Genomic DNA, 70266 nt, shown 5'->3' on the forward strand with positions numbered 1-70266 from the left:
CGACTGAAGGCGTACTATAGGCACAAGCCAGTCGATATGGAGGAGTTGAATGAGCTCTTCATTGAAGAGAATTTTTGAACGAGGTAATCATGTCATGCCCAGAACGTTCAATAGGGCACTGAGAGGTAACCTGGTTTCGTACTTTCTTTTATTTTGTTCTTTGATTTCGTTGTTTGGTTTTGCCCATAGCTATGGTTGAGTTTGTTTTTTCCATGCGTGATGTTTATAAATTTGGATTTAACTTACATTTATTTGCAGATATTCTTAGGAAAGTGAAAACCAAAAATATTTACATAGATTGTTTAATCTTTTGACAAATGTACATTTTGATTTCAAAAATACATATTACATACAATTATTTTCTCATTATTATATTAAAGTAAGATTTTATTAAAAAAGGAAAAGGAAAAGAACGAACCTAGAACCCTTGAGAGCACAGAAGAGCAAACTAAGGGCCGAGCCTCATTAAAACCCTTTTAAGGCAAACCCGCGAGGGAAAATTCTTAAAAGGGAAAAAGAGTACTCGTCTAAAAATATCTGCGAGGGAGCGGAAGTGAGACAGCTTCAAAAGTTCCGGCCTAACCATCACCTTTAAGCTGCTCGGCTCCCAAACGCAGAGAAAAAACAAACCAAGAGCGAACAAGAAAACACGAAACAAAAGAGAAGTCAAGAGAAACCAAGCAAGGATAAAACAAGCGCCAAAGAAGAGTCCCTCGACAACCAACTCGGAAATAACGTCAATCATCTGCATGGGATCATTTTTGTCAAACCACCGAAACCCGACCATCCAAACCTCAAACCCCAGACCCACCGCATTACCTCCATCTCGCCAAGACCCATGCAGATAAAGATTCAAACTGCCATGAATCCACCGCTGCCCACAACGTCGGGCATAGACAAACAGCGAGCCCCTTGCAAAACAATAGGGAGTAAACACTCCAAGAGCTAGCATATCATCGACCAAAGCCACTAGCTCCCAACAAAGCTCAATGCAAATGGCGACAAAAGCGCCATTCGCGGAGACACCAGAGAGACGATCAGCCACGCTCCAGCTCCAAGCGCACCTGGAAACTAAAAAAAGAGCGCAGCTGTCGGCCCGACCCAATCTCCAAAACCAGCCGCCACCGTCAAACATCAATGAATCATACGAATCTGGCTATGGGAAGCCATATCTCTACGGACAACCATCTTAATCTCATCAATTTCGTAAGGCCACCATCCCTCCAACCTCTGCGGATTAGCCATGATGTCGGCTGCGTTGTTGCCTTCTCTAAAGATGTGAGTCACCTGAAGCCGGAAATTCTGAAGACATTTAAGAATGGCTTTCCAGGCTGCCGCAAACCGCCAAGGCACAGCCGTAGAGCGAGTTTGAAGCAGGTTAACCACGTAAGTAGAATCCGCCTCGATCCAAAGATCCTTCCACCCCCGTGTCTGCGCGATTTGAACGGCAGAGATAATTGCAAATAGTTCGGCTTCGAACGCAAAGCCAATTCCGCCTTTGAAATGAAAGCAGCCGCGAACGCAATTGAAACTATCCCGAAAAACACCACCAGCAGCGATAAGACCCGGCGCCCCCGCCGCAGAACCATCAGTATTCACTTTAAGCCAGGGAGCGGTGGGGGGCCACCAGTGCACCTCAATAAAAGCAGGGGGTGGACAAACACGAGCACTGACCCCAATCGCACGGAGGATAAGATAATCTTGCCAATTATTGTCCATATGACCAAGCTTCTTGAAATTGTAGTCCATATCACAGAAGGCCACTTTGACCGTATGGATGATGCGGCGAGCTTCGAAGCCTTGGTTATCATGAATACACCTGTTTCTTTGCATCCAGATAGCCTAGATGATAGTAATAATTCCAGCTTTCCAGAAACTAATAGAGAGAGAGCTTAGCTTATAATTCCAGGTCTCAGTAAGAAGGCTATGAATGCCCAGAGCGTGCCTCCCACGACTGTAATTAAACCACCCAAGAAACACGTTCCAGACCTCCTTCACACAACGACACTCCCAAAAAAGATGGTCAGGAGTTTCAGCAACTTCAAAACATAAGGCGCAAAAGTTAGGCATAATCATACCTTGCCTGATTAAACGATCATAAGTAGGCATGCGGTTATGTAAAAGCCTCCAACAAACCAGCGATCTTCTGACCGGTATGTAATTATCCCAAAGCCAGGTACCCCAAAACACCTTTGGAAAACGGCTACAATGACTTTTAAAAACTAAAGCAGCAGTGACATTCCCATGCAAGGAAGGTTTCCAAAATCTGACATCTTTATCCTCACCCAAAGGAAGAAGCAAGATGTCGCAAATAATCTCAGGAAACTCGTTGACAAAAGCCTGAGTGAAATGCCACACACCATCGTGAAAGTAATCCGCCACCGATTGCTTAAAGAAATGAAGCATATAATTCGGGATACCACATCTATTAGCAAGATTATAACCGAGCCAATCATCATGCCAGAAAGAAGTCGAAGACCCATCACCAATGTGAGTATAAGTATTCTCAATAAGGTCTCTGACTTCTTCTTTTAAGCCAAGCCAAATCGAAGAGCTCGCCACCAACGTCTTCCCACGACCAAAGCGATCAAGGTATCGTCCCCTCAAACTGTCAAAACCAAAATCATGTCCCTGTATCAGCTTCCAAGCCATCTTCATCAGGAAGCACTTGTTGAGTAGAGAGAAGGATCTGATTCCAAGCCCGCCTTCTTCTTTGATAGCGCAGACACGCGCCCATTTAACAGGGCAAGAGGGCAAAGTTCTCACGTTTCCAGTCCATAAGAAGTTCCTGCAGGACAAATCCAACTCCTTAAGGAGAGAGCGGGGCCATTTATAAATCATCATGGAGTGCGTAAGAGAGCTTTGTATCACAGACTGGATCAAGCAGAGTCTTCCTGCCATCGACAGCTGAAGACCCTTCCATCTAGAGAACTTATTCAGAATGCGATCATGAATATGTCGAAGATGGGAAGCACGAGCACGTCCCCGAAAGATCGGGACTCCCAGATAGACGAAGGGAAGCTTGCTAGGAACGAACTTAAGATTTCCCTCAATAGAACGTTTAGTAGAAGTAGAGACATGATTCGCGAAGAAAATTTGAGACTTTTCTTGACTAACCATCTGCCCAGAAATATGGCCATAATAATCAAGAATTTTCCACAGAGTATGCGCATTACTAATAGTGGCCTTGCAAAAAACAAGAATGTCGTCTGCGTAAAAAATATGAGTGATAAACTCTTTTCCCCTACTAAAGTTCATCGGCGAGAAATGCCCAGAGTTAACACAGTTAGTAATCAGCGCGCCCAACACATCCTCCGCAATACCAAAAAGAATAGGCGACAAGGGATCACCTAGTCGAACGCCACGCGAACATCCAAAAAACCATGAAGTTTCCCATTGTATAATATGGAGATCCTGGCCGAGTGTAAAATAACTTCAATCCACCGGACAAACTTAGCATGATAACCAGCAACTCGGAGAACATTCAACAGAAAGCTCCAATTAAGAGTGTCAAAAGCTTTTCTAATGTCTATTTTACAGGCCATGTTTTGACTCTTGCCCGTGCGACCCATACAGTTTATACCTTCAGAGCCTAGTAAAATGCAGTCATGGATGGAATGCCCGCTAATGAAGCCGAATTGATAAGGAGAGACGTGTTCCGCCGCCACCTGACTGAGACGAGTGGCCAACACCTTAGAAATAATCTTGAAATGAAAGTTTGAGAGAACGATGGGCCGAAGATCCGCAAACGATCGAACCACTTCCTTTTTAGGAATAAGCACCAGATTATTGGAGTTGCATCCCATTGGCAAGTAGCTCTCCTGAAAGAAGGTCTGAACCGCCCGCCAAATGTCGAACTTGATGACCTGCCAACAACTCTGGTAAAACTTTCCCGAGAAACCATCAGGTCCTGAAGAACTACTAGCATCCATGCTGAAAACCGCCGACGTGATCTCTTCCTCATTCGGAAGGTGAATGAGGATAGTATTCTGACGATCTGAAATAGCAGGATCAATCACCGCTTCAACAGCAGTAATGTCGTGAAAGTCGTGATCCTCAGCAGTGAATAAGGAAGAAAAGAAATCCACGATATGATTCCCAATCTGCTCCTGATCATACATATTCTCACCATTAATATCCAGATGTGAGATAATATGCGGCTTCTTCCAAAATCTGAGCATATTATGAAAGAAATTAGTGTTCCGGTCACCATCTTTCAGCCAAGAGACGTGACTCTTCTGTTGCAAAAGCGAAGTTTTTCTAGAAAGAGCAGTGTTGATGTGAGCCTGAGCAGTAACCTCTTTCTCGAACAACTCTTCCGTGTAACCTTCAGCGGCAATCTGCAATTGGACGTCCAAGAGATCTTGCTGGTTGCTCATAATCATCGAGTCGACGTTGCCAAAAGTACATTTATTCCAATCCCGAAGCAACTGCCTCAGCCTCTTAAGGTTGGCCATAACTCTGTAAATAGGACAAGTAATATCGAGTTCCTCAAGCCAAGATCTTTCAATAGTTTGCATGAAGTCCGGATGAAGGGTCCACATGTCCAGAAATCTAAAGAAACGACGCCCCGAAGGAATATCATGACTACAGTGAAGAATCAACGGAGAATGATTAGAAGTATTGCGCGGAAGGACTTGCGAATAGATCGACTGCCATAACTCAGCGAAAGCCACAGAGAAGAGGGCTCTATCCAGAATAGATTCAACATGCGAAGGCATAAAACGTCGTCCAGACCACGTGAAACGAAGGCCAATCGAAGGAGCCTCAATGAAATCAATGGTATCAATGAATTCAGAAAATTCCGCACAAGCAATATTGCTGGGAAGACAATCACTACTTCTCTCGTGAGCGCCCTTAACAGCGTTGAAGTCTCCCAAAATAAACGCACTTCCCGTCATATGAACCATAAGATCAATCCAGAGCTGCCGCCTCTCAATATAAGAATTAGCCCCATGCACAATAGCCACCTTGAAGTTCCGACTACTCCAGCAGCACTCCATAATAACCACTTGATCTGAAGAGAAAATGACATCAGTAACCATCGACGGATAAGCAAAAATCCAGATGTTAGAACGCATGTTGACACGAGAATTCTGAAAACAAGGAACGAGATTGAGGCTACGCCAAAATCTAGAATTAGTTTTATGGAAGGTCGTCTTCGGCTCTAAAATACCCACAATCACCGGAGTAAAAGTGCGACAGTGCTCAAAGAGCATACATTTGGATTCGTCCGTCAACCCACGGACATTCCAAACTAAAACATTCATTAAAAAGAAGGGGAAAGCGTGGTTGGGGTTTCCCCCGCTTCCACTTCTGCAGCCCAGCTCTTAGCAACGACACTGTTCAAAGCACGGGCACTCGAAGAACTTCCTGGAGTGATAACAAAATCTCTCGGTTTGTCTCCAGCTTCCCAGGCTTGATAGAGTTTGTTTTTGATGAACTCCTCAGCCTGTTGATTCGGCTTCTGCTCCGTAGAGTTTCGGAGTCTAGTCTTGATGTTGTCGTCTCCACGACCAGGAGGTTTCTTAAGAGTAGTATCCTTAGGTGGTCTGCCACGTTTTTTCACATGCGCCTCGGAAACCCGCTGTTGCACCGTCTCAGCAATTTGCCTTGCTTTGATGGCACTTTCTAACCTTTTCTCTTGCTTGTTGCTATGCGCAGCTTGGTCCTTAGAAGCTCCTGATTCCCTGTGCAAAGAAGAATCGCTCTTCCCCTCATCCGAGTCAACTTCTTCAACATCTGTTACCTGATTGCTGTTCGTACCATCTATGCCCTCTTCCTGCGTGGAATCGCGAAGGGAATCCTCTGCCGTCTCCTGGTCATCATGTGTTTCTATAACCGGAACAGTTATAAGTTGAAGAATATCAGACCCCGAAAGGATTCTCTCTCCCTCATTTTTTTCAATCTCCTCTTGATCTGAGGCTTCTTGTTCACGTTCCTCTTCATCCATCACTGCCGGAGTGTCAAGCTTAGTGATCACTGCTTCCTCTCTTTCATGCTCAAGGGCAGCAAAAGAGTTATCCATGCTAATCGGAATCATGGGCCGTTCCACAACCTTATTTCTTCCACCACCCAACTTTTGTGTCCAATTATTGTTCATCTGAGCCTTAGAATTCCCATGGTGAATTTTCTCCTTGCCCTTAGCAACAAGATTTTGTTTTGCCTCTCTCTCCTTATTATCGCCTTTATGTTTAATTTTGTTGCACTTTTCAATAGAGTGGCCCGTAATCTTACACTTCGTGCAGTACGCTGGAATTTGCTCAAAGTCAAACTCCACATAAAATGAACGCTCTTCTCCATCCACTAACAGAGTTTCTGGAAGCGGCCTGGAGAGATCAATCTCGAGAAGAATACGCGCATAATTCCCCACTGCTCCATGAGCCGAGGCCCCATCAACCCTAATGGGAGTGCCTAAAGCTCGTCCAATGCCTGTGATAACGTCAAGAGTCCAAAATTCCAATGGAAGGTAATAGATTCGCATCCAAACTTCACAAAGAGAAGAAATTTCCTTATAAGGATCGAAAAAGCGAACCCATTCACGAAGACAAATCGTGCCAAACGATAGCTCCCAAGCAGTGTTTTTTTGAACCGCAGCCTTATCCCTTGCTGTGGCGAATTTGATCGTGTAGAAACTCTTTCCCATGGGTATAAGCTGCCAATCCTTCTCGACCTTCCACATATCATTCAACTCTTTTTTGAGATCCATCAGAAGACGTGGCTTCTCGCCCTTTCTAACAAGAACACGACCAATCAAAGCATGAGCAAACTGACTGATCTTGGTTTGAACATGTTCTTTCGGAACACGAAGCGTAGGAATTTCTCCAGAAAAATCAGGTTGAAGAGCTGTGAATCTGTGAACAAGCACGTCAGGCTTACGTTCTATCTGCTGAGTTCTTAAAGATGACGCATAAGTAGTATGCTTCGGCCGGTTAGTTGCCGTCGCCGAAGTCCCTACAGCAGTCTTCACAGTTTCTTGAACGGAAGAAACCCTAGCCATCGAGTTCTTGTTGAATTCTTCAGCAGATTTCTCCGTGGCCCTGACCGGTGATGCCTCTTGATCTATAAGATGTTTTTCCGTTGAATCCAGCAGTTCATTAAACGGTTGAGCGGATTTTGTTTGCAAAGCCAGCCCAACGACCGCATGATCTCTCTCAAGGTGTGGCGGCTTATTGGCATGTTGCCCATGCGAGAAGTTGTTGGAAATCTGAGATAGATGAAGTCCCTTCTTATCAAGCAACGTCGACGACGGCGAAAGGCAATTTTCCGGCGCCGCAGCAGCAGTTTCCATGAAGGCGGCGACTAGGGTTTAATCGCTAGGGTTACCATTGCTCTCCTCTTTCATACAATTATTTTCTCATAAAAATAAGGAAAATGCTTATGGTTCGGATGTAGAATAAATCAAAGAATTTGCAGAATGAATACTTGAAATAGGTGACGTTAGTAAAAATCTTGGTGGTGGAGAATTTGTTGTGGCATTATCAGAAGACATTCTTTATATGAGATGTAACAAATCTTTTTGCAGCTATAGTGGAAAACACATACCCTGACATAATGAATAATGCATCTGATCTAGAAAATTTTAAGGGTAGAGCTATATTGGTCCCCACCAATGATCTAGAAAGTGCAATTCCTTTTCAATGCGTAAAGAAAGTGAAATTAAATGATAATCTAATGTTTTCCTATTGTTCTTGCTACAAAAGAGAGAAAAGATGGAAGTTCTAAGTGAGGGGGCCCTTTTTGAATGTCTAAAAATTGTATTTCTTATGAAAAATCCCGTCAGAAAAGTGTCAAGGTCAGCCCGGTTGACTAGTGCGCCGCGGCTCACTCAATATTCTGCCCATTTTCCTTCAAGCAGTCAACCCAGTTGACTAGTGCGCTGCGGCTCACTGCCTTCTCTTCCCAATCTTCTTCTAATCACCCCCGGTTCATTGTGAGCCATGGTTAGCAAGGCTTAAACACTCTCTTTTGCATCGTTGTGAGCTTACTTCACAATCTTCAAATGCTTTAACATCGATATTCTTCATTTAACACCTAAAGCATCACAATTATCCATTAAGCTCAAATTAACACAAAATCACCACCACACTACACAACTTTTGCAATCAAATATGACTAAACTAATAATAAGCAACGACACAAACATGACTAAACATGAGGCAAACCAAATTTTTGAAATTCAATGGTGCAGACAACTACGATGACATAAAATAAAATTATTAATTTAATATAAATAATAAATACATGCTTTTACACTTTGAAAGTTTTATTGTTTCGAAGATCCTTAATCAAGTTGTCAAGCTTTACTTTGAAAATTCGACAAACAATGTCCAAATGATCTTCAGGTTTTAAACCTCTACTCTCCACATATCGCACAATTTCTGGCCATCTTTGATTACATGTAAATGTGATAAACAATTCAAGATATCCAGCCCATCTACATATTGTCATAACATCTTGATAGTTTTGGATCATATATCGAAGTCCTACGGTGAAAGTAAAAGACAATATCACTCGTTTTTCTTGAGTTGAGGGTCTCGTTTCACCTCTCAATAAAGCATCTACTAGACCTTTGTACATATCACTTCTTAACTTCTTTTGATTCATGCGAACATAAGTCAATCTAGATGATTCAATCATTGTGTACGCATCCACACCAAATTGTTGAAATAGCCGCTTTGATGATAAAATTGTTGTAGGCTCTGAATCCCGTTCATGTATTCGGTAGGCCAAGTGTTTCCTCGGGCTTATCTTTTCCCTAGAAATACTTGAGGACTCCTTTAGATCCGAGAAATGAATGTCTTCTCTGTAACCATATTCGCCATATGGGAATAACAGTGGATATTGCAAACCAAGATATGATGCATGTGTTTCATTGATACATTTCAATTAACCCGTTTGCGTTTTCACTATTATATCTCTTTCTCCCAAAGATTCATCAAAATCTCCAACAACAAAATCGCCCACCTCAGATACAGATGGAAGGTTATATCTTCTACCATCTCATCCTCTTTTTCCAATGAGCTTTAACTTAACATCAGATTCTCCATGATCCACAATTTTTTCTTTTGCCATCCTAAATGACTGAACCAACACATTGTTATCATCCAACATTTTCTTTAAATCAGATACAATATCAAAATGTAGATTGTTTATATCTTTCTTCCCCCCTGCATGAGTCTCGAAATAATGAATAATTTTTAAACACAACTTAAAATATATCAAATATAAAAATCATTACATAAAATAATTCATATATGATTTACCTGATAGAGATAATTCTGTTTAATATTTCATTTCCAGTATCATAGATGTACAACTGAGCAAACTTTGGTGTTGAACCTTCTGTAGGCAGTAAACTACCGATTAAACAATAGTTTTGACCATGCATTCGAAAAAATGGTGGCGTCCGACCAACATTTAAACTCGAATCTATCTTCCCTCCCATTGAGGTAAAAGAAAACATGTTATTGTAGGACCGGATATTTTGAAGAAAATATTTACTCTTTTCATTATTTCCATTGATCAAATCTTGCAGTAACTTTGGTGGACGTTTCATTGCCGGGAGTTGGATGTTGCCATTTGAACAACATAATGGATGTTTTGGATTTGATGTATTGCAACGTTTTCCTAACCTCTCTTCATACCAAAAGAATGCACTGCAAAAATGACATTTAGAAGTTGGATCGTCAATATCCCAATATTCTGTGAAAAAATAATAATGAATTAAATAAATACACCAGCATCAATTTCATTAAAACAACATGATACATAATATTATGTATAGAAATGAATTAATTACTATAAATATCTAATAAAATAATATATTTTAATAATTGGTATCTAAAAATCTAAATATCTAAATCTGAATCTAAATCTTAATCATTTTTTAAAAATCTACCTATGGCTTCAAGCAGTTTCAGATCTACCAAATCTACAACGTATCTACCAGATTTATAGTGACATCTACGAAAAAGTCTTGATTTAAAGATAAGTTTATTAATCTGTTCTATTTTCAGTGATCTATATCATCTCTTTGTATTGCTTGCCTTTTTCTTTTTTTTTTAGGTATTCACGATCTATCGAAAACAAATTTACCTACTTGACTTCAAAGAGCTTCAGATCTACCAAATTTACAAATATCTACTGGATCTATAGTGTTTAAACTTTTACAAAAATGTCTTGATCTACAGATATGTTTCTTAATCTATTCCATTTGCATTCACATATTTTTATAAATAACTAACCTTATTTTTCTTTTACTTTTTAGGCATTCAAAATCTATTAAAAACAAATCTACCTACGTGCTTCAAGGAGTTCTAGTTATACCAGATCTACGACATATCTACCGGAAGTTTATCAAATATATGAAGCTTCTACAAAAATGTCTAAAGCTACAGAGAAGTTTACTTGAAAGTGAATGCTTTTTCCCTTTCATGAAATCGAGATTCATGTTTCTGTGTTCTCCTCTTTTAAAGATTTTCCATCACCTGCATAGTAAACTGAAAAACTGAATACTTTAATCATATAAAGTGAATAGTTATCTTATATTTTTATATATTCTGTAAAATAAAAGAAAAAAACTTTCCTGCATCAAGCGTTCTTAGGATATGGTTTGTTCTAATAATTTTGTTTCTGATAGTTATGTTCTCTTCCTATTTTTTGTGTTTAATAATTCTACTGTTTTGTAAATTGTTTTGAAAATGGATTTTAAATAAGTGGCTGTCACATTGTTTGTCAGTAAATTATTTATTAATTTTTCTGAAATTGAAAGATCATTTTCAGCCCAAATTATTTTAGATAAAATATTATTAAAAGCCCAAAACCTATTTTTAGCCCAAATATTATTTTATTTCCCAAATATTATCTCACAAAATTTCTTTTCAACCACGACTTAATAATTTAATTAATAGAGTTAGTATTGTGTGACTTTAGTTATCTTTATGTAAATATTTGTTAACTTAAATTTGAGTGAGGTCGTTATTTTGAGAGTCACTACTCTGAATTCTGCTCATTGTTCTACATACTCTTTATTTTTTAGTTCTATTTCATGAGAAATTGATTGAATATTTGTAACAAAATTCCTGGTGATGCTAAAAAAATCTCTACATTCTTAAAATACTTATTTTTGCAAATCTCATGACATGCTTAGCATACTTGTTTTTGTAGGTATGTTACAGGTTTTAAAATGTTCCTCAATAATTTATTGAGTGAATATATTTTATATCTATGGATATTTGTTTCAATCTTATTTTAATTTCTCTTTGTGATTAGATTTATTTTAATGATTATTCAAACTTGATATATTTTTTTATGTTACAATTTATAGTTAAATAATTAGAACAATATGAAACATAATTAAGGAAGTTAAACTTGAATTGGAAATCCTAGTAACAATGCTGGAACGGAAAATCCTTGAAATTAGTAATGGAAATAATGGAATGGGAAATCTTAGAAACAAATGTTGGAATGGGAAATCCTAGAACTACTTTCATACTAATCCTAAAAATATAATCAGTTAATTTTTCTCTTTCTTGATGACAATTCTTCTACTCTTCTGTTTCATGACGATCGGTGTGATTTAATTTGATTTTCTTTTGTTGACTTGCTCATCATCACTCAAATCCACCAATTCAATTGCATTCGCATTTGATCTTGTGTTTGTGATACTTGATCCTTCATTTTTTGATTTGTTGGATTCGTTGCTATATTTGGCCATCATTTCAGGATCTGTATTCACTTTTGTCACCGTATAGGCACCATTGTCCATCTCTATTTCGTCGACCCTTGCATGAATCTTGAATAGAGCAATTTTATCATCTAAGGCACTTACATTGCAAAAGTTTTAATATAAAAAAAAGTTAGTAGTCACATTAAACTTTAAAACCTTTCAAACAAAAATTATATATTTGTAATGTGTAAAATTTCGAAAAGCTTACAACACTTAATTCTGTTATTGTCTTTCCAATTAATTGCAAACATTCTCTATCCCACAAAATAAAAGATGCTACTCCAGAGTCATCAGCTATTTCAACCCTTGGCCTATACCTGTATTTTTTCTATAAATATGAAATATGCAATATTTTATGTATCAAATAATAAAATACAATTAACATATAAATTACCTTAGTCTGCCACAGCTGGTTTCAAAAGTTTGGCAAGTCTCACAATAAAATTTCTCATCATCTTTCATAAGTTTTTTCAAGCAAATTCTACATGTTAAGTATGCCTATGCATTAAGAGTTTTAACTGAGAAAATGGTTCCATATATCCAAAATTTTCCATTCTGTATTTGAATGAAATAGATTTAGTATAGGGAAAATTGCACCTAAATACACAAATTTTGCCGAAAATCCATTTTTGACGCGATTCCAGGATTTTACATTTTAATACACCAATTTAAGAAGTTGTTCAATTTTGACACAATTTTGAATTCCGGCGATCGGGATATTGACGTGGCAGCCGGAATCGCCACGTCACACACACACACACACTCCACCCTCTCTCTACACGTCAGCTTCCCCCCATCCCCCACCCCGCCGATCGGACCCTCCCCCTTCTCCCACCGCGTCGGACCCTTTTTCTTCCCCCACCACCCGCCGCCACTTCTCCCACAACTGCTGAGCCCATCGTCGGAGTACTGAATCGGGGTCGTGGTCCTCAGAAACGCGTTGTCGGAGTACTGAATTGGGGAATTGCAGAGGTGAATTCGGGTTTTGGGTTTTGGATTTTGGATTTGAGGAGAAATCGAGCCCTAATCCCTTGTCGATTTTGTTGGTGGGGAAGGGCGGTGGAGGGAGAGAGTCGTGGGGAGTGCGGTGGTGGGCAAGGCGGTGGAGGAAGAGGTGTGGTGGTGGGGAAGAGTAGGGGCGACGGATCTGTGATGGTGGTGGGGAAAGGCGGTGGAGGAAGAGGTGTGGTGGTGGGGAGAGCAGGGGCGGCGGTGGAAGAGGCGGTGAGAGAGAGTGATGGTGGTGGGGAAGCCGGTGAGGGAAGTGGCGGCGGGTGCGACGCGGTTCTGGGAGGGGGAAGTGGCTGACGGCGGGAGGGAGGGTTTGCGGCTGGGGGCTCGACGGCGGCGGTACGACGATGTTCTGGGGGAGGGGGAGGGTCCGACCGGGGGGTGGGGGGAAGCTGACGTGTGGAGAGAGAGAGAAAGAGAGTGGGGTGTGAGAGAGAGAGGGTGGAGTGTGTGTGTGTGTGTGTGTGTGTGTGTGTGTGACGTGGCGATTGCGGCTGCCACGTCAATATCCTGGTCACCGGAATTCAAAATTGCGTCAAAATTGAACAACTTCTTAAATTGGTGTATTAAAATGTAAAATCCTAGAATCGCGTCAAAAATGAATTTTCGGCAAAATTTGTGTATTTAGGTGCAATTTTCCCTTTAGTATATATAAAAGATAAGTAATATATTGTAACACCCCAATTTTCATAAACTTTACTATTTAAAAAAATTAGAGAACAAAAGATAGTATAATAATAATTTCTTGATTTATAAAGAAAATTTAAACTAATGTCAAAGTCAACTTGCCAAAACTAAAGTAGTATCATAAAATAAAAATAAAAATAAAATAAAATAAAATAAAACTTAACAAGTTCAACTAAAATGTTCAATGTAAAATCCTTATCCCTAGTCATTCTCCACTTCCATGGCCACTTCGACTCTGAAACTGCAAAACTGAAAAAGATAAGGGGTGAGCATATTGAAAAATATACTCAGTGAGGAACATAATGAAAATATCCATATACGTCACATATGTAATCAAATCACGTTATCATACTTGCAAACATACGCCAAGAGACCGGAGCCCCTTGACAAACATAACCATAGTTTGAGTCGATGGCTTAAGTCCCATGACCAAACACATACATAGATCAATGGCTTAGGTCCCATGATCAACTTATCAACATAGATCAATGGCTTAGGTCCCATGTTCGCACATAACAACATAGTCATAAGATGCACGTAAACAAGTAATCAAACACGATAATAAAAACATATATAACCATATGAATAAGCGTAAAATCCCTCACCTTAAATCTCGAAGCTAATAAATCAAAATCGAATTTGAGAATCCTAATTGCACCGCACCTAATTAAATAATACAATGCTTCAAAAAAAAAAAAAAAATCCTACAATAACATAAACTAAAATCCTATAAACCAAATTATAAAATCTTGTGTATATATATATATATATATAGAGAGAGAGAGAGAGAAGGGTTCAACAGAGAAGCTAAATATTGTGGAGAATAGAGAATTCGTAAAATAAAAACGAACAGATCTATAATTTTAATGACACTACAAGAATTGTGATAATAGATGACGCATTATAGACAACACGCAATGAAAAATGTCGTCTATATGTCAATAGACGACGCGTTTCCTCTTGTATGTTGTCTATGACCGAGCTATTACACGACATACCACAAAACACGTCGTCTATTATATGAATAGACGACACGAAGATGGGCCGCATCGTCTATAATATGCGGTCATAGACGACGCGCCACCGCCGCGTTGTCTATTCATATAATAGACAACGCATTCGAGGTTTGTCGTCTATTAACGCAGGTCATAGACTACGCAAATGAGCAGCATGTCGTCTATGTGCATGGTGAGGCGCTAATACACGACGCGGGAAGGCGCGCGTCGTCTTTAATACAATAGACGACGTGCAATGGGCCTGTCGTGAGTCTGAAATTTCAAATTAGGTTTAGGTGTTTCCCTTCACTCTCTCGCGCCGCCGCTCTCCCAAATTTCGTAAGTTTGAAATTTCAAGCAAAGTCTCCGCCGTCCGTCACTATTCCAGCCACCGTCCGTCGCACCAGCCACTGTCGCACCCACCGGCGCTTCGCCCACCGCACCACCTGACGCCTCACCCCCCTCGTCGATCGATTTTGCCGCCCACCTCCGCCTCCGCGAATGGATTAGGCGAAGCCCTTGCCACCGCCGTGAAGAGCCACCACCGCGAGGCTCTTGCCGCGATATTGTGCTGCCGCCGTGAGGAATGTGAGAGTGCAGCACAAGGAGAAGGAGTGCTGTAATGAAGGTGTGAGCAATGGATATGAAATCTCATCATCGCAAGGCTCAATTGGATCCATCGGCTTAGGCTCATCTGGGATTTCTGATCTTGATTTTGAGGGTAATTAACCATCTTCATATTTTATTTTAGGCAATAATTGTCACAGCCCAAAACCGTTTACTTCCTTTGCAAATTTTATTTGAAAATTATTATATTCTCGAGTTATTAAAATATATATATATTTATAAGTCGAGTTGTGATAAATTGTCTAGTCGCGCCCCTAGTTAAATAGATAGTTTTAAGTTTACAAATTTTAATTTTAGTAAATAGAAAATTTTATCTAAAATATTTGGGCCATGATATACATAATCGTATAATTTCCTATATTTGGGCCTTAATTCTTATTTATTTACTTACCATTATTGGGCTAAAATAGTCCAATATGAGCCCATCACATTTAGTAAATCATCAATATTTATTCATTAACTTTACTGACACTTGCTTTTGAGCATATACGTATTTTCATCTTCAGCCACTTAATTTCTCTTTTCCTTTTTCAGCCCCATGATTTTACTCTTCAGCCACAAATTTTTTGATATTTTCATGTATCGATTAAACCTGATCTTGAAAAACATTCAATCTTGAACAGCAAGTTCAATTACTCAGCCACATATTTCACTTTCAAATTCTTGAAGAGCAAGTAATTTATCCTATTTAAACCCCACTTTATCATCTCTCAATTCAGAAGCAAATCACCGACTTTTCCATCTGATTCTCTTCCCCATAGTACTCATTCCGCATTCTGCTATTTCTCACTGCAGAGTTTCAAATGGTAATTTTAAGTTTTCATTATTTATAGCTATTTTCAGTACATCAACTATCCTATTTTTCTGCATAAACCAACCCCCCATGAATTCTTCTTCTCTTTTAGAAAAATTATTTCTTTTAGAAAACTATTAAACAGCAGATGCATATTCATCGAATTTTACAAGAAAGAAACTCAGATTTAGAAACTTAGATTGATAAGGGAGTTGGGATGAGTTGGGGTGAGGAGTTGCTCGCCGGAGCCATGACCGCCGCTGCATGTGAGAGGCGGAGGCGGCGGCGCGGTGGCCTTGACCGCTGCTGGGCTGTTCCGGTCGGGGAGAGGGCTGCTGAAGGACTGCTGCTGTTGACCAAACGAGGGAGAGAGGAGGGTGAAGGTGATGCCGGGCAGGAGAGGGTGGTGGCTGGCGGCGAGGGTCGCCGGAGAAGGGTGGACGCCGCTGTTGGGTGCGGTGGGAGAGAGTGAGAGGGAGACTAGAGGTGAGGAAAGGGAGAGAGGGTGGCGGCGGCAGTACTGGAAGGGGAGGCGGCTGGGCGCGCCTCTGTTGATACAGGGACGGCGGGGTGGCGTTGCGGTCGGACAGGAGAGAGGAAGGAGGCGGAGCCGCCGGCCTCCGGGGACGGCGCTGCCGTCCGGTGGCGGCGGCAGGAGGGCGCAGATCGGCTGAGAGAGAGGGAGTGAAGAGGGTGCGTGAGTTGTGTGTGTGAGCTGCGTAAGATGATATGTGTGTGGTGGGAGTGATTAAATTAGGGTGAAGGGAAAGAATGGGCTTGGGCCTAGGATAGTTTGTTTTTAAATGGGCTCAGATTTATTAAATGATTGGGCTATAATTTGATTAACTATTACACTAATTTATTTTATCAAAAGGCTTGCATTTGCATATTATTTTACAAAGAATGTCATATTTGGACTTGTATTATTAATTTAAACTTAGTTTTAATTAAATTTTGAGCTCAAATCTTTTATAAGAAAAGTTATTTTATAATTTATTAGATCAATTATTTTTATATGATCCTATAGTTTAAATTATTCTCTAAAAGTTCAATTAGGTCCTTATATTTTATTATTTGAATTTATCTGACTAGGTGCGGCGCGACTAGGATATGTATTTTAATTGAATTACTCAAGTTAGCATTCAAGTTGAAGTTGAAGTTCAAGTTCAAGTCTCAGGTGTGGGATTTATTTCAGTTCATGCTGTGGTTAATCTTTGTCCATTTTAATATTATGTGTTTACCATATGTGAGTTGCATTAAATTATATCGCTAGGGGCCCGTTGAATGGGTCCAGGATGGAAAGATCCTTGGTATGCCACAATGCAATATTATGTTAAAGTTATGGCTGCAACCAGTTGCCAGGGGCCGGCTAAATCGGTCCAGGACGGAAAGGTCCTTGGTATGCCACCGTGCGACTTTCAGTTACGAATGTATTGATCATATGTGATTCTCATTTTATTAACTTGGACAATGATTGCATGTTTCCCACACTGAGTATATTCTGTATGCTCATCTCATACTTAACATTTTCAGGTTTTAAAGGCCGGAGGCGCGTGGAAGGTCGAATGGTGAGTCAAATATTTTGAATTTAGTTTTACTTAAAAAAATGTTATGTTAAGTAAAGTATTTTAAACAAAATATTTATTTCTTTATTTCCACATTATATATTTATTTATAGTCATGATTTTCCGCGTGCGTTTTCATTTAAATTTAAATTGGATTTGGGTGTCACAATAATCTCTCTCTTGCTCATTTGTTCTTGCATTTTTTGTTGCTGAATTTGATGAATATTGGTTAATGGTGAATTACTTGACTTGATTTAGTTGGATTTAACGTTTAGGTGTTTTTTATTTTGTTTTTGTATATGCGGATGCTGATTTTTGAGATTTTTGGTGTGAGATTTTTGGTTTTCCGATTTCGATTTAATATTAATGTTTGTATCGGGCTAATAATGCTGCATATATGTATCTCTTAGATGTTGCTGTATCCAAGAGTTGTGTGAACTTTGCCATTCCAAGTTTGCTGGTTCTTTTGCTGATATTATAATTAGTGGTAATATTTCAATAAGATGACGATGTATCCAAGTTTGTTTGCATTTGATAAAACATGATGAGGATATACATTGCTGTATCCAAGTTTGTTTGCATGAAATTTGTCAACAAAAAGATGAACTAAATACTTGATGAATTCATTCAAGTATTCTCCATCATCTGGGGTTCTGCAGCTCACTTGCTTGAGTGGTTCTTGATTGTTCCATTATTCTGTCTCTAGATGCTTGATGATGTTAAATTTGACTTGAATGGATAATTGTAATTGATTTATTAAACTTTGGCATCTTGGTCAACAGAAGGCTGATCTTCATGGATTTGTTAATTTTTTCAGCTTGGTCAGAGGACTGCAAACATTTTAAAGCATCTTTTTCCAGATACAAAGCGCATCATCACTTTTCCTCGTGAGCCTCAATCGGATTGGATTTCATTCAGGTTGGCATCTTCTCGTCTGAATTTGTGATCTATTTTCTCATGGTGCTGGTTGAGATCTGATCCCCTTATCATTATCTCCATTCTATCATTTCTTTAGTAGTGTCTATGTGGTGTGTTTTAGAGATGAGGAGCTAATTCTAGTATTCTACTATCCATTTTCAACCAGCCACATCTTTTTTACGCAAACTACTTAACACTAAAAGAAAAACATTACTATGAATTCATGATATTTTAATTTCAACTTTACTAAATAATGAAATTAATCTAAAACAAACCTAGCTATATTTGACTACTGCTTCGTAGTTGGTACAATCTTTTGCTTTATCTTGTGGTCTACAAGTGTGTAGTAAAGCTTTTTGTTGGACAATTAAAGGTTAAATCTCCCAACGCACATAATCTTCACGATCAAGTTTTTTCTTAATTTAGTTGGGCAGGTACTGCATTTCATTCAAAATTACTCATAAAAAGATCCACGATTTTTACTTTATTTGTAGTTAATAAAATACCATTTAATTTCAGAAATGTCGTTTGTAATATTTCTTTCCAGATAAGAATTTTACTGATAATAATAATAATCACTTTATGTTTTTTCTTGCTTTTCTTGGAAACAGTTGATAACATATTAACATTAAACACAAATAAATTATAAGAGAAATAATTAAAATATATGTGTGTTTGTATTATATGTCTAAATGAACAGAATGAAATCGGGATTAATAAGTGAAATGATGAATCAATATTATATTAATAAAATTCCAAATCACACTAACAGGAATTTCTCCGCGTCTTAAAAAAATAACGTGGAGTCTAAACTCAAAGCAACAAAAAATCAAACACACATTCTTCACATTTATTGTTTCTGATTTGGGATAGTGATGGTTGTAGTGATATTGGATTTTGTTCTTATTCATAAATTATAGCTAGATATATTCAAAATATCATGGGAAAAAATGTATTGTTGGATACATTTATTTGATTACCTATCTTTAATTACATATCTTTAATTACCTATATATTTCTCCCTTTAAATGTATTGTTGGATACATTTATTTGATTAAAGATATTGATTTGTATTTAAATTGATAGGCAATTAATCTATACTTTCTTAAATAGGTGTTGGTGTTTTGTTAAATTGTGGGAGGAATTTCAGAAAGTGTTTATTCATCCATTTGGAAGAGAATCGACAAGAAAGGGATAAGCTTCAATGGTAAGTTTACTATATCTTGCTTTTATGTTTTCACCATGGTTCAAATGGCAACCATGATTAGATAAGCATGTATCTAGGTTATTTTTGCACCATGGTTATGTAAACACTGTAGATAAGCATGTATCTAGGTAGTTGATATGAAGAATAGGTTGGGGAATGGCTCGTTCCATTCCATTTGTTGATGTGGTGATGGCTTGGAGCCGATTATGTGCTATTTGTGTTTATGTGTTTGTGTAAGAAATAGGCACAAGTAATCATAAATATTTGTGAAATTTATAGGTTAAGTAAAATGACACATGTTTTTTTTAATGCCCACTCTTAAGGTAATCAAAATGGATAAAGGTTGGATGTCCAAAAATAGATTATCAAACGAGTACGAAGTAGGAGTGGAGTCTTTCTTGCAGTTTGCCGTTAAAAATGGGAAAAATCCCAATGCTATGCCTTGTCCTTGTGTCAAGTGTGGCAATCTACGCGAGAAGGATGTCAAAACCATAAGAGCGCATCTCACATATAATGGCATGGATTTAACATACGTTAGTTGGATTTTTCATGGGGAGAGAAGTAGACCTAACACAAGCAATAAAGAAGAAGAAGAGAGCAGTGTGGGTCATGATTTTTATTCGGATGAGCCAGTAGACATGGTGCATGATGCATATGTTGACAATCCAACTCATTTTCATAGACTGCTCGAGGAAGCTGAAATGCCATTATATTACTCCTCATCATTTTGTTCAATGATAGATTTACATAATTATTTGTAATTTGAGTATTAATTAATCAAAGTTAATAGTTTGTGTCAAAATTTAAAAAATAGTGCTAGTTTATGATACGTATCCCATGCCTAGTTAACATTTATCTTGAATTATGAGACTGATGCAATGATGTTTGCAAATAAATAGAAAGAGGGCCAAAAATATATCATAGCCCACTAAGAAATTGTAGAACTGAAATCAATTTTTATTTTTCCAATTGTAAATTGAAAACTATTATGACCAATTTTTTTTAATTGATTTTACATCCTGATCCAAATTGTAAATTATAGCACTGGACACACTAATAAAAGCATCAGTTAAATTTTAGTATTACATCAACCATTTAATTTTCAAGAACAGTTTTTCTGGGAGAGGGAGAGGAACTTTGATAGACAAGAATTGAAGTCCCAAATCATTTTGGATGGACGCCATTGAAGACATCTTCGATTCTTCGCTAAATCTTGAGGATTCCCACTTGAGAGAAGGCTACGACGAGGGCTACGCTGACGGCATAATCTCAGGCAAGGGAGAGGGCCAACAAGTCGGGCTGAAAACCGGGTTCGAAACGGGCGAGGAATTGGGCTTTTACCGCGGCTGCGTCGCCGTCTGGAGCTCCGCCATCCGGGCCGACCCGAATTTCATGTCTGCCCGAATTCAGAAGACAATCAAGCAGATGGATGAATTGCTTCGGAATTACCCAATGCTCGAGCCGGAAAACGAGTCCGTCTCCGACGCCATGGATGCTCTGCGCCTCAAATTTAGGGTTATTTGTGCTAGCTTGAATCTCAAATTGGAGTACAAGGGTTATCCCAAGGCATCCGATGCTGGAGATATTGGGTTTTGATGCTTACCGCCAACTGTTTGATGTATGTCCTACGAGAGGATTTTGATGATTGCTTCATTGTGAAGTTGCATTATACTATATGTCTACCTATCGTTTTACATTTTGTGTTCTGCTCTGATTTGATACATAAGCTTTTCATTTGAGGAGTGATGAGAGCTAACAATCTCTTGCCTTTCCACATATGATCATTTTGTTATAGAGTTTGTGTGTGTGTATATATATATATGTGTGTTTGATGCAATTCATTAGTACTAAATGTGCTCAATATATCTAATGAAGTTATTTAGTTTGGAAGGCCTCTAGTTTTATCATGTCACCATCTGCTTTACTTCTGTTGCTAGTGAATCATGGGAATTTTGTAACCTTAGAAACTAACCATTTGAGACTTACCTCTCCAAAATATTATTTAACGACAATTGTTGAATTGTTATGTCATGTGATGTAACCTTGCTGACATTCCTTTGCTCAAGAATCTTTGTCAACAAAAGGATGTAGCCCGAGTGGTTTCAGAAACATGGAATTCCTACTTGAGGATGAAACTGGTGACTGTCATGCATGTCTTTATGTATTATAATGCTCAGGATTCAGTTCGTAGAGCTTCATGGTGATCGAGCTGGATACGATGATCCTGCTGTGTCACCCGTAAATGGCAGAAGCTACATGTTCGTGGGCCATCAGAAGGGAAGGAACACGAAAGAGAATATTCAGCGCAACTACCCCTCATGGGTATATGTGAATAGATCATGTTTTTATTAGTAATGCAATGTGATAAAGTAACACTCAGTGTTCCCACTTCTCTTTGTCAGGAAGAGATCTTCTAGTTATAACTTATTGACTTCTTTTTTCTCTCTCTATCTTTTATTTTCAGGCTGCTGAGAAGCTAAAGATAACAGCAACAGAGTTGACAAAGCTGCATATTGGTGATGGCATCATACCTGTAATATATCTTTCACCTTTTCCATTCTCTACGTGCAAATTGTTGTAGCACTCATCTCTTTTTCTTGTTCCGCTGCCATAATTATTGGAACATCATAGTTTTTATCTATATGATTATAATTTCTTATTATTGTATGCTTTTGGCTAAAATTAAAACCAAAATGTTTTGTACAATCGGATGTACCATACACCCGGTTTGTATCCTACCCAAATACATATCCACATTGCTGACTCTGACCCATTTGTATTTAAAAAAATGAGAGACTAAAGTCATAAACCAGCTCAGGGAGCCAAGGTCTGGTTCGATGTCAAGGAATCGTCGGTGGAATCCTCTGGCGGCACGATCACGCTCTTGGCCACCAGACAAGCACACATTTCAGCCCGCCAGTTTGAATAGGGAGGATCATTGCATTCGGTACCAATTTAGAGAAGCAATAACAAAGTATCGAGGAGCATGAATGTTGAGTTGTGTTGTTCTAATATAGTACAAACTAACATCTAGTTTTAGCTTACCTTGAGCAGGAAATTCGTAAATTTAGAATTAGTTGATAGCTTTTGTTTGATAGTTAGTGAAGTCTGTATTAACTCTAATAATTCTAGCTTGTTGCTAACATCCACAATAGAATTAGAAGGGATTTCTATTTTATCTACTTAGTAAGAGGGATTTTTGTTAGGTAGATCATTGTGTTCACTTTAATTTTCCACTACTTTACAGCTTTTCATAAGTAATTGTTGGATTCTTTGTTCAAACAATTAATCCAACCTACTCTGTTTTGTGGAAGCTAACAACTTTCAATTCAATTTTACCTACATTATCATTTCTTTCTCCTTTTTATGGTACTAAATGCTAATAATATTTCTCCATGTTTTTTCATCAAAATTGTCTTATGCCTGGTGATGATGATCAGGTATCCTACTTTTCTCTGCTGGTTTCACCAACTTGGACCCAATTTTAATTCTCAAATGTTTTACAAATCATTGTAATTACAACATATTTCGTCAATATATTTGCAACAAAATAGATATGCTCGGAATTTCCCCCAGTTATTTTGGTGATGAGTTTACGATCATCGGGAGCAGAAGCTGGCTCCATGTATCGACCGGGCCAGACATGCACCAATGCAAGCAATCTCTATAATTACTCTGCCATATGTTATGCCAATACACATCTGGATGCCCGTCCAATCTCTATAAAACTAGAGGCCTTCCAAACTAAATAACTTCATTAGATATATTGAGCACATTTAGTACTAATGAATTGCATCAAACACACATATATATATATACACACACACAAACTCTATAACAAAATGATCATATGTGGAAAGGCAAGAGATTGTTAGCTCTCATCACTCCTCAAATGAAAAGCTTATGTATCAAATCAGAGCAGAACACAAAATGTAAAACGATAGGTAGACATATAGTATAATGCAACTTCACAATGAAGCAATCATCAAAATCCTCTCGTAGGACATAAATCAAACAGTTGGCGGTAAGCATCAAAACCCAATATCTCCAGCATCGGATGCCTTGGGATAACCCTTGTACTCCAATTTGAGATTCAAGCTAGCACAAATAACCCTAAATTTGAGGCGCAGAGCATCCATGGCGTCGGAGACGGACTCGTTTTCCGGCTCGAGCATTGGGTAATTCCGAAGCAATTCATCCATCTGCTTGATTGTCTTCTGAATTCGGGCAGACATGAAATTCGGGTCGGCCCGGATGGCGGAGCTCCAGACGGCGACGCAGCCGCGGTAAAAGCCCAATTCCTCGCCCGTTTCGAACCCGGTTTTCAGCCCGACTTGTTGGCCCTCTCCCTTGCCTGAGATTATGCCGTCAGCGTAGCCCTCGTCGTAGCCTTCTCTCAAGTGGGAATCCTCAAGATTTAGCGAAGAATCGAAGATGTCTTCAATGGCGTCTATCCAAAATGATTTGGGACTTCAATTCTTGTCTATCAAAGTTCCTCTCCCTCTCCCAGAAAAACTGTTCTTGAAAATTAAATGGTTGATGTAATACTAAAATTTAACTGATGCTTTTATTAGTGTGTCCAGTGCTATAATTTACAATTTGAATCAGGATGTAAAATCAATTAAAAAAAATTGGTCATAATAGTTTTCAATTTACGATTGGAAAAATAAAAATTGATTTCAGTTCTACAATTTCTTAGTGGGCTATGATATATTTTTGGCCCTCTTTCTATTTATTTGCAAACATCATTGCATCAGTCTCATAATTCAAGATAAATGTTAACTAGGCATGGGATAAGTATCATAAACTAGCACTATTTTTTAAATTTTGACACAAACTATTAACTTTGATTAATTAATACTCAAATTACAAATAATTATGTAAATCTATCATCGAACAAAATGATGAGGAGTAATATAATGGCATTTCAGCTTCCTCGAGCAGTCTATGAAAATGAGTTGGATTGTCAACATATGCATCATGCACCATGTCTACTGGCTCATCCGAATAAAAATCATGACCCACACTGCTCTCTTCTTCTTCTTTATTGCTTGTGTTAGGTCTACTTCTCTCCCCATGAAAAATCCAACTAACGTATGTTAAATCCATGCCATTATATGTGAGATGCGCTCTTATGGTTTTGACATCCTTCTCGCGTAGATTGCCACACTTGACACAAGGACAAGGCATAGCATTGGGATTTTTCCCATTTTTAACGGCAAACTGCAAGAAAGACTCCACTCCTACTTCGTACTCGTTTGATAATCTATTTTTGGACATCCAACCTTTATCCATTTTGATTACCTTAAGAGTGGGCATTAAAAAAAACATATGTCATTTTACTTAACCTATAAATTTCACAAATATTTATGATTACTTGTGCCTATTTCTTACACAAACACATAAACACAAATAGCACATAATCGGCTCCAAGCCATCACCACAGCAACAAATGGAATGGAACGAGCCATTCCCCAACCTATTCTCCATATCAACTACCATGATCAGCCTGAGTTGTTGTATCATCCTCCACCAGAATATATAATTCCACAAGATGATTGGAAGGATTTTGTCATTACTCGTATGTCAGAAGAATCTCGGGTAAGATACTTAGTATTTGTGTGGATTTATGTTAAATATTGTTTATCTAATTTTTATGTTAAATATTAGTTCATGTTTTTATGAACTTTTTAGAAAAAAAGCAAAGAGCTAACGGCGACGCGAAGACAAAATGTATATCCTCATCATGTTTCGCGCAAGGGATATGCCGGCTTACGGGAAGAAATGGTAATATTTCAATAAGTTGTATGATTTTAAATATAATACTAACACTAATATTAGTAATTTATCCTTTGTAGAAGGAGCAATTGACAGGTGATTATGAATCTGATAGAACACTTTTGTGGAAGCAAGCACGAGCAAACAAGAAAGGGGAATTTGAGGGTGAAATGTTGATAGAAACAGTTTCAAAGATTGTAAGTATTTATGATTGCAAAATATTTAATTTAATTGTTATTACTTACTTTGTTAACAATTTGCTTTGTAGGATGTTTACCTACGACAAAAGCATGATGGTGTGTTTACCAGTAGTGGACCAAGTGATGATGTCCTTACACAAGCAATTGGGAAGCCCGAACAGCGTGGTCGTGTGAGAGGTGTTGGTGCATATGTTACTCCAACGACTTATTACAAGAAAAGTGAAAGTGAAAAAGGGAATGAAGTGCAAGAAATGAAAAAACAAATGGCTGAGATGAACGCCAAAATATTGGAGCTTCAACAACAAATGATGATGAACAAAGAAAGTGAGGAGAAGGGCAGTTGTTCTGTGAAGAATGAGCATTGTGTTGAAGTTGATGATGATGTTGAGGAAGTTCCTCGTGACAATGTCTTGTCGTTGGTCAAAACACCGAGAACTAAGGTATAACTTTTAACTTATATAATATTACTTTATAGTTGTTAATTATTCAACATTCCAGTCAAAAAAGGATGTGAAGGCTACATTGAAGTTGAAGGCAACCGATGTACCAACGACATTAAAGATGTTGCACAAATACGCAAGTGTTGCACTCAATGGTGGTCGCACTATTCAATTCACCTTGGATCCTAATGTCTTTGGTAATAATCGAGAAGTTTTTGTTGAATTTGATGAAATCCACAAAATGTGTGAATTGGAGCCTATCGCAGCATCGAGCATTTGTGTCTACATATGGTAAGTCTTTTATAATTCATTAGTTAAAAATATTTGATATTGTTCATAAGTTTCTAATTTGCTTGCAATAATTTAAAGGCACTTATACAAGGAGTGTGAGGCTTCAAACATTCTTGATAGAATTCGATTTGTTGATCCATATTTGGTATCATGCGATCCAAGTGTTGACCAAAACGAACAAGCGAGTAGGTTAGGCCAGAGGTTGATTGGTACCAAAAACAATCAACTTGTTATGATGCCATGCAATGTAGGGTACGTGAAAATGATTAAGTTTGTTTTAATTAAAATGATTATGATACTTGATGGTATAACTATTAAATTTTTTATTAGTTGGCATTGGATTCTTTTGGTGATTGATCCACATAAAGAAACTGTATATGCGTTGGATCCATTGTTAGATGGTACCCATGTTGAGGATTGGAAGAGCATGATGACGTTGTAAGATTTATCGTTTTTTAAAAAAAAAAACTTAATTAGTATTATATTTTAATGTGTATTCTAATGTGTATTCTAATGTGTAGAGCCATGAAAATGTTCAACATGAGCATAGGAACAAGAGGGATGAAGAATCCTTCGTGGGAAACGATCAATGTATGTAATTCCTTACCTTAACATTATGTTTCACTTCGATCAAATAGTAGGTTTACTACTTTATTATTTGTGACACAGGCTCCACAACAACCTGATGGAGCACAATGTTTTTTTTTTTTTTTTGATGGAGCACAATGTGGATTCTATGTTATGCGATTCATGAGAGATGTCTTTGACAATCTTGTATCCGATCACTCTCTCCCATTAGCTACGTTGGTAATTATAATTTAGAATTTTAATCAAATTTTAGTTCAAGGTTTCATTTATGATGTATTACTAATGATCACAATTTTGTATTTATAGTTCACAGGAGGATGTTATTCCAAAAAAGAGATTGATGAAATGAGGATAGAGTAGTGGGCAGAGTTTCTAAGTTCGATTGATGATTGATGATGGTAAGTTTGATACAAAGTTAATTCTTTAATATTTTTTAGATCTAAAGTTTATAAACTAATACATTCATATTTTGATCATGCAGATGGTGTAACTTTGACACTCAAGTAACCTCATTTTTTACTCACATGTATTATGATCAACAATATTTTTTTGGATTTGATGTAGGATGTTTGTATGATGGATACTTTTTCAATGTAGGATGATAATTAACTTTGAAACTAATGAATGACCTTTTTATTATTTGTGTATATATTTTAAATTATTTATTATGAATTTTTAGATTTCTTAAAATATTTATTTGAAAAATAGGAAATTTAAGTATAATTGCAAAATAAAAATAAAAAATTAAAAAATTCAACGAATAGACAACAAGCGCATGCGCGTTGTCTATCAGCTAATAGTCAACATGCGCATGCACGTCGTCTATTACGCGTCGTCTATTAGCTGATAGACGACGCGCATGCGCATGTTGTCTATTAGCTGATAGACAACGAGCATGCGCATGTTGTCTATTAGCGCCCTCAAATAGACTACAGCTGATAGACAACGCGCATGCGCATGTTGTCTATAAGTTGATAGACAACGAGCATGCGCATGTTGTCTATTAGCGCCCTCAAATAGACTACACCTACATACATGACATGCGATTTTCAAATAGATGACACGCTTCGCATGTTGTCTATTAGCATTTTTCTTGTAGTGTGAACAGATCAATGTACCGCATGAACAACAATTTGTCCCGGGTTCGAATCCTGCTGGTGGCGAGTTTTTCTATATTTTTACTAAATACGTCTGTTCATTAGTTATGTTGATCTGTTCGTAAAATATATAGATTTGTTCATGATGAATAAAAAGATAATTCTCTGTTGAACTCAACCCTATATATATATATATATATATATATATATATATATATATATATATATATATATATATATATGGTGTGGTTCTAGAGAGAACTACATTATTTATGAGAACGTGAGAACCATCAAATCTAATGCATTCACTGTAAAAATTAATGCATTCGCTGTTAAAATTAATGCACTCAAAAAAATAAAAAAAGAATTGCTCCCTTCAGGGATTCGAACCCAGGATCTGCATTAATCCAACAAGATGATACATCCACCGTAGATCTTGATAATCGAATGGCTGAAAATGGTTCTCCGTTCTTTTTTTATTTATGGTTCTTTCTTGAACCTCTCCCTATATATATATATATATATATATATAAAAGCATATGGAAAAAAAAGTTTCTTAAATCAAACAGAAGGAAAAACAAATCAAAGATTTATGATTACGTAATTCATCAAAAGAAAAATCCTTTTACCTAACTAAAATAAAATGAAAAGCAACAAAAACTATTGCCTTGAATATGCGAATTTCTTCAAAAGTGGAAAATTAGGGTTTTGACTTTGAAAGTACAATTTTGTTATGGTGAAGAATTTATATATATATAAATTTGTTTAGGTGAAAAGCTACAACTATTTGAAATTTGTGAAAACAAGTTCTGACCATGACTAAAAGAATGAACATGAAAAATTAAGATTTAAAACTTACGAAAATAAAAGGGAGCAGAAAAGAAAGAATACCGATTCTTGATGCTTGCCTCGGGTTCTATGGGTGAAATCTTAGGGTAATAATTGTGCCTCTATTTATACTAATTTCTAGAGAATTTTGATAAATATAAAGATTGTATTATATGTATATCTCCTAATAAGATAAGGAATAAACATGATAAAAAGAGTTCTAGTTTTAATAGGAATCGAATTAATAACAACAACAACAACAACAACAACAACAACAACAACAACAACAATAATAATAATAATAATAATCTAAATAAATTAAATTAATGGTGCATATCTATATGTATCATGTAATTATCTAACAAGTAATAAGCTATACACGAAAATACTAATAATTAAACTTACATAATAAATCTAAATATTTGGGGTGTTACATATATAGTTATTAAATAATATTTGTATGCAATAAAAATGTATACCTCATTTGGAGATAATTCTGAAATTATTTTGAATGAAGATTCCCCATCTTTAAGTTCATCATTAATCTTTGGTATGGTTGGTGCTTGAATAAGTTTGAAAGCATTGATTTTGTACCTATAAAATAAAAAAAAATATTAGCATTCTATAATAAAAATATATATTATATGTTTAAGTAAAAAATAAATTACTTCTCCTGCATTTCTGTAATTTCTGCAATAGGGCTAGCAAATACAATTTTTGTTGCATGGTAGGAATTTGCAATTCTAACTGCACCTGTTACACAAATTATTTTATTGTGTTTGAACCAGTAATATTAAATAATAAATAAACACATCTTTTTTACCTCTTAAAATATTTGCTCTACAGAATTGAAGAATTGAATTGCTATTTCTACTGGTTCCTTTGGCTCATTGCAAAGAAAATCATTAACTTCTTCAACATATTTTTCCCATAATGTGCATGTTAATACTCTTTGCCTAAATAAAAAATTTGATGTTAAAAATGATATTAAATGTAATGCAAATAAAAAATAATGCATGATATCTATTAATTTTGTGGGCTTTCCATATATTACTTTTTCCACTGGCTTGTAGGATGATATGACGATTCCCATTACATCTAAAAACAAAAATAACATTGTGATTAATTTATTCATAGCGTTTAAATAATTTAAATGATAAATTGTACTTACCAAATAATGGAGCAGCCTGTAGATCATGTATCGATTTCATTGATTGTATCTCTTCGAAACTTTTCAAGTTGAGTACATGAGTAGGGAATCCATCATCTACAAGTTCTGAAATTCTTGTTTCCTTGTACATAAGAATATTAAATCTGCATGTTGTATTTGGTCCTTCATGTACAAGATTCTTGAAACCTACAATTTGCATCTTTTGAATGGTTGCGTGAACTCGATTTCTCTGTAGATGTTAATCAGTTAATATATGCTATTAATATAAATCTAAGCTGTAGAAATATGAGGAAAGTTTTCATACCTCTTTATCATGAAAAACACATTTAAGTGTGCCAACTTTGTTGATATTGTGAAATTGAGGAACTTCGTAGCTTCGAATCAATCACAATTGTAATGCAAATTTACTTTTTCCTAGTTCCAGGTCTTTGACCAAGCCAAAAACTGGAGCCATTTTTTATTGGATGAAGAAGAAAGATTTTTGGCAAGTAGAAAAACGATGGATGACAGATGCTCTCATAAAGATTTATATATGTTGTTTATTGTAATTGTTTTGATGTAATGGTGTGAGTGGATTAGTGGGTATCTTTATAATGAATAGTGCAAAATTTTATATTTATTTAAATTGAATTTGTATTGAGTTATTTAAGTGATATAAATATTGAGTGTAGATTAGTGAGTTCTTTTTAAATGCTAAAGTGTCGAATTTTAAATTTGTTTAAATTAAATTTCTATTCAGTTATTTAATTGAGAAAAATAATAAGTGTGGATTGAAGAGAGGTGGGAAGTTATTTAATGAGAGAGATAGTCTACGTGTCTTCTATATGTAAATTGAAGTGGTTTGACAGTTTGACTATGTCTTTGTTTTTTAATTATTATTTTAATTTTTTTTTTCAATTCTAAAATTACCCTTCAAATTGAATTTATTGACATGTACTTCTCTTTATATATATATATGGTGAGCTTCAATGGATTTTGAATACAATTAACATCTGCTCACATTTCGTATAAAGATTTATTAGATCTTTTGGATTATGTATCAAAACCCTACCTACGCCGCCGATGACTGACACTTCTCCCACCGCTGCGAGGGACCTTCCCGGCTCCTCCCTCTGCGGCTCTGGGGAATTCCTCCTCTTACTAGAAATTTTCAGCAGCCGCCACCTTCTAAAGTGTAGGGTTTCGTTTGCGTCTGCTACGTCTATTTTTGGAATACGGAGATTCCTTTGCGTTCTGCAGGGGACATGATTTCCAATACCCAAGTTTCGAACCCGTCACAAGCCATTTTTCCATTGATGTTGCAGCCACCAAGGTGAACCCTAACCCTAAGGCGGCTAGGGCTTCTTTTGCCCACGCGGTGAAGCCGTCGGATGTTTTTGCGCATGAGTTTGTTGCTCTTCAACCGGTTAATATCGGGAATAAATCTATTATACGCATGCCAGAATCTATGTATCAAAGCAAGTTGAAAGAATTTAAGTTCGCTATTCATGCACGTATTATGCTCAACAAAGGAGATGCTCCGTGGTTTACTTCGGATATCAAATAGGAAATTATTAACTTATGGCATGTCACTGATCTATCAGGGTTGTTCTGCTGGGTAAAGGGTTGATCTACTCTATAAATTCTTCTCTTCGGAAGAGGAACTATTGAGGGCTAAATCCAAGAGCACGTGGAAGCTCAGTCGTGGAATCATGAGAATCAGGGAGTGGGCTCCTAATTTCGATCCGTATAAGGACTCCTCTAATTTCTCTCAAGTTTGGCTCCGTATTTATTATCTCCCGCATGAGTACTGGGATCCTGAACTCATTACGGGGATTGCTCGATCGGTAGGGCTCCCCACCTTTGCAGGTCATGTTGGTCACTTTGCTCAGGTTCTTATTAAGCTGGATGTTTCCAAACCACTGCCTGAAACCTTGACGGTTGAGAAAGGTAGCAAATCCTTTGAAGTTGAGTTCTATTATGAGAATTTACCTCCGTTCTGTGGGTTTTGCAAACTTGTGGGGCATAGTATTACTCAATGCAGGCGTTACAGGGATAAGCTTGCTGCGGAGGAGACGGCTTGAACGGATGGAGAGGTGGCAGCACCTCATCATAAGGTGACTGCACGAACTGTGGAGGTGGTGACTAAGACTTTGGCTCGTGACACCAAAGTTTGGAAACAAATGGTGGATACGGCTAACTCTTTTCATGCTTTGGAAAAGGTGGAGGTAGATTCTGAGGTGGATGAGGATATCATAGCTGAAAATTCGTATGTGAAGCCACAACGACAACTTTCGGGACCTGATTTATTGGAAGTGGTCTTCAACAAGCCGGTTATGGATGATACTTTTGAGATGAATTTTGGACCATGACTACTGAATCTGTCTTGGATAGAATTTTGTATTCGGATTCCTTTGCTGGTTGTTGGCATGTGGTGGAGGCCATTGTTCTTCCTCGTTTGGGTTCGGATCATGCCCCCTATTATTCTTAAATGCAGTCTGCCCCCGCGAAACCTGGGCTCTAAGCCCTTTCGGTTTCTTAACATGTGGCATTCTCATGCTGATTATTTGCCGATGATTGAGAGATCCTGGTCGCAAATGGTGGAGGCCAGGTGCCCTATGGTAAAGGTTATGCATAAGCTCAAACGTTTGAGGAAGGATTTCAAAGTGTGGAACAGGGATACGTTCGGTAATTTCAATTTAAAGTTGGCGGATCTGAATGAGCAGTTGTCTTCGTTGCAATGCTTTATCGATGAGTCCGGCTATACGGATGCTCTCTTTAAAGCGGAGATCCAGTTGCAAGCTTCCATCTCTGTTATTCGCGCGCCAATCGGAGCTGCTGCGGCAGAAGAGTAGGGTTAAATGGCTCAATGACGGCGATCGGAATACCAATTTCTTTCACAATATGGTGAAGATGAGGAGGGCTAGACATTCTATCAAACATCTTGAGATCAATGGTGAGTTGGTTGATGATAACAGCCGCATGGCTCAGCATGTGGAAATTTTTTACAAGAACCTCTTCTCCGATGATAGAGTGGAGCGGGCTGACTTTTCCTGGATTAGGAATTATATCCCGAACAGTGTTGAAGCGGATCAGGCGGCTGAGCTGACTCGTGCTCCGACGCCGGTGGAGATCAAAGTCACGGTTTTCGCCATGGACAAGGATAGCGCTCCCGGGCCGGATGGCTTCAATGGTTGTTCCTTCCAATCGACCTGGTCTATTATTGCTTCAGATGTGATTATGGTTGTCCAAAGATTTTTCAGTCACAGTTACTTGCCTTCCGGTCTTAATTCTAATATTTTAAGCCTTCTTCCAAAGAAAGTGGATGCTAGATGCATTGCGGATTATAGGCCTATTATGTTAGGCAATTTTCTTTTTAAAATTATGGCCAAAATTTTGGCCGTTCGTCTCAATACTGTGGCGGAAAGTGTGGTTTCTGATAACCAATTCGGTTTTATTATGGGGCGGTACATCCATGAGAGCATCATCCTGGCTTCGGAAGGGGTTAATTGTATGAATCGGTCTCTTTATGGAAAAAATCTCGCGCTTAAAGTGAACATTCGAAAAGCTTTTGATACTTTGGAGTGGGATTTTCTTCTTGAGGTTCTCTCTGCTTTTGGTTTTCCTCAGATTTTCTGCAGGTGGATTAGCATCATTCTTTTTTTCTGCCAGAAATTCCATTCAGTTCAATGGGGCGTTGCATGGGTTTTTTGCGTGTAGCAGAGGGATGCGCCAGGGAGACCCTCTGTCTCCAATTCTTTTTGGTCTGGCTGAAGATGTCCTCACTCGGCTTTTGTTGGATGCGGCGAACAGGGGTTATATTTCGCGAATGAGATTCGCTCGGGACATCTTTTTCCCATCGCATCTGCTTTATGCGGATGATGTGTTGCTGTTTTGTCATGCCTCTAAGAAGAATTGCGTCATGATTAACTCCATCCTTCAACTTTACGCTACTGTTTCGGGTCAGGCTTGCAATAAAGAGAAATCTACCATTTATTTTGGTAGAGAAGTCTCTCCTGCCCGCAGGCGCCGACTTCAGCATTTTCTTGGCTTCACAGCGGGTTCGGCTCCCTTTACTTATCTTGGGGTGCCGATTTTATCGGGGCGTGCCTCTACAGCTCGTCTTTCTGGCATGCGAGATAAAATTATTTCTCACTTCCCGCGCTGGCAAGGTGCTCAACTTTCTATGGCGGGAAGATTATGTCTTGTTTCTTCTGTTATTCAGAGCGTCGTGGTTCATAGTATGTTGGTGTATAGATGGCCGGTCAAGCTCATTCGGGAGTTAGATAAGGTGTGTCGTTCTTTTATCTGGACTGGCAGTACGCTTCGGAAACTGAATTCTTCAGTTAATTGGGAGAAGACACGTGCGATTAAAGAATAGGGTTGCATTGGTATGAAGTCTTTCTCCGATATCAATGATAGCTTCATGCACAAGTTGGGCTGGAATATTATGTGCTCGAATTCTTTTGGTTATTCTCTTCTGCGGCAGAAATATCTAAAGCCAACGATGGATTTTGTCTCTAACTGGGCCACCTTTACTGTTTGGAATGGCGTGAGACACACGATTCAGGAGTTGGTGGCGAACTCCTTTTGCACCATTGGGTTGGGCACCGCGATTTACTTTTGGAGAGATAACTGGTTGCGGTATCGTATTGTGGACAAGCTCAAAATTCCTGATTACATGTTTCCTTATTTCAGCCAGAAAATCTCGGATTATTATTATGAGAACTGTTGGCATTTCACGAAGGATTTCATAAACTGTTTCCCTACGATTGCCTTTGATATTATTGCTACACCGATCTCTGGGGGTGTGGATGAGAGAGCTTGGATGCATTCGAGTTTTGGAGAGGTCACTGCGGCTACTGCTTTCCGTTACATTAGACCTTCTTATCCTAAGGTCAATTGAGGCTCGTAGATTTGGGGTCACTTCATCCCTATCAGGAGGTCTCTACTTGTGTAGAGGGCAATCAGGGGTCGGCTGCCCACTTTCGAGACCTTCAGAAATAATGGGACTCTTGGTCCTAGTCGCTGCGTTTATTGTTTCCAGGATGAGGAGACGGCAGATCACGTTTTATGGTCTTGTGCCTTTACGAGACATATCTGGAGTGAGTTCCTAAGTTTGTACAATATTACGGCGTCGCACATCACGGATGTTGAAAGCTTCATTGTCTTCACTCTGCAGTTTGAAGGCGGAGCTCAAATCCAAAACCTTTGGCGTGTGGGGGTTATTTCTTTGCTTTGGGCCATTTGGATGCATCATAATGAGATTATTTATAAAGATAAAGCCCCTTCTATGAGGAGAATCATCTCGCAGGTTAGGGTTTTCACTATGGAGGCTGACACTAATTTCAAACTCGGTACCATGAAAATCTCTGTCTCTGATTTATTTATTTTACGGAATCTGGTTGTCACCAGAACGTCGCGGAAGCCGCCTTCCCATGTTTCGGTCTCCTGGAGTCTGCCGCCTCCTAATTGGGTGAAGATTAACACGGATGGCTAGATTAGAGAGTCTAATATGATGCATTCAGGCGGGGTTATGCGCAACGCTTTTAATGAAGTGGTGGGTTGTTTTCATTTTACCGGTGGTCCTGGTGCGGCTCTGGAGGCAGAACTTCTTGCGATCATCATTGCTAAAGAGACTACGTACCGTATTGGTTGGCCTCAGGTTTGGTTCGAGTCGGATTTTTCCTTTGTGGTCCGTTTACTGCATTCTCGGGCCTTGACGGTTCCTTGGCGATTCAAGGCGCGTTGGAAGCAAGCTCTTCTCTATGCTTCGGCATTTACTTGGAAAATTTCTCATATCTTTTGTGAGGGTAATAGCGCGGCAGATTTTATGGCTTCCACGGGCATGGAGGTGGGTTTTTGGGGTCATGCTAGTCCTGGATTACAGGTCATTGTTGAGGATGATGTACGTAAAATTTATGTGCGCTTGGTGTAGTAGTTGCGGTGGGCTTTGGTTGGGTATGGTTAGTCGTGTGTTTGGTCTCTTGACGTTCGGCCCTTGGGGACTTATCGTGTGGTCTTTGCCTCCTGCCGTGCAGCAGGTCGCATTTTTTGTCCTTTTTCTTTTGAGCCGGGATTACTTAGGAGTGATGGTTAGGCCGGACCTTCTGAAGTTTTCCCACTTCCGCTCGCTTGGTTGGTTTTGTCCTGTTTTAGACGGGTACTCTTTTTCCTTACTAAGGTTTTTCCTTTTGGGGTTTTCTTTAGTAAGGTTTTAACGAGGCTCGGCCCCTTGTCTTCTTTAAGGGGTTAAGGTTTTTTGTTGTTTGCCTTCCTTTTTAATAAATTCTCATTACAGCAGCAGGGTCAGCTTCAATGGAGACCACTTCCCTATATAGAGAATAGAGACCAAATCAGAGCCATTGATCTCACCAAAATCATTGAATCAGATTAATCTGAATTCTTCAAGTTTAGGAAATCCCTTAAATTCCTCATTTTCCAATTCTGGGAACCAATGAACATTATTATGAACTTACGATCATACTAATGTTCGTCGATGTGTTCGTATAAAAAAACAACTGAGCATACTAATGTTCGACGATATGTTCGTATAAAAATAAATGAACATACAAATAAACATACTTATGTTCGTAAGTTCATAATAATGTTCATTGGTTCCCAGAATTGGAAAATGGGGAATTTACGGGATTTCCTAAACTTGAAGAATTCGGATGAATCTGATTCATTGATTTTGGTGAGATCAATGGCTCTGATTTGGTCTTCATTCTCTATATAGGGGAGTGGTCTACATTGAACACTTCCACATATATATATATAGGGTGTGGTTCTAGAGAGAACTACATTATTTGTGAGAACGGAGAACCATCAAATCTAATGCATCCACTGTAAAAAATTAATACATTCGCTGTTAAAATTAATGCACTAAAAAAATTTAAAAAAAATGCTCCCTTTAGGATTCGAACCCAGGATCTGCATTCATCCAACAAGATGATGCATCCACCGTAGATCTTGATGATCGAATGGCTGAAAATGGTTCTCCGGACTTCTTTTATTTATGGTTCTTTCTTGAACCTCTCCTTATATATATATATATATATATATATATATATATATATATAGGCTAAAGTTCAATGAAGAAGGCCTAAATGTAAGAAAGAAGAAAGAAGTAATCTAATCCGTTGATCTTATCTAATCTAACGGACATGATTTATTCATGCCATGTTCAACGGATTTTTTCGTTGAACATATGGGGGGTCGAAACCCAGAACCCCCAAAAATATTGTATATATTCACGAATGTTCAACGAAAAAATCCGTTGAACATGGCGTGAATAAATCATGTCCGTTAGATTAGATAAGATCAACGGATGAGATTACTTCTCTCTTCTTTCTTACATTTAGGCATTTTTCATTGAACCTAACCCTATATATATATATATATATATTCAAAAAATTTGTGTAGTTTGATTAATAATAATGGGGAATCGTGAAATCAACACCTAAACTAGAAAGCAATGAAGGAGATGAGATTTACGTGGTTCGATCATGAAGACCTACGTCCACGGGAGATTTTTCGTTGTTTTCGCTATTTCAAGAGTATTTAACATATTACAAGTGGAGTGGTAGAATGAATTGATCCCCCTCATGCTAATGCTAAACCTTTTATTTATAGATAACTAATTGGGCCTAACTTTAAAGCCCACGAAATAGAGAAATGGAGCCCAACTCGGTGGTAAAATTAGCTCTGGCAAGGTCGTCTCTAGCAGAGCTGGTAGCTCTGCTCTGGCAGCGCGGTTCCTCTGGCTCTGGCAGGGCTGGTAGCTCTGCCCTGGCAGCGCAGTTCCTCGGACTCTAGCAGAGCTGGTAGCTCTGCTCTGGCAGCGCGGTTCCTCGGACTCTAGCAGATGGTAGAGCTGGTAGCTCTGCTCTGGCAATGCGGTTTCTCTGACTCTGGCAGAGCTGTGGTCGGCTCTGCTCTGGCAGCGCGGTTCCTCTGACTCTGGCAGAGTTGGTAGCTCTGCACTTCGGCAGCGCGGTTTCTCTGACTACCAGCTCTGCCCTGGCAGCGCAGTTCCTCTGACTCTGGCAGGGCGGTTTCTGTGACTCTGCTCTGCTCCTCGGCAGAGGTCTGCTCTGCTCTGCTCTCGGAAGAGCAGTGGTCTGCTCTACTCTGCTCTCAGCAGAGCTGTGGTCTACTCTTCGTGTTCATTTATTATCCCAAGTCTTTAGTTAAACCTGCGCTGGTTAGTTTACTTAATAATAATAACAATAACAATAATAATAATAATAAGGTAAAATAGGCTTGGATTACTAAGCACAACGCTGATGAATATTCCAGTCCTCATCAGCTAATCTCCCACTGGTCTAGTTGAACAGTGTTCTCTTTGTTCAACTAGTGGTGTGTGGTGTTGTTATGATGTTGATGATTCCTCTGATCCTCGTGGCTCTGACTTTTTTTTAGCATGCTTTACTTTGATTTTTCCCTTTTGTTGCTCTGACTCTTCCGTTGTATGCGTTTCTCCGACCCTCCCCTCGTGCTGGCTGGAATACTCTGCGCAGAGCATAGCTGGTCATAGGGACCCAGGTAACTTTCGTGCAGGGTGTTCTCTTAATCGTAAGCCACGAAAGTTAGCTGGGTCCCTATGACCAGCTATGCTCCGCGCATAGTATTCCATCCAGCACGAGGGGAGGGTCAAAGAAACGCATACAAAGGAAGAGTCAGAGCAACAAAAGGGAAAAATCAAAGTAAAGCATGCTAAAAAGAAGTCAGAGCCACGAGGATCAGAGGAATCATCAACATCATAACAACACCACACACCACTAGTTGAACAAAGAGAACACTGTTCAACTAGACCAGAGGGGGAGTAGCTGATGAGGACTGGAATATTCATCAGCGTTGTGCTTAGTAATCCAAGCCTATTTTACCTTATTATTATTATTGTTACTGTTATTATTATTAAGTAAACTAACCAGCACAGGTTTAACTAAAGACTTGAGATAATAAATGAACACGAAGAGTAGACCACTGCTCTGCCGAGAGCAGAGCAGAGAAGACCACTGCTCTGCCGAGAGTAGAGCACAGTAGACCTCTGCCGAGGGGCAAAGCAGAGTCAGAGGAACCGCCCTGCCAAAGCAGAGCTACCAGCTTTGCCAGAGTCAGAGGAATCGCGCTGCCAGGGCAAAGCTACCAGCTCTGCCAGAGTCAGAGGAACCGCACTGCCGAAGTGCAGAGCTACCAGCTCTGCCAGAGTCAGAGGAACCGCGCTGCCAGAGCAGAGCCGATCACAGCTCTGCCAGAGTCAGAGGAACCGCATTGCCAGAGCAGAGCTACCAGCTCTACCAGAGTCAGAGGAACCGCGCAGCCAGAGCAGAGCTACCAGCTCTGCTAGAGTCAGAGTAACTGCGCTGCCAGGGCAGAGTTACTAGTCCTGCCAGAGTCAGAGGAACCGCGCTGCCAGAGCAGAGCTACCAGCTCTGCCAGAGACGACCTTGCCAGAGCTAATTTTACCACCGAGTTGGGCTCCATTTCTCTATTTCGTGGGCTTTAAAGTTAGGCCCAATTAGTTATCTATAAATAGAAGGTTTAGCATTAGCAGGAGGGGGATCAATTCATTCTACCATTCCACTTGTAATATGTTAAATACTCTTGAAATAGTGAAAACAACGAAAAACCTCCCGTGGACGTAGGTCTTCATGACTGAACCACGTAAATCTCGTCTGCTTCATTGCTTTCTAGTTTAGGTGTTGATTTCACGATTCACCAGCTGGCGCCGTCTGAGGGAAAGGATCGGGGCTACGTCGTGAGTTCCGACGAGCCTACCAAAAAAAAAAAAAGTCTAAGATCTGATCTTAAAAGTTTTCCGGCGGTTTTCTTTTCCAGTTTCCGGCCGCAAAGGGCCGTTTAGTTTCAATTCCAGTTTTATCTCCAAAGAAGAGTGGTTCTCTCTCGGTATTTCGTTTTTCTCCAGATCGACGAACAAAGAATCTCAAGCTGTATCACCAATTTTGGAATCGGTGATCTCTCTCTCCATAGAGAAACTTCATTGGCAAACATCTTTCGATAACCACCGCCTTCTCGAAATTTCGGTGTGCACCGCCGCTGGTCACAGATTTAGCCTCCTTCTCTTTGAGATGCGGCTCGGTTCCAGATCGGATCCAGCCTCGCTCTTTCTCCTGTCACATATCCAGATCGGACCTCCTTCATCCCAACTTCTGGCCAGAAAACCTGAGTTTGACCATCGTGTTTCACTGCTCATGGGCGTTCACTGCCTGCCTCTCTCTGAGACGCGGCTCCGTCAAACTGTCGTAGTCGCTGGTTCACAATCAGGCCCAATCTCCAAAATCCCCAAGACTTCCTTCGCCGGATGGATTTCTTCGAGTTTTAACGAGCAATAAAGACTCACAGATCATGGGCAAAGGGGAAAACCCCTAACTCTCTCAATCAATTTGTATTTTCCCAACAAATTATGTCTAATTTTCAAATATGAGATTGATTGAGGGCCGAGGAAGGCCCCGATGGTGCTTTGACCTGGGGAACTAAATCATCTGTCCTGTCATTGCTTGATACTATATAGCCCGATCTGTTCGGATCTCTCAAAGGAGGCAAGCCGCCGATTACTTGTCGAAGAAAAGGGCAGGTTATGCGTCGTAGCCGCGCTCATTACCGATCACCGGAAAATGAAGCTACCATGTCAAGCTAAGTTATCTCTCTTTGAATTTGGTCTCGCTTTGAACTGATTGGGGAAAATAAAAATTGAAGTTGCATGTGTGAATCGACTCTGGGATGGCTTCGGCGTAGTTAAGTCGTTACTACTACGATTTTGTTGGGCTGAATCATTGTATTGTTCAAAGCTGGCTTGATTTTGTTATGATTCCAGAACCAATATGGCTATGATTCTTACTTTGATTCGGGAATTAATTCTATCATATTTCTGGATTGACTTGGTTACATTTTCTAATTTGATTTCGTTTCGGGACTAAGTTCACTTTGATTTTGCATTGTGAGTTAGGTCCTATCATCATCGAATCCACAAATTTGGGGTGGGAACATGATAGCCCGATTATTCTTTATTGAGGAGATTCTAAGCTAAATGGGCAGAGCTGAAAAGCAGAGCTAAATGGGCAGAGTATAGCACAGTAGAATAGAGCAGAGAGAGGGTTCGTTTTAACCGTAAGCCATGAAAGTTAGGCGGGTCCCTCTGACCATCTATGCTCTATGCAGGGTGTTCTCTTAATCATAAGCCGCGAAAGTTGGATGCATCCCCCGGATCATCCATGCTCCGCGTAGAGGGTTCGTTTTAACCGTAAGCTACAAAAGTTGGATGCATCCCCTGGATCATCCATGCTCCGTGCAGGGTGTTCTCTTAACCGTAAGCCACAAAAGTTGGATGCATCCCCCGGATCATCCATGCTCCGTGCAGGGTGTTCTCTTAACCGTAAGCCACGAAAGTTAGGTGGATCCCTCTGACCGTCTATGCTCCGTGCAGGGTGTTCTCTCTTAACCGTAAGCCACGAAAGTTAGGCGGGTCCCTTTGACCCTCTATGCTCCGTGCAGGGTGTTCTCTTAATCGTAAGCCGCGAAAGTTGGATGCATCCCTCGGATCATCCATGCTCCGCACAGAGGGTTCTTTCTTAATCGTAAGCCGCGAAAGTTAGTTGGGTCCCTATGACCAGCTATGCTCCGCGCAGAGTATTCTAGCCAGCACGAGGGGAGGGGAGGAGAAACGCATACAAAGGAAGAGTCAGAGCAACAAAAGGGAAAAATCAAAGTAAAGCATGCTAAAAAGAAGTCAGAGCCACGAGGATCAGAGGAATCATCAACATCATAACAACACCACACACCACTAGTTGAACAAAGAGAACACTGTTCAACTAGACTAGGGGGAGTAGCTGATGAGGACTGGAATATTCATCAGCGCTGTGCTTAGTAATCCAAGCCTATTTTACCTTATTATATTATTGTTACTGTTATTATTATTAAGTAAACTAACCAGCGCAGGTTTAACTAAAGACTTGGGATAATAAATGAACACGAAGAGTAGACCACAGCTCTACCGAGAGCAGAGCAGAGCAGACCTCTGCCGAGGAGCAGAGCAGAGTCAGAGGAACCGCCCTGCCAAAGCAGAGCTACCAGCTCTGCCAGAGTCAGAGGAACCGCGTTGCCAGGGCAGAGCTACCAGCTCTGCCAGAGTCAGAGGAACCGCGCTGCCGAAGTGCAGAGATACCAGCTCTGCTAGAGTTAGAGGAACCGCGCTGCCAGAGTAGAGCCGACCACAGCTCTGCCAGAGTCAGAGGAACCGCATTGCCAGAGCAGATCTACCAGCTCTGCCAGAGTCAGAGGAACCGCGCTGCCAGAGCAAAGCTACCAGCTCTACTAGAGTCAGAGGAACCGCGCTGCCAGGGCAGAGCTACCAGCCCTGTAAGAGTCAGAGGAACCGCGCTGCTAGAGCAGAGCTACCAGCTCTGCCAGAGACGACCTTGCCAGAGCTAATTTTACCACCGAGTTGGGCTCCATGTCTCTGTTTCGTGGGCTTTAAAGTTAGGCCCAATTAGTTATCTATAAATAGAAGTTTTAGCATTAGCAGGAGGGGGATCAATTCATTCTAGCACTTCACTTGTAATATGTAAAATACTCTTGAAATAGTGAAAACAACGAAAAACCTCCCGTGGACGTAGGTCTTCATGACCGAACCACGTAAATCTTTCTAGTTTAGGTGTTGATTTCATGTTTCATCAAATAAAATATTCAATATGCATATCAAATTAAAGATCATGATGAAACCTTTAATTTAACATACAATTTGTAAAAAAAACAAAATTAAATAAGGAATTTGTATAAGTTAATAGTTTCAAACTACATTATTTTCTAGGGTTAAGGTGCAAATCCACCCCTGATGTAGAGACCCCTATAGCGTTTACCCCCTCATTCTCGATCTTGGTGCAAACACCCCCATAGTCTAAGAAAAGGGTACAATTAAACCCAGACCTCTAACGTCGTTAATGTCCGTTAAACGTTTGGGTTTAATTGCACCCTCACTTCAGGGGTGGATCTACACCTTAACTCTCTCTCTTTTTTCTTTTCTTTTTTCAATTTCGGCAACCCATCTCCGGTATCAGCTTAGCTGCCCCTGTACTTATCGACTCCGACTTGCACCTTGTCAGGTCACACGTGCCCAATCTCTTGGTCGTTGACATGCGGCAGCGCAAGAAGGTCCAGGACCGAATATGGACTGAATCCTACTTGGTTCAGATCCAGATCCGTATTTTTTTACTTAGGTCCGGATTCGATCTTGATTTATTGGATTAAAAAAAATGAGATCCAGGTCCAGATCCATAAGATCCACAGGGTTTCGAGTCCTGGCCCAGATCCATTATTTTTTCTCTTTTAAAATAAATTTATAATTATTAAATTAACCTAAAATAAAATCATAATTATCGTTTAGAGTTTTACCAATTATACAAAAATAAATAACTAAACCATAATCTATAAAAAAATATTATAAAAATTCAAAATAAGTAAACATATAAGCACTAAATAAGTTAAGGTATTGGAGGAGATGCTGTTGTGCGGGGCGGTGAAGAAGCTGGTGGCACTGCTGCATGTGGGCGGTGGACAGTCGACAACCAAGAGATTGGGCGCGTGTGAGCTGACAAGGTGCAAGTCGGAGCCGATGAGTACAAGAGCGGCTAAGCTGATGCCGGAGGTGGATTGCCGAAATTAAAGAAAAAAAAAAGTTAAAGTGCAGATCCACCCCTGAAGTAGATGGTGCAATTAAACCCAAACGTTTAACGGACGTTAACGGTGTTAGAGGTCTGGGTTTAATTGCACCTTTTTCTTGGACTATGGGGGGGTGTTTGCGCCAAGGTCGAGAATGGGGGGCTAAACGCTATAGGGGCCTCTACTTTAGGGGTGCATCTGCACCTTAACCCTATTTTCTATATTAAAATAGTGTTTTTGGAGCGATTTTTTAAGCTTTGCCAAGCACCCAAAGACTCTCATTTGTGAGAGGTGTTATGTTCAATCCCGCCTGCGTACGGCCGTACGGGTAGTTTTCCCATTTTTGTGTGGGTAGTATTCTCATCTTTGTGTGGGTAGTATTCTGTCTGCGTGCGATTATTTTCTCACCTTTGTGTGGTGTAGAGGTTCCATTTGTGTATGAATTACTTATTTGATGTTAGATACCTCATGTAATTCACAAAAGATATCAGTTTTTAAAATCTATTTTCGATTGTTAATTTTTGGCACCCAAAATCATTTTTTAATTATTTGTTATCCTAAATTCACAAAAAGATTACTAAAACATGAAATATTTTTTTTGTTATTTGTTATATCTGGACATTTTATTAAAAAATTATAGCTATTAACCATGTCAAACATTTACTCCGGTTTTTTAGGAAACGTTCATTGTCGTAGTTATTGGCATTATTAAATATTGGGTTAAGTTTCAAATAAGCCCCTATCATAGTGGCCCTTTTCACGTTTGGCGCCCTATAGTCGAAGTTGGTCCAATTAAACCCTCATACTACCTAAAATCGAACAATTGAGCCCTCTGCCCTAACGGAGACTTAACAGCCGTTAACTATTTTCAATTTATTTATTTTTTTAATTTTTTTGGTGTGCTGCGTAGACTGCACTTCGCCAAGCTAGCCGGAAACTCGCCGGAAAATCTTCCACAGCCTCTGCCCCTCCATTTCCTTTCCCTCTTCCTCTCTCCCGCACTACGTCTTCTCCCTCATCCACCGCTCCTCCTCCCCCACCTCCGCCTCTCTCATCGACGCCGCAGCCCGCCGCCGCATCCCCCTCTCTCACCTCACCCCACCTCGTCCAACCCCTAGCAGGTTTTGCGGCTCCTTGGCATTCGTCTAGGAGTCGACGGCGATTGGGGGCTGGGTTTGCTCCGGCAAATCTTGGCAGCCCAACCGCCATGAACAATTCCCAACAGAGTTTCTGTTACTGGGGTTGCTGTGAGGCGGCGCGAAGTTCTGAATCGCAGTGGAGGCTGTGCAGGCAGCGGCGATTTTAATCGCGCCTTCTCCTCCTTGCGTGTTTGTCCACGGCGAGTTTAGAAGGTGGTCGACGATAGGCAAACGGAGGCTATGCAGGCAGTGGCGCCGCTCAGTGGCGGCGCGAAACCCTAGGCGGTGATTGCTTTGGCTTCATCTGGTGTGTTTCCGGCCAGTTGGCTTCATCCGGTCAAAACCCATGGTGCGTTTCCGGCGAAAAATTAATTTTGTTAAAATTAAAAAATAAAAAATAAAATAGTTAACGGCTGTTAAGTCGCCGTTAGGGCAGAGGGCCCAATTGTTCGATTTTAGGTAGTATGAGGGTTTAATTGGACCAACTTCGACTATAGGGAGCCAAACGTGAAAAGGGCCACTATGATAGGGGCTTATTTGATACTTAACCCTTAAATATTTAATGATTTTTTTCAAATACTGAATTATGCACATATTTTGTTTCAATAACAAGAGTACAGATGAGATAAAGCACAAAAACAATAATCAAAATGTGGTTGTTTGGATAAATATTTAGCTAAATATAAAGAGTGGATTTTGAAAATAGCTTATTTGTTTTAGTAAACTTAAAAATTATCCACTAAGATAAAAAATTTAAAAAAAATATATCCACACTTACCATTTTACGCCTTCAAACACCACCCCTTAAAAAATTCCCGCATTTCACAACCCATTGGAATTCACAACCAGAATTTTTTGATTGTGAATTCACAACTAAAATGAATTTCATTTTAGTTGTGAATTTGAGTTTTAAAGTTTGAATTCACAATTAAAAACATTAGTTGTGAATTCACAACTAGCAATAGAGTTGGTTGTGAATTCGAGATTTAAAATTCGAACTCACAACTAACACTAGCAATTCAGCTGTGAATTCATCAATTTGGAATTCACAACCAAAACAACTAATTGTGATTTCGAGCTTTAAAACTCGAATTTACAACCAGGATTTATTTTGGTTGTGAATTCAAGTAGTCGTGAATTTGAATTTTAAAGTTTGAATTCACAACCAAAACAACTAGTTGTGAATTCAAAATTTAAAATTTGAATTCACAACAAGCAATAGAGTTGATTGTGAATTCAAGATTAATTAGTTGTAAATTCATATATTTGGTTGTGAATTCATAATTCTGATTGTGAATTTAAGTATATAAAGTTGTGAATTCATGGATCTGATCGTAAATTCAAGAACATTAACCAAAATGTTCCAATTAATTAATTATCAATTATAAGTTCCAATTAATTATGGCGGTGGAAAGCGTTCAGCGGCGAGCTCGCCGGCCTTAGGCGATGCAGCGCCGGATTCAAAAGAGAGAGAGAGAGAGAGAGTTGGTTGTGAACCAACTCTCTCTCTCTCTCTCTCTCTCTCTCTCTTTTGAATTCACAACCATTAAGTTGTGAATTCATAAATTTGATTGTGAATTCAAGAACATTAAGTTGTGAATTCATAAATCTGATTGTGAATTTAAGAATATTAAATTATAAATTCATATATCTGATTGTGAATTTAAGAAACAATGCAAACACACATCAATGAAATACTTATACTGATTAACGTTCACACACACACTTTCAACTTCTTTGCGGGAATAAGAAATACTCCCTCCGTCCCGTTAATCATGGCTCAAAACTTTTTAGCACGGGTATTTAGGAGAGCAAAATTAAGAGGTAAAGTGTGTATCCCACAAACTTAATTTAGTGTTAGTTTTAATTAAGAATTGTTGCCACTGTTCTCTCCCCCCTAACCTCCTTCCACAGTCGGCTCCCTCCCCTAATCTTCTTCCACAGTCCGACCGGCAAAAACCACCGCGCCACCGCCTCATTTCTCTCTCTACCGGATCCTGAAACCTGCCCCACTCTTGCTCCGATTTGATAGCAACAGAGCCGCCGCCGGAGCTCTATATCACCAAATCCACTGACACCACCCTTCGTCTCATCTCCCTCCTCTAATTCCCGCTAACGGCGACGCCACCTACCTAACGCCGCCTCCCTTCGCCCACAAACCCAACAACAACAAAACCGCCCCAAAAACTCAACAGCAGCACCTGGGAGAGAGAATGATTTCAGAGATCTGCTGCACCCTTTTCGTACACCGCCCTTGGCCGAGGCAACCGAGATCTGCAGCACCCTCAGCGAGACCACAACGACGACAGAAGGTCCGAGCCCTCTCCGGGTAGGCACGACCTGTGGAGGGGGATGCGGCGGGAATAGAAACAATGGAGGAGAGGGGAAGGGGCCGAAAAGAGAGGGAGGTCGGCGTCGCAGTGGAGGGGCGAGGTTGGTGGCCGGCGGCAGAGATGGCGGTGGGAAGAAGGGTGGGGAGGAAGAGAGAGAAAGATATCAGAGGAGGGTGGGATGAAACGTGAGTGGGGTGTGATTTTAGGTTAGATTTTTAGTTTAAATACTAAGGTTAATTACCTATTTAATTATTCCCTAATTATACCTAAAAGAGGAAACGAGCCAAATAACATGGGACGGCTCAAAAAGGAATACGAACCATGAATAATGGGACGGAGGGAGTAATTTTAACGGTAACAAATTATTTGTAAAGTAAATGAAGTAATCATTTTACAAAGTAAATGAACTAATCACTTGGCATTGCTACGCTTCTTTTCAATCATAACTAGAACGGAAGTAGAAGGACTTTAATTTTAAAATAAGAAAACCTTTTTGAGGTCGGTGCTATAATTATCAAATTAATATTCATGACATGCCAACACGCATATAGGGATGGCAATTTACTCACGGGTAATGGATATCCGCAAAAATCCGACCCTAATAGGGTGGGTTTGAGAGGCGTTTGATATCCACTGATAGTTTCGTGGTTACAGTTCACTATCCATTTAGTTTGTGGTATGTGTTTGGATACTTACTATCCATACCCGTGAAATCTGTTTACCCGCAAAAAATATCCGATAAAATACCCGCCAATTACCTGTGAAATACCCACAAAATATCCTAAAAATATGGACTTTAAATATACATTTTAGATATGGGCCAACATATCATATCTTAAAAAGGCCCAAACACAACTTGAAGGTATGTAAATTTGTAATTACAATTAATCTTTTATTTCATATTTCTAATGTAAATAATTGTTTATTTCATAGGTCAAGGAAAGAATGGAAGTTTTTGGACATGTCTTGAAGATGAAGAAGAGTTCAATGAAAAGGGCTCTATTTCTACTATTGAGCAATAATTGAACTTTGTTGGATTTTATATTTTAGTTGATAAAATTGGATTTAAACTTTGTAATTTGTGGATTTCAACATGGATTTAAACTATATGATTTGTGGTGATTTTTTTTGTATTAAATTTGTTATAAATTTATACTTAAATTCTATTTTGCGGGTATCCGATGGATAGTGGGTGATGGGTATCCGACAAATAGCAAGTGACGGGTATCCAACGGGTAGCGGGTTGGCGGATACCCGATAGATAGCGGGTATCCGTGGGTGGCAGGTTTGGGTAGCATTTGATATCCACAAATAGTTTCGTGGTTAAAATCTACTATTCATTTAGTTCGTGGGTATGAGTATGAATAATCACTATCCGTGTCCGTCGTACCAGATTGCCATCCCTACACGCATCTCCATATTCATATTTCAACACAAGGAAAAAAGAAAAATCCAAGCTACTAATTACATTTGATTACTCCTCCACTTGTATTGTATAGTTATAGTGTATACCCCTCCAAGCATTAACACCATTATCTTAATCACCTACCATCATATCCCCTAAACCGCTCTGCCATTTCAACATACACTTGGCCTGCATCTTATTTTATATATGTGTTAGAATGATGGGCATTATTTGGGGCTGGGTGGCCGCCGCGCTTCTCTTCTCCGCCACCGCCGCCGATCCCAACGACGAGCGCTGCCTCACCCACATGAGCCAGTCGCTGCAGGATTCCCTCGGGAATCTCCAGAACTGGACCAAAGACACCTTCGCCACCCCTTGCCAGGGATTCACCTCTTTCCTCGAGGGCGTCACCTGAAACAACGGCCGCATCTACAAGCTCTCTCTCTCTCTAACCTCTCTCTCAAGGGCTCCATCTCCCCCTTCCCTTTTGAAACGAAAGCGGAGGGGATTCAATTTTAAAATAAGAAAAACCTTTTGAAGTCGGTGGATGGCGCCTTCCTCGGTGACTTGAACCTGGTAATTGTTGCCATACGCTCATCAATTAGTGCATTCCTCGGCGACTTGAACTTGGTAATTGTGCCTTCCTCGGTGACTTGAAACCCTAAATCCCAGTAATTTAATTACTGATATCTAAAATCAGATCAAAACATCGTGAGGAAATTTCAGATTGTAAATGCATGTCGCGGCGGATCTTAACTGGTTCCTCCAATTCATAGTGTTGGCGTTAGTTGTGATTTTTGGCCTGCTGTATTTGGTGCGGAACACGGCGTCGAGGTACTTCGTGGTGGACTCCAATTTCGATTCCTCCACCACCGATTATTCGTCCTTGGATCACCGGAAGAGGAGCAGTATGTCGCAGGCCGCCGTAGTCCGATCCGCCGCCGGAAGAGAGAAAGAAAGGAGAATGGAGAGAGAGTGTAGAGAGAGAGACGTTTTTAGAGTGTAGAGAGAGAGAAAAGTGACAGGGATTAAGAGTGGATAAGTTTTTAATTTTAATCTTAGGGGCAGTTTAATGATTTAACACAAAAAGTGGGAAGAGAAAAAGAAAGGGGGTGGGAGGGAGAGACGTTTTTAAAGTGTAGAGAGAGAAAAGTGACAGAGATTAAGGGGGGTGTATTCGTTCTGGATTTTTAAAGATTTCTGCAGACTTTTAAAATCCGGGTGTATTAGTTCAAGACTTTTAAAAGTCTTTTAAAATCCGGGTGTATTAGTTCAAGACTTTTAAAAGTCTATAAAAATCTGAGTGTATTCGTTCAAGACTTTTAAAAGTCTATGAAAATCTGGGTGTATTCGTTAATCTACGGATTTTTAAGTTGGAATGACTTTCATTGATTTCGTTCAAAAAATAGGCATCAACAAATCCGACCAAACACCACGAGAATTCACAAATCTGCCAAAATCACGCGCTCGCTGGGTTCCAGCGAGCGCGGCAAAGAAGCCAACGGCCGTGGGTGCCCAGCGCTGGAGCTTGACGAAGCCAGCGGTCGCTGGCATGCAGCGCGCGCTAGGTCTGCCGCGATCGGACAAGCCAGCGGTCGCTGGCATGCCGCGCTCGCTGGGCTCCGCGCGCGTACAAGCCAGTGCTCGCTGGTATTGCGCGATCGCTGGGCTCCCTTGCGCCGGACAAGCCAACGCTCGCTGCGCCCTAGCGGTCGCTGGGCCCAGCTAATTCTTTATAAATAATAGTCTCAGCCGTCAATTTTCTTCCTCACACAAAATTTGAACCAGACTCGAAAAAAAACAGAATTTTAGGGTTCTGCATTAACTATTAGCAAGGTATTCTCTCATAAATCTTGTATCTTTATATTATTTTGGTATTCAATTTTTCTATTGCATAAACCTTGTATCTTTATAATTTTATTTTGTTTTTCTATTGCATGTGAGTTGATTACAGTTTTTTGTTATTTTTATTTATACTTTCTTTTATGCATTGTTATTGTACTATATACGTATATATATTTTGTGTCTAGTAATATTATCATGGGAGATTCTCAACAACAAGACATGAAAAGAGGGCAGTCTATGAACCGTGGACTAAGGAACAAAGCGATGTATTGTTAGAAATTTTGGTTGAGTCTGCAAAACGGGGATATATGGCATGATAATAGTGGTATATTTAGCAAAGCTACTGTTGAAGAAAGAATACTACATGTTCTTAATCAAAGACTTCAGTGTAATAAGACTTATAACCACTACCTAAGTCGTATCAAATGGTTTAAGACCCGTTGGACTGCTTGTTCAACACTCATGAAGTTTAACTCTGGTTTTGGCTATGACAACAACGCTAAAAAGTTCACGGCCCCGAATGAAGTTTGGGATGCATACTGTCAGGTAAACTTGTTAGGAATTATACTTTTAAAACAATGTTATTTAAATAATTTAGTTAATTAATAAATATATTCTTTATTATGTTAGGCTCACCCAAAAGATGCATACTTGCGCCATGGGAATTATCCGGATTATGAAGACTTGGAAATTGCTATTGGGAACGGTGTGGCGGTAGGGAAAAACTCAATTGGATTGGGTAGTGCTACTGATGCTAGGACACTAGGAGCTGATGAAAATAGAGTTCCGCACATAGAGGAGTTGCATTATGATACTGAAACTGAGGCGTTTGTAGGACTTACTCAAGACGATCCGCCATCATTCGGTTCCAAATCACCTTTGGTATTTTCTGAAGTGTCTGTGGAATCCACTCAGAGAAGAGCTCCCGCCAAAAGAAGTAGAGGCCAATTTGAGATAAATGCTGGTCACACTGAAAATAGTTCGCATCAGGAATTCATGGCAGAAATCAAGCCTCTTGGTGAAACGAGATACATATCTAGAGAACAAAGAAAGGGAAAAAACTTATACAACTTGGGATGCTATCAAAGAAATCCCAGATTTGACTCAAGACGTTCGCAACAAAGCATTTGACTTGCTTGATACCAAGTCCAAAAAAGATGGATTTTTTAGAATGAGTGTTGATGAACGTAAAAGTTGGATAACTTACAAGATTAGAAATTAGGGAATAGTGATGTTTTTTTTATACCATTTTATATGAGTACATTGTTTTGTTGGTTTTTTGTTTTAAGACTTTATTTTCTTCATTAATGAATAAGTATTTTTTTTTTTTTTTTGCATTTTTAGTCAATTGCTTTTATTATTATTTCAATTATTATTTCATTGTTTATATTGCAGCATGAATTATGAAGATAAAATTGAAAATGAAATTGAAGATGAAATGGAAGATGAACTTGATGATGAAATTGACACAAAAATGGAGCTTGAATTTTGTGATCAGGTTAGGCTTTTGATGGAGGCAACTAAGGCAATTATCATTTTATTGGGAAATATTATGATGATGCATCCGACCATTGACAACTCTTTGATGCGACGACCAAAAACTAGGGAAGGATTCCATTTTGTACGTAATATGCTCGATGGAGATCCAAACAGTTTTCGACAGTTATATAGAATGTATCCGGATGTCTTTATCAAATTATGCCAGATCATTAGAGAGAAAACTCATGTTCAAGATACACGATACACAACTGTTGAAGAAATGGTGGCAACATTCTTGATCATTGTTGGACACAACGATCGTTATTGTAATGTTCGTCAAAGGTTTGATCGTTCACATTTTGCTACTAGTCGGAACTTCAATAAAATCTTGAGAGCATTGAACACCATAGCACCGGACATGATGGTTAAGCCGACTACAACAATACCCGCTAAAATTCGGGAAAGTACAAGATTTAATCCTTTCTTTAAGGTATGAATTATTTCGATATTATATTGTTGTCATTGTAGTATATCAATTTTTTATGCTTTATTTGTATAACATATTCACTTTATTTTAGGATTGTATCGGAGCTATAGATGGAACTCATATCCCGGCCATGGTCACAGGCAGAGACGTAAGCAGTTATCGTAACCGTCATGGGGTGCAATCGCAAAATATTTTGGCAGCTTGCAACTTTGATTTGCAGTTCATCTATGTGCTTAATGGATGGGAAGGCTCGGCCCATGATTCAAAACTTTTAACTGACACATTATCCAGACCTAATGGACTTCATGTGCCTCAAGGTAAATATTTCCTAGTGGATTGTGGATTTGCTAATCGCTGTCAGTTTTTGGCTCCGATGCGTGGTGTTCGATATCATCTCAAAGATTTCGGTGGTCAAGGTCGTCACCCCAGAAATGCAGATGAGTTGTTCAATCTTCGACATGCATCATTGCGAAACATGATTGAACGAATTTCTGGAATCTTCAAATCACGATTCACAATTTTCAAAGCGGCTCCTCCATTTTCATTTCAAACACAAGCAGAGTTGGTATTGGCTTGTGCTGGATTACATAACTTTCTTCGAAAGGAGTGTCGTTCTGATGAATTTCCAATTGAAGATGAAGAAGAGAATGCTGCACCCGATGTTGAGAACGATGCAGACAATTTGGAATATCTTTCTCAAAGCCAGCTGTCTCAGAGGAATGAAGCTAATGCATGGAGAGCAAGTATTGCTAATGCTATGTGGGAAAAAAGGTCAACGTATGGAAACGATGGAAACGAATATGATGAGACTGAAGATAATGTCTAGGGAGGTGTTTTGATGGATTGTTATCCCGATGTCGTTGAATTATAATTTTTTTAAAATATGGATTTTGTCATATTTTTTTAATGGATTTTGATGAATTATATTTTATTTAATGGATGTTGATGAATTATATTTTTTGTATGAATATTTATGAAGTAGTTTGAACGAAAAAAACATGACTGAATTATAAATATAATCGAAGGCATGATCGACTATAGTGGAAATTAGGATTTATCAATTTTTTTGAGAATTTATTATTATATAATTAAATTCTATTAATTATAATTAGAATTTAAATAGTGTTAATAGGCAAAAGTGCCCCATTCCTTATTCATATTTTGAAAAATGCCCACCCTTATCATGGAAAGCAATCCATGCCCAAAATTACTAATTAACCCTTCTGTGGGTCAACATCAAATGTAATCATTTCGGTCTTCTTACACAATCTTACACATTTTTGAGTTTCAATGCATTTTTGCACAATAATGACCGAAATGATTACATTGAGTGCATGCAATAATTTTTTTTACACTGTATATATATATTGTTCATATCTTTAAATCGACCGGACCCTAATTAACACTTAAACAAAATATTAAATTAAATTCAGCAAAATAGTAAAAATTAATATAAAAATACCAATAGATAGAATACAAACTTTTATGTCGATATATCATCGATCCGGCCGGTAAAATGGCCAGAGAAATGTATCCGACCGGGTACATTTCAATTTTAAAATGACCCGGCCGGATACATTTTTCCTTGACAATTACCGGCCGGATCGATATTATTTAGGCATAAAATATTCTATTTTATTCAATTTCATAAAAAAAAAAATCAAGACGCTAATAATATATATCCATTCGTATCTATGTTAAATTTTTTATTTTTTTTTCCCTTTAATATCTTAATTTCAATACATATATTCTTTGAAATTATTTGTATATATATACCTCTATATATATTGTGTTATTCTTGAATGTTGATATATAGTACTATATAACACTATATATATCGTGTAAATCAATTGATATCTTTAAATCTAAAATATATATATATATATATATATATATATATATATATATATACTCAATATCCGTCCCAAATAAATGCATGCTTGTTACCCAAAAAAATCATGCATGTTACCGATACATAAAGGTAAAAATATCTTTCTTCAAAATTTGATTCCCTTTTGATAGACATAAAGCCGATTGTATCGGTCCGTTCACTTACTTTAAAATACTAGGGTTTTTGAACACTTTTTACTTCACCACACACCTCTATCGGCTTCTTCACTTTTACCCACCGAGAGAGAGAGTTCAAAAGATTGAAGCACCCTCGGACTCATCCATGGCATCTTCTTCACAGGTATTTATTTTTAATTTTCATGAAATTGAATAGAATAGAATAATGTATGCTAAAACACGATCGGTCCGGCCGGTGAAGTGGCCGGATAAATCGATCCGGCCGAGAACATTATTTAAATGAAACATACGGCCGGATCGATTTATCCGGCCACTTCACCAGCCGGACCGAGCGTGTTATTCCATTTTAATTAGTTGTATGTTTATATTAATCATTAGAAATTTACTGAATTTAATTTAATTATATTTGTTTAAGTAATCATTATTGAATTATTATTGCGAGTTTTGCTGGGTATTACATTGCACTGTTTGTGTGGTTTTTGTGTAATTTAATAAAATAAAGTATTTTGTGCCTATAGAGAAACTATCCGGCCGGTACTATGCCCGGAATAATGCGTCCGGCCGGAACAGTTTCAATCTGAAATGTACCCGGCCGGATACATTGTACCGGACACTTCACCGGCCGGGTAGTGTCTTTTTAGGCATAAAATACTTTACTAAATATATCTGTATGTTTACGTTAATTATTGAAACTGTTATTTTACTGAAACTGTTATTGTTTAATTATTGAAACTCTTATGTTTAATTATTGAAACTGTTATTAAATAATTATATTTAATTGTTTAATTATTAATTATTGAAACTGTTATTGCTTGGTTTAGGAATTAAATTGCAGTTTTTTAATATTTTACTGAATTTAATTAAATTGCTTGGTATTAATTGCAGTTTAATAATTTACTGAATTTTTACTGAATTTAATATTAAATTGCTGAATTACTCGAATTTTACTGAATTTAATTTTAAATGTTTTAATATTTTACTGAATTTTACGATTTTACTTGAATTTTACTATTTTACTGAATTACTGAATTTTAATATTATTTAATTTAATTGCTTGGTATTAATTAATTTCGCCTCTTTTTTAATTATGCCTATTTGTATTATTTTTAAATATTTTACTGAATTTAATATGTTTTCATTTTGTAAATGAATAGGCGAATGTCCCATATCTTCGTCGCGACACTATAGACCAGACGGAGGTTGCTATCAGCACCTACTATAGGGATTCACATTTTCCGGAGCTGGTTGAAACTTTAAATGTGGTCGGCGAACAGTGCAATTCAGATTTATTGGGAAGATTTAGAGCATCATGTTTTGGGCATTTCACTGATTGGAGGCCCGGCCCGAAGAGCAATAAAGCATTACACCAGATTGTATCGAGGCAGATTGAGTCAGAAGAAAATGAGATGTGCTTCTATTTGTGCGGAGCACGAGTCAGATTTTCCCCTGCGGACTACGCATTAGTGACTGGGCTCAATTTCGGGGGATCGAGGTTCGATGCGACGTTACAGCACGACTGCAGTCGCGTGGAGGCATACCGACAATTCTGCGGTACGCGAAGCATGACCATACAGTCGCTCATCAAACGCGTGTGCGATTTGGATCGTCGAGTGGATGATGAGGATGGGAGCCTGTACCTTCGTGCTGTCCTCGTGTGTGTGGCTCACACCCTTGTTCTTGGGTTGGATACGCGGGTACAGCCGTGGCTTTGGGCTTTGGTGGATGATCTGGCTACATTTGATAGATTCCCCTGGGGCGCGTATTCGTATAAGATGTTATGCAATTATACGCATGAGATAGGAACCGGCGAGAAGTATCACTTCTACGGTCCTTCGTGGGCTTTATATGTCTGGGCATTGGAGCGCGTCCCGGGCTTTGGACACATGGTCGCAGCATCTAGCGGTGATCCGACAGCGCACCCTCGGTGTTTGAGATGGACTTTCAGGGGTAAGCCCCGGCTTCACGGTCTGCGCGATCTATTCGAGGGACAGGTAATCAGTTATTTAAGATTTAGTGTTTCACCGTTACTGGTTTTACTTATGTTCTAATATATTATCTTTGTTGCTTTCTAGGGTGGTGTCCTGCCCCTGGAGCCCGATGGTGACGATCTGTCGAATCACTACTTCATATCAGCGCTGACACCGGGCGAACTCTCGGTGAGCTTCAGGCCCCCCGACAACCCATTAGCTCGGGGTGTCCAATTTCCACAGCAGACCGGAGCCCGTGTTGTGGAGGAGCGCGGGGACGAGGAGGATGTACCTAGTCAACCTCGTATGACTCGCAGTCACAGTGTTCGGGGCCCTGTGAGGGATGCTCGACCCCACGAGCCGGCTCGTCATTCAGTAGATCCGGGCAAGCGCCTAGCGCCGCATACTTCTTCATCGTCGAGCGGATCTCGGTCTGTATCCAGTCCCAGCGAGGGTGAGGTGGACCGTAAGTGGGTGAAGAAGACGATCCGTCAGGAGATTAAGAAGGCCTTCGGCAAATTCGTGGATAAACTGAAGGGCAAGGGTAAAAAGGATAGGTGCAAGAAGAGCAAACATTTCCCAGTGCCCGACTCCCCTAATGATGATGACCAGCGACGGTCCCCTGATGATTACCAGCCACGGTCTCCTCCACAGCGACGGTCTCCTCCACCCAGTGCTTCAGGGCCCGACGCTTCAGGGCCAAGTGTTTCACGTCCCTGCGACGACGACCCCTGCGATGAGGAACCACGCCATCCAGAGACCCAGGCCTACCCATCACGCCCTTCAGATTATGCCCATTCCCGCCCAGCAGAGACCCCGGATTACAACGAGCAGTGGCGGGCCATGAATCAGTCTGTTCAGGGCGACTACACACCGACAGCGCAGACTTTTGACTGGTCGACCCAGGTCTACCCTCATTGGTCTTCCCCATTCCTGAAGCCGCAGTATAGCACAGAGACCCCGATATTCTTTGCTGAACCGCTCACTTCTATTGCACCACATGAGTGGGGACAGTCCAGTTCGGCAGGGCAGGCTCAGACGGAGGAGCCTGAGCCACAGGCAGAGCAGCCACAGGTACTGCTGCTGCAGCACCCAGAGCAGCCGCCGGCAGAGTAGCCGCCAGCAGAGCTCCCGCGTCGCAGTCAGAGGGTGAGGCGTCCGTCTAACTTTCAGAGATCGCCTTGGGTTAATAGCCAAATGCCACGTCCAGTGACACAAAACTGCAGTGACCATTATGAGAAGTGGATGGCTAGGTGTCGAGAGGGTAGGCGTGGTGAGATTTATGTCAAGGCAAGTGGTGGTTTGCGGGAGTACGACGACTTCGCGCGGGTGGATAATGTCAGCCAGGAATTCTCGACTGGGGTAAATAATCTATTGATTTTAACATTGTTAAATTACTGTCTACTAACTTATTGATTTTAACTTTGTTGCAGGATATTGACTTGTATTTCTTGAGCTTGAGAAATAGACTTCGAGGTTTCCTGGATTTACTGGATGACGTAGATATGAATAACACAATCATAGTAGACACAGATTGGTTTGTAAGTAAACTTTCATTATTTATATGTTTTCATTGGTGCGGATATAAATTATTAATTACTTATTTGATCTGTAGATATACCTCAAGAAAGAGTGGGACGCTCTATTGGATAAGTGGGCAGGAAGTGAGTTCGGCCCCAAGGAGTTTCATGTATTGACTAGTACAGCAATGGCTGATGATTGGCAGCCTGCTATAGACTGGATCTGCCAAGTACGTGGAAAATCACTTAAGGGCCATGAACTTCCTCCTGATCATATAGGATGGATGGATGCCGCACAGGTTATCAGTTAAACAATTAATGTTACTTGTCATTTGTGATTTATCGTTGTTTCTTATCAATTTGTTGTGGTTTGTCATAGGTTCTCATGCCAGTCATAATTGGCCACCATTTTATCCTATGTCGGATTCGGTTAGGAGACGCCGTTTGCGAGGTCTATGACCCAGTATTCCACAAGCTAACACCTCGACAACAGAATGATCGAGTTGGTGATTTATTACCTTTACTGAGATTGTTGCCAGTTGTCCTTCAGGTGTCGAGGTGGCTAGATGACACATCCATTGATTCGACAGTGGCAAAGAGCAAGTGGCCACTTATGACGGCAGTGTTTGCTCCAGCGGAGGTTCAGTTTCACCAGCAGGACTCTGTCAGCTGCGGGCCTTTCGTCTGCATGTATGCTGAACGACTGATATCTGGCTCTCCATCCATTGAGTGGGGTAATAGCAACGTGGCGGCATATAGGGCCAAGATTGCTAGATCTATATTTTCGTTGTGTGAAACTTGGAATGCCCGTACCAGACGACTTGGTTTTGCATAGTTTTGTATATTGTTACATTAATGTGTGCTTCTATTTGGTTATTCGTGTAGCATTATTTCCAGTAAATCATTCCAGCTTAGCGAATAATAAGATAATTCAAACAATATCATTAACTGTTACAGCACACAAATACATCCCACTACTCCCTGGGCTCAGTCGCCCTGCCAGCGCACGTTCTCTTGCTGTGTCCTTCTTCATGGCAGATGCTGCACTTCTTTGGTTTACGACGCCTGATACTAGAAGACTCATCTGCTTGTGTGCTGCTGCCTTCACCACCACCTCGATGTCTACCTTCTTTTGGGCGCCCCGCTTGACCTTTTACAATCAGAGGTAATACAACCTGCTCAGCGATGTGCTCGGGAACCAACCACTGGCGTCTCGGCGGGAGATTATTAACTTCGCGTGAGTAAGTATCGATAAGAAAGTCATTCGTGTAGTACGAGTCTACATACTCCGCGATCGTATCACCGGCTTCACTATAAAAACAAACAAACTCCGATAGTAATCAATATAACGAACATTAGAACATATTTACATTTCAATGAACCCGACAGTAATCATTTCATGATCGTACCTTATTGCAGCGATTGAATGAGAACAGGGCAGTTGGTCTAGCTGAAATACTCGACATTCGCATTTTTTCTTCTCCAGATCCACCTTGAAGCTTCTGTCAGCAGTTTGCACCTTATACTTCATGCCACTCAACCTTTGTGCAGTGTATCGACGACTTTTTTGGACTTCAATAGCTACCCTTTTACCAGCCTCAGCAGTCAAGCCTTGCTCGATTTGTTGTGCAGCCCTTAGTCGCTCGCTGAACCATTTCTCAATAACAATTCTGATTGCCTCTAACATCGAGCATATAGGAAGTCTTCTTGCCCACAACAATCTGGAATTAAAAGCTTCAGCAGCATTTGATGTCATAAAACTGTAGCGTCGCACAGGCATAGGACATATCGAACGAGCCCACTTCTCCGGCCCAATCCCCATTAGTTTATCGTACGCAGCTCTCTTCATAAACTTCAGGGCGTTCATAGCCCTATTGAAGTCGGACTTCTCGTACGCAAATGCAGCTTGTCGATACACCTCGACCACTGCCTTACCGTAATGCTTCAGGTTATTTTGCAAATGGTAGTAGCATAGGCCGTGGGTTGCATTTGGTAACTCATTCCTGATAGCATTGGCAATGGAGATATGCTGATCAGAGACAATCAAAAGTTCATTGGCTTGGCCATAAACACGTCGAATGCGTGACATGAAATAAGTCCACGATTCATCGTTTTCTTTCGGGCCAACACCATACGCGAGTGGGAACAAACTCTCGTTGCCGTCCTTCGTCACTGCAACAAACAAAATACCCCTATTCTTGCCCTTCAAGTGTGTGCCATCGACGACAATCACTGGCCGTAAGCTGAACATGAAAGGGGTAGCCGAAGCTGCAAGAGCAACAAATAAGTGTTTGAATCGGCCATCATCGTCAACTTCCCACTCCACCATCGAACCGGGATTGGATTGTCTCAACATGTATAAGTACTTGGGCAGCATCTCGAAGGACTGATCATGTCGACCATAAACCATCTCAGTGGCTCGATTACGGGCTCGCAATGCAACATCGTACTTGATCTGTACGCCAAACTCACGTCGCAGCTCCAGCTGGATGGCCTTCGGCTTCAAGATCTCGCAATCGTCGTGTATCTTCTGTGCTAAATATGCTGCGACGACTTTTGCGGGGGCCTTTATTCGCGCTACGCGCCCTAGCTCACCGTCGCATGAGTGCTCATTGGTGAACTTATACACTCCCCAAATGGCTCCATCTTGTGACGATGCATGAAGCTTGAAGGGGCACGTATCTGAATGCTTGCATTTGAAGTAGACTCGTCTGCTGTCTGATTTGCTGACAGAAAATTCCTTGCCCTGCTTCATGTTCCACAGACCGATTGCAACGATCAGATCATCTTTGCTATTGAAATACATATTCTTTGACAACTCCCGAGGCAGTAGCTGATAATCTTCAATATCCACAAGTGCCGCTGCGGCGTCCAACGGGATAACCGGAACTAACCAATTAGTTAGTTCATCTGCTCCAGGAACCTGTTCGTCATCATCCTCGTCGATCTGCAAATTCTGCCAACCTGCATATTCAATCCCCGCCCTTCTCACGTTCTCTGGCTCCGACAAGTCTTCAGAGGCGCTTGTATCAGTCTCGGCTTCAGACGATGGAACATAATCTTCATCTACATTACCAGCATCCTCCACAAACTGAGGCTCGTACGTATATTGATCATCAGCTGGACCCCAACAACGATCAGTTATTGGGCGATCGTACTGGTACGTATTTGGCTCATCCCATGAAGGCCAACCCGTTGACTGATCATTACCCCAAGTGACCGACGGTTCAACACTTTGTTGCGCCGGTGAATCTCCGGCTGATAGGTCTAAATAAGCATATCTTTGGATTGCTTCCAATCCGTCCCCACCTTCGAATGTTGCACTGGATTCACCTCCATACCCGGAAGATTGAGGGAGATCGAACGAAGGAACATACACTCCTCCACTGTAATCGTCTTCGACAACATAAATCTCAGGAAAATGTGGCTGGGACGCCAGCAACTGAAGCAAATCATTGTCATCGGCAAGAATATTTTTACTGTATACCCTGCCATTTAATCTCTTCGTCAAATAATACAAGCTGTAATTAGTGCTCAATGAATTCTCCATCATCAGGTAATTTATCATGTACACCGTACTGGCCATTGTGTCTCCGAAAATATGCAAATTCTTAGAAGAGCCGCCGATGTACTCATAACCATTGAAGGCACCTCCATAATTAACCACAAAGTATCTCCCATATTCATTCATCTACAGAAAAAATAATAAATAAATAAATATATGATGTAAATGGAATAAAATGTTAAAATACAACATATAACATGTTAATACACTCGAAAAACATCTATCCGCCCGGGGAAGTATCCGAGGAAATGTGTCCAGCCGTGTATTACATGATACATAATTACACACGGCCGGACAAATTTTCAAGGACACTTGTCCGGGCGGATACATAATTTTCGAGCATATTAACATGAGTTATGTAGCAATATATATGTATAGAACTAAAATGCAACTAATAATTACTAATTAATACTTTAAAACATGATAGAATTTGCTCTAATTCACATGTATTTCCTTCAAACGTGGCTTTAAATCATAGTATGCTATAATATGCTAATAATTCACAGAAGCATATAGGATCAAACAAAACATTGAAAATAAACAATAACCAACTTAAATTACATTTCAAACGTAAAATGACATACCTTTAAACGTTCGGATGAGAGAATTCACAAATAATAGCTTCACCACTTGGAAAATATTAGAATTTCTAATGAGTTTGAGTGTTTTTTCACTTTGAGTGTTCGGATGAGAGGATGAGCGAATTCACTCATATATAAACAAAGTTTCCTTCATTTCACGTGAATTTCAATGAAATTAGAGTGTTTGACATGAATACTTTACTGACAAAGCTATTTCACATCATATTTGTCGTTTATCATCAATTTAAAAAAAAAATTATGTCCCTTAATTGAAGGCTAATTAATCGATGGAATATAAATACAAAAAATTAACACAATCCATATTAGCACTCAAAACACACATAGGAACCAAAAAAACATCTATCCGACCGGAACATGTATGTGTCCGCCCGAAAAAACTTATGTCCGGTCGGACACTTTGTTTTTCCGGTCGAACGCGTTTTTGTTTTTTTCCAATGTGTGTTTTGAGTGCTAATATCGATTGTGTTAATTTTTAGTATTTATTTTCCATCGATTAATTAGCCTACGATTTACTTGTAAAACCTTCGATTTTAATTCAAAAATAAATAAATATTATTTTCTCTGTCAGTATTTCACATGTTCCAACACTTATTTGACCGATTTCAATGTTTAAATTGATGAATTGATGTTTTTCTTACACTTTAACAACTTTTGTCATAGATGTGTAAGAACTTTTGCGGAAAACAATGCACATCCATCACATTCAAAGGGCATTTTCGGTTCTTCACTTATTTAGGGCATGTAGTGCTTTACATAGTAAGAGAGGGCATTTTTCAAATTATTCATAAGAGAAGGGGCACTTTAAATTTCGCCTCATTTAAATATATCGAAACTGGCATGGCATGAACTGCAGAGACCCAGCGGCCGCTGGGTCCTAGCAGTTCATGCCATGCCAAGTTTCTGCTCGATCCTATTTTGCTCAAGTTTCTGCTCGATCCTATTTTGCTCAAAATAAAGTGATATAGTAGATTGTAGCATAATTCAGAGTCTTCCAATATTTCAATATTTGGAGATGGTTTGATAATGTTCAAAATAATATACTAAAAGAGTTATACTTTATTCATATATAATCATCAAGCTGCACGAATGTCCATTCATCATAGTACAAAATGAAAAGTAAGAAACAAGATGAGAAATGTCAATATCCTTTGTAGGGAACGCACCAAACCAAAGAATGAATTCATAAAACAAATAACAGAATTCATCATAACACAAATTTATAGTTGAAATCCAATTTCAAATAAAAACTCAAATTTAAAAAAAATAATCATCCAAAATAATAAAACAATCCAAACATTCATCCAAAATTTAAAATTTAAACAAATCACCCACGAGGTCTCCACGCCTCCCACTGACGCTGTAACTCGGCTATCTGCTGGTCTTGTGCATCAAATCGGGCATTCATATCTTGCCTCAATGATCCAATTGAAGCGTCGAAATGATCACGGAATGAAGTCAAATCATCATGAAATCGTTGATATAGTAATCTCCCGACATTGAACCACCAGCTTGTTGATCTTCATTGCTCCTTTCTTCTTCCTGTTGATCTTCATCTTCGTTATCTTCTTCTTCATTCCCACCAGCTGCGGATGATGTGCCGGCCCCAGAATCACCAAAATTGGGAGGACGACGGCCAGCTGCAATGTTGGAGTGAACAAACGATCTAACACACTGCCTTTTTGCATGAGGAACTATAGTGAATCTATCATAAATCAACTGAGCTCCTTTCAGCTCACTAAAATCAATGAATTCAGGCTTGATTTCCTCATGCCATCCTGTGCGTCCTCGGTGTTAGGTAGAACTCCAAATGCATGTGCCAAACCAGTGACAATGGGACAAAAAGAAGCATGGGCAGAAGACCGTTTCTGCATTTGAGTCATAGCCGACCAAATAAATTGTGAAATGCAAACTTTTGTGCCATTTAAAGCACAAGACAACAGGAACACTTCATTTGCATTCACTTTATTTGCCTGCTCCTTTCCAGACACATTATATGCAAGAAAGTTGTGCACTATGACCAATGTCGGATCTTTAATGAATCCATTCGGCGTACCAGATGAATTCCAATTATCAAACCCCGTCAATTCAGTCCAAACTTGATTTGCATTGAATGACCGAGGTCTCTCAGATTCCCCACTAGAAGAAAATCCAAATATAGCTTTCATTCTTGCCAAACTAACAGTATACTCCCTCTCATTCATCATAACTGTAATTTTCTTCTTATCACCACGCACATACATAGTAGTTAAGAATTCATAACAGAGAGGATCATATCCAGAAAAATTAATATTCCTAGCAAAAGTATTCATTCCCAAATTCTTCAACAATCTCATTACTCTACCCTCAAGTCGAAGATCCTTAATCAAATCCAAATCTAAATAATGAGGAGTAGTAATCTCTGATTCGTTAAACTTTTTAAATACAGTGCCCTCCCATTCAGAATTCAATTGAAAGGGACACATGTGCCTTTCCGAGAGATCTTCCTCCTCATCTTCCTGCTCCGAATATTCTTGCTCCGAATATTCCTCTTCCATATCTTCCTCTCTCCTGATCATGTTGGCGTTTTTTGTTCGCGGCATATTGTCTGTTGTCAACGGTCGTTGGGCTGGGTGGCAGCATTCGCGCGGTGGAGATAGGAGGCAACAGTCGTTGGGTTGGGTGGGAAGAGGAGGTGTGTGCGGCTGCGTTTGGAGTTGGAGGAAATAACAAAATTAGGTGTGAGGTGGAGCGCGGTGGAGATGAGAGGCAGCGGACAAAATGGAAAGAAGGAGAAAATGGCGGTGGCTGGAGAGCTGTGGTTCGCGGATGGAAATGGAGGAGGGCTGCGGGCCTGCGGCGCAAATGGAAATGGAGGAAAATAGAGTTAGGGCACCCAGCGGCCGCTCAAACATATATATATATCACACAATGCCAGCGCTCGCTGGGTATCCAGCGCTCGTGTGATGCTAGCGGCCGCTGGCTTTGTTTCTATCGCCCGTTAAAGCCCAGCGATGGCTGTATTTGCAGAATTCAAATCCAAAAATATCGCGTCAAAGTCTTGCAAATTCATTAAAAATCTAATCAAGAATTCATTCAAAATCATGAAGATTCTGTCAGAATTCTATGAACTTTTAGAATCCACGGACTTTTAAAATCTATAAAAATCCGGAACGAATACACCCCCTAAGAGTGGATAATTTTTAAATTTTAATCTTAGTGACAGTTTATTCATTTAACACAAAAAGTGGATAATTTTTAAAATTTTTATTTAAGTGGATAAATTTTAAGTTTACTTAAAAAAAATGGCTATTTTCATATATCGACTCAAATACAAATGTGGAATTAATGGCCAACACAAGACATCCTATTACAATTGAATTCATCTTGTATGTATGTTCTACATGTTAAAATTAACAGTAAATTATGAGATCAAAAGTTCAAAAGTGGTGGTCGTCAAATGTGCAGATAGTCGGTTGTATGATCTGCTGATTAGTAAGCCAATGATCCCGAAAAGTCTACTGATGAATCAACAGAAGATAATAATTAGAAGTGTTATATGATGAAACACTAGATATGTCATCTGACGTTGGACAGAATAGTGAGATGCTACACCAGTAAAAGCAGTTATGTTTTCTCTTCTATAAATAAGGTTGTTAATTAGCGTAGATAATTATAATGAAATTAGAGAGAAGAGAAAGGAAGAGAGTGACTTATTCTTCTGCTACCTTGTATTGAGTGAAAAGATTTTTAGAAATAAGATTTCAATACCTCTCTATGAAAGTAGGCAATTTGCCAAACCATGAAATCTTGTTCTTGAGTTTGTTAAATTCTTTATTAATTTCTACATTAACAACTTTTAAAATGACATAAAATAATAATTTAAGTTAATGTAGGGAAACATATATATAAGAGCATCCACATTGGTTGAGTCAGGCCATGACTCGTCCATACGCTGGGACCACTTATGAGTCAAGGTTTACATTGGCTCGACTCATCCTGCTGACTCTATAGAATTAGTTTTGATTTTTGGAATGACATCAATTTAAATAAAACAATTACAGTGAGCTGGACTCACTGTTAATAACATTTTAAATGGTTTAAAAAAAGTATTAGACATTACTAATGAGATGTTTTAATATAATAATTGAGACATTATTAATGGGAAAGTAATATTTATAGATATTTTTTTGGATAATGAAATTGCATAGAATATGCATATTATTCTACAGATTGCAGTTTCGAATTCATGGTTTTCTCTTTAATAAAAAGGCCCAAATATAAACTTTGCAATAATTAAGCGACAAAGTGGTGTTTGCAAATATTTGTCTACCTCAACAGAGGTGCTAAATTTTGGGAAAACAGTGAAAGTGAAGAATGAAGTAATATCAAAAGTTGTGAGTGCTTGTAATGTAAATGGGTTGCTAGAATAAATCATGAAGTACTTCCATTTTGCTATAAATTTAATAGTTATCAAAGTCATTGGGCTGAGACAAAAAGAAAATTTCAGCATGGGCTGCCCAGCCTGAGCCAGGCCAGATTGTATTTGACACTTCTGCGAATCCCCAAATTGGGTGTTTTAAACTGATTCAATTGGCAAATGTTTAACTCTGCAGCTCTGCCCTTTGAAAATTGATCCAAATTGTGTATTCAATTTAACTTATGCCCTTCTGACAAAGATTTAACATATTTTGTGTGTGGACATTGTGTACATTCAATTTTGGACTCAAATTTTGGACTTTTTGCCTATTAAAATATATCTTGTGATACCATAAGCATTGTAATTTGTTCTTATTAGTATATTTTGTAATTTGACTTACCTTTGATAGTTGTGTAGCCCATCTTATTTTACTTATATTTGACATAGTTGTCCACTATGTCTATGAATATTGCTCTAGTACACGGTCTGAGACTGCACCTTCCTCTCCGGCCATCCAGAGAAAGGATCAGAACTTCAAAGGACATAGCAGGAAAGGCAACCGGGGATCTGCTAACTCTTGGCGGCCTATTCCCAAAGCCGTCGATGAGAAGCTTCATGAGGAGACTCCTCATATCGCTGATTCTCCTAATGAAACTGGGGCAAAGAACGTGGCTCCGGATCTTAGCGTCTCGACATCAAATTCCTTTGCTATTCTTGAGACTGAGGACCCTATAGACAATGGCAAAGGAATGAATTTGCAATCTGTGGATCATGGCACAGAATTTCAAGAGGGGGTGGTGGAAGAAGTGGATGAGGAGGTTGACACCGATACGGGCTCTCCGCCATCACCTCCTTTGAAGATTGATTCGGACTTGACTTCTCCTGCCCCGAGTTTTAGTGATGAGACGCCAGAGAAGGAGTTGCCTCCTCCTCGCGGCCGAGGGCGACCGAAGGGAGCTACAAAGAAGGGGAAGGTTCCTGATTCCTCGATCAAGCACCGACTCCGAAGTATTATAGAGCGTGGCCATGCTCTTTCAGCTAGCCGGGCTACTGGTGTTTTGCAGGAGGCCGTTAGTAACTCTACGGTGCCGGTGGAGTTTTTGAATAAGGTACAACATGTTCAATCTGGCGGAGCGATTCTGTAAAACTTTGTGATTCACTCCTCTTCCGATGCTGCCCGAGCTATGTCGGCGGTGGCCAAAAAGAAGAAATGGGGTGATATGTTGGATGATGATGATGTTGGGGACGAGAATGTTTTTTCTTAGCTTTCGTTCCTTTGTTTCGTATTCCCGCGGTGCTTTGTGAGGGATTCTTACACGGTTTTTGTTTTGAAAAATCTCCTCTGCTCTGACGCCTTGACTCCTCTGGCGCCTTGACCTCTTGCGCCTTGGCTCCTCTGGCGCCTTGGCTCCTCTGGCGCCTCGACTCCTCTGGCGCCTCGTCCCCTCTGGCGCCTCGTCCCCTCTGGCGCCTCGACCCCTCTGGCGCCTCGACCCCTCTGGCGCCTCGTCTCTTCTGGCGCCTCGACTCCTCTGGCGCCTCGACTCCTCTGGCGCCTCGACCCCTCTGGCGCCTCGACCCCTCTGGCGCCTCGTCTCTTCTGGCGCCTCGACTCCTCTGGCGCCTTGATTCCTCTGGCGCCCCGACTCCTCTGGCGCCTCCACCCCTCTAGCGCCTCGACTCCTCTGGCGCCTCCACTCCTCTGGCGCCTTGTCTCCTCTGGCGTCTTTTGTTCGTTCTTGTTGTTTTCCTTTTCCTTACACTTGGGTTTTTTGTCTTTTTCTTGTTTTGGTTTTTCCGGACCTTCCTTGTTTGCGACTGTGCTCTCAAGGGTTTTTGTTTTTTTTCAATAAAATTTCTATTTCAGCAGCTCTAGTACACGGTCTGCTAACACAAGTTTGAGGATGTTTAGCTAAAATTTTTGTAAATAACTTATAAGTTTCAATAATTTACAGATATCTTAAAAGTTTATAAAATTAAGGGTTAATTGTCTATGGCAATATTTATGTGGGAGTATTAGTCTTGATAGATAAAAATAGTAAGTATAATCCCTTGCTTATTTTGATCTTGATTCTTATTCGATTTTAAAGGTGAGATCGGAGAAATCCTACTCTTGAGAATAAAAATATTCAATCGTGCATTTTTTCAATCATACAAAATAAACACCCTCTATAAATATATAAATTAGAGTCAATATATGAAAGTAGCCATTTTTTTAGTAAACTTAAAATTTACCCACTCAAATAAAAATTTAAAAAATTACTCACTTTTTATATTAAATGACTAAACTGCCCTTAAAATTTAAATTAAAAAAATACCCACACCTCATTTCTATCACACTCCTCTCTCTCGCTCTCCCCACCCTTCCCCCAACCACCCTCCCCCAAGCCACAAATATATATATATAGGGAAGGGATAAAATAAGAACATTTCTTAAGATATAAAATAAGAATCATTTTCAGCCCTTAGATCATCAAGATCTACGGTTGATTCGTAATCCTGTTGGATGGATTTATGGTCCTGAGTTCGAATCTCAAAGGTAGCAAAAATTTATTTTTCACAATTCATACTTTTATACAACGAATTCATACGTGTTCTACATAAAATGCATACATTAAAAATCGCTCTTATTTCTTATTTTAAAATGTGCTCTCACGGTAGCCCACCCATATATATATATATATATATATATATATATATATATATATATTACTCCCTGCTCTGATCACCCCTCGACCCCCCAACCCTCCCCTTCCCCGACCACCCACGCCCAAGCCAAAAAGAATAATTTATTTTACTCTCCCCCCCTCCCCAAGTCAATATTATTATTATTATTATTATTATTATTATTATTATTATTATTATTATTATTATTATTATTATTATTTCCCACCCCTATGAATGTATTAATATTTTTGAATTTATAATTTATGTTTTTGAATTCACAACCAGATCTATGAATTCACAACTTAATTTTCTTGAATTCACAATCAGATTTATAAATTCACAACTTAATGTTTTTGAATTCACGACCACATCTATGAATTCACAACCAAATTTATGAATCTATCTATACATATATAAAAGCTGGTCCGTTGGCTAAATTTTTTTTCCGCCTTTTTACTCAATATGTATTTAGAAGGTTGATTAATATATGGAGCAGTTACAATTTTTGGAGCGGTTATAATATATCTAACAAAAGCTACCACCATTAATTATGCATAATAATCAATACTAAATACTTTATTGTGGATATTAGCATCTCAGATTATACTAAAATCACTCTAAACAGTTTATTGTGAATATTTCATTAAACAATCCATCTCACTAAGATTGCTCGGGTCTCTTCTTTTATATTTTTATTTGACTTGGCTCTTAGAAAAGCTAACACCATTAATTATGCATAATAATCAATACTAAATAATTTATTGCGGAAATTAACATCTCATTTTGTACTAAAATCACTCTAAATAGTTAATTGTAGATATTTCATCAAACAATCCAGCTCACTAAAATTGTTCGAGTCTCTTCTTTTTTATTTATATCTGACTTGGCTCTAAGAGTTTAAACGATGTCACACCTTTGATTATTTGATCTATGATTTCTGAAGTTTAAATTTCCATCTATAATGTTCCTCTGGTTTTTAATTCTTTTGGATGATTGACTCCAATAGTATTGTAACTCATGCATTTACTATCTGGTGTTTTTTTTCTTCAATTCATGATTGCAATGTCTGTGACATTGTAAAGACTTTATGGTTTTGTGTTCCTATAAACTTCTATAAAATTATTTTTATGATATGCTTGTGTAGGATGTAGATAAGTCACTTACTTATGGATGTTCCTTAACCAAATTTTTCTTTTAAAATTTGACTAAATCTGCTTTTTGGTATATTTGTAGTCATACAATTGAAT

General features: G+C 39.3%; 9 protein-coding genes and 1 long non-coding RNA gene across 10 annotated transcripts; 8 read left to right on the plus strand and 2 right to left on the minus strand.

Moving 5' to 3' along the window:
* The first annotated feature begins 15519 nt into the window (after positions 1 to 15519).
* On the plus strand, positions 15520 to 25958 carry LOC131008245 (uncharacterized). The gene is made up of 9 exons (XM_057935136.1): positions 15520 to 15857; positions 16937 to 17021; positions 17378 to 17412; positions 18227 to 18327; positions 19441 to 19534; positions 25071 to 25135; positions 25229 to 25321; positions 25393 to 25509; positions 25581 to 25958. Exons 6-9 carry the CDS (start codon positions 25118 to 25120, stop codon positions 25956 to 25958), a joined length of 606 nt encoding a protein of 201 aa, XP_057791119.1. The 5' UTR covers positions 15520 to 15857; positions 16937 to 17021; positions 17378 to 17412; positions 18227 to 18327; positions 19441 to 19534; positions 25071 to 25117.
* On the plus strand, positions 20708 to 21130 carry LOC131008243 (uncharacterized). Its single transcript, XM_057935134.1, has one exon. The coding sequence runs from the start codon at positions 20708 to 20710 to the stop codon at positions 21128 to 21130; it is 423 nt and encodes a 140-aa protein (XP_057791117.1).
* On the plus strand, positions 21579 to 22743 carry LOC131013221 (uncharacterized). The gene is made up of 3 exons (XM_057941295.1): positions 21579 to 21856; positions 21999 to 22067; positions 22330 to 22743. The coding sequence occupies exons 1-3, from the start codon at positions 21686 to 21688 to the stop codon at positions 22522 to 22524; spliced, it is 435 nt and encodes a 144-aa protein (XP_057797278.1). The 5' UTR covers positions 21579 to 21685; the 3' UTR covers positions 22525 to 22743.
* LOC131008244 (uncharacterized) lies at positions 23466 to 24829 on the minus strand. The gene is made up of 2 exons (XM_057935135.1): positions 24405 to 24829; positions 23466 to 24004 (listed from the first exon to the last, which is right to left on the minus strand). The coding sequence occupies exons 1-2, from the start codon at positions 24827 to 24829 to the stop codon at positions 23566 to 23568; spliced, it is 864 nt and encodes a 287-aa protein (XP_057791118.1). The 3' UTR covers positions 23466 to 23565.
* Positions 25959 to 26026: 68 nt separating the features above from the next.
* On the plus strand, positions 26027 to 26870 carry LOC131013222 (uncharacterized). Its single transcript, XM_057941296.1, has 4 exons — positions 26027 to 26243; positions 26322 to 26495; positions 26574 to 26681; positions 26765 to 26870. The coding sequence occupies exons 1-4, from the start codon at positions 26074 to 26076 to the stop codon at positions 26853 to 26855; spliced, it is 543 nt and encodes a 180-aa protein (XP_057797279.1). The 5' UTR covers positions 26027 to 26073; the 3' UTR covers positions 26856 to 26870.
* An 86-nt stretch (positions 26871 to 26956) lies between these two features.
* On the plus strand, positions 26957 to 27470 carry LOC131013223 (uncharacterized). Its single transcript, XR_009097594.1, has 3 exons — positions 26957 to 27050; positions 27138 to 27229; positions 27313 to 27470. It is a non-coding gene; the product is annotated as an uncharacterized LOC131013223 (long non-coding RNA).
* A 7951-nt stretch (positions 27471 to 35421) lies between these two features.
* Positions 35422 to 35844, plus strand: LOC131008246 (uncharacterized). Its single transcript, XM_057935137.1, has one exon. The coding sequence runs from the start codon at positions 35422 to 35424 to the stop codon at positions 35842 to 35844; it is 423 nt and encodes a 140-aa protein (XP_057791120.1).
* Positions 35845 to 50770: 14926 nt separating this feature from the next.
* LOC131008247 (uncharacterized) lies at positions 50771 to 53100 on the plus strand. The gene is made up of 5 exons (XM_057935138.1): positions 50771 to 50854; positions 50939 to 51326; positions 51718 to 51833; positions 52014 to 52277; positions 52366 to 53100. The coding sequence occupies exons 1-5, from the start codon at positions 50771 to 50773 to the stop codon at positions 53098 to 53100; spliced, it is 1587 nt and encodes a 528-aa protein (XP_057791121.1).
* A 1129-nt stretch (positions 53101 to 54229) lies between these two features.
* Positions 54230 to 57385, plus strand: LOC131008249 (uncharacterized). The gene is made up of 3 exons (XM_057935139.1): positions 54230 to 54465; positions 55457 to 56293; positions 56375 to 57385. Exons 1-3 carry the CDS (start codon positions 54448 to 54450, stop codon positions 57383 to 57385), a joined length of 1866 nt encoding a protein of 621 aa, XP_057791122.1. The 5' UTR covers positions 54230 to 54447.
* A 1239-nt stretch (positions 57386 to 58624) lies between these two features.
* Positions 58625 to 61578, minus strand: LOC131013224 (uncharacterized). Its single transcript, XM_057941298.1, has 2 exons — positions 59199 to 61578; positions 58625 to 59100 (listed from the first exon to the last, which is right to left on the minus strand). The coding sequence occupies exons 1-2, from the start codon at positions 61478 to 61480 to the stop codon at positions 58764 to 58766; spliced, it is 2619 nt and encodes an 872-aa protein (XP_057797281.1). The 5' UTR covers positions 61481 to 61578; the 3' UTR covers positions 58625 to 58763.
* Positions 61579 to 70266: the final 8688 nt, after the last annotated feature.

This window comes from Salvia miltiorrhiza, chromosome 2 (genome assembly GCF_028751815.1).
Source record: "Salvia miltiorrhiza cultivar Shanhuang (shh) chromosome 2, IMPLAD_Smil_shh, whole genome shotgun sequence".
Lineage (NCBI taxonomy): Eukaryota > Viridiplantae > Streptophyta > Magnoliopsida > Lamiales > Lamiaceae > Salvia > Salvia miltiorrhiza.

What these genes read in the sequence shown, in the direction of transcription:
- LOC131008246 (XM_057935137.1), top strand. Translation starts at nt 35,422, where the DNA reads ATGATGCATTCAGGCGGGGTTATGCGCAACGCTTTTAATGAAGTGGTG.
- LOC131008247 (XM_057935138.1), top strand. Translation starts at nt 50,771, where the DNA reads ATGAAGTTTAACTCTGGTTTTGGCTATGACAACAACGCTAAAAAGTTC. An exon ending in GGCAGAAATCAAGCCTCTTG is followed by an intron (nt 51,327 to 51,717) that starts GTGAAACGAGAT and finishes TGAATTATGAAG; the next exon opens with ATAAAATTGAAAATGAAATT. An exon ending in TTTTGATGGAGGCAACTAAG is followed by an intron (nt 51,834 to 52,013) that starts GCAATTATCATT and finishes AAATTATGCCAG; the next exon opens with ATCATTAGAGAGAAAACTCA.
- LOC131008249 (XM_057935139.1), top strand. An exon ending in GCGATCTATTCGAGGGACAG is followed by an intron (nt 56,294 to 56,374) that starts GTAATCAGTTAT and finishes GTTGCTTTCTAG; the next exon opens with GGTGGTGTCCTGCCCCTGGA.
- LOC131013224 (XM_057941298.1), bottom strand. Translation starts at nt 61,480, where the DNA reads ATGAATGAATATGGGAGATACTTTGTGGTTAATTATGGAGGTGCCTTC. An exon ending in CATTCAATCGCTGCAATAAG is followed by an intron (nt 59,101 to 59,198) that starts GTACGATCATGA and finishes TTGTTTTTATAG; the next exon opens with TGAAGCCGGTGATACGATCG.
- LOC131013222 (XM_057941296.1), top strand. Translation starts at nt 26,074, where the DNA reads ATGTTGCACAAATACGCAAGTGTTGCACTCAATGGTGGTCGCACTATT. An exon ending in AGCATTTGTGTCTACATATG is followed by an intron (nt 26,244 to 26,321) that starts GTAAGTCTTTTA and finishes AATAATTTAAAG; the next exon opens with GCACTTATACAAGGAGTGTG. An exon ending in ATGATGCCATGCAATGTAGG is followed by an intron (nt 26,496 to 26,573) that starts GTACGTGAAAAT and finishes ATTTTTTATTAG; the next exon opens with TTGGCATTGGATTCTTTTGG.
- LOC131013221 (XM_057941295.1), top strand. Translation starts at nt 21,686, where the DNA reads ATGTCTTTATGTATTATAATGCTCAGGATTCAGTTCGTAGAGCTTCAT. An exon ending in AGCGCAACTACCCCTCATGG is followed by an intron (nt 21,857 to 21,998) that starts GTATATGTGAAT and finishes TTTTATTTTCAG; the next exon opens with GCTGCTGAGAAGCTAAAGAT. An exon ending in TTGGTGATGGCATCATACCT is followed by an intron (nt 22,068 to 22,329) that starts GTAATATATCTT and finishes AAAAAATGAGAG; the next exon opens with ACTAAAGTCATAAACCAGCT.
- LOC131008245 (XM_057935136.1), top strand. An exon ending in CCGGCTTACGGGAAGAAATG is followed by an intron (nt 25,322 to 25,392) that starts GTAATATTTCAA and finishes TATCCTTTGTAG; the next exon opens with AAGGAGCAATTGACAGGTGA. An exon ending in TAGAAACAGTTTCAAAGATT is followed by an intron (nt 25,510 to 25,580) that starts GTAAGTATTTAT and finishes TTTGCTTTGTAG; the next exon opens with GATGTTTACCTACGACAAAA.
- LOC131008243 (XM_057935134.1), top strand. Translation starts at nt 20,708, where the DNA reads ATGGACGCCATTGAAGACATCTTCGATTCTTCGCTAAATCTTGAGGAT.
- LOC131008244 (XM_057935135.1), bottom strand. Translation starts at nt 24,829, where the DNA reads ATGGATAAAGGTTGGATGTCCAAAAATAGATTATCAAACGAGTACGAA. An exon ending in ATAGATTTACATAATTATTT is followed by an intron (nt 24,005 to 24,404) that starts GTAATTTGAGTA and finishes CAAGAATTGAAG; the next exon opens with TCCCAAATCATTTTGGATAG.